General features: G+C 36.8%; 2 protein-coding genes and 1 long non-coding RNA gene across 3 annotated transcripts; 2 read left to right on the top strand and 1 right to left on the bottom strand.

Moving 5' to 3' along the window:
* Nucleotides 1-4,406: 4,406 nt before the first annotated feature.
* On the top strand, nt 4,407-23,510 carry LOC103040172 (NACHT, LRR and PYD domains-containing protein 3-like). The gene is made up of 19 exons (XM_049486297.1): nt 4,407-4,663; nt 4,904-5,070; nt 5,778-5,843; nt 6,328-8,113; nt 9,950-10,123; nt 12,259-12,432; nt 12,652-12,828; nt 13,878-14,051; nt 14,130-14,249; nt 14,898-15,071; nt 16,377-16,553; nt 16,859-17,032; nt 17,544-17,717; nt 18,896-19,069; nt 19,383-19,556; nt 19,835-20,008; nt 21,977-22,150; nt 22,396-22,572; nt 22,782-23,510. The coding sequence occupies exons 2-19, from the start codon at nt 4,938-4,940 to the stop codon at nt 22,792-22,794; spliced, it is 4,389 nt and encodes a 1,462-aa protein (XP_049342254.1). The 5' UTR covers nt 4,407-4,663; nt 4,904-4,937; the 3' UTR covers nt 22,795-23,510.
* Nucleotides 23,511-25,186: 1,676 nt separating this feature from the next.
* Nucleotides 25,187-45,909, bottom strand: LOC103039855 (cytochrome P450 2J1). The gene is made up of 10 exons (XM_007237432.4): nt 45,646-45,909; nt 41,087-41,312; nt 37,147-37,309; nt 35,739-35,888; nt 35,476-35,636; nt 35,046-35,222; nt 32,929-33,067; nt 31,834-32,021; nt 27,379-27,520; nt 25,187-26,242 (listed from the first exon to the last, which is right to left on the bottom strand). Exons 2-10 carry the CDS (start codon nt 41,291-41,293, stop codon nt 26,067-26,069), a joined length of 1,503 nt encoding a protein of 500 aa, XP_007237494.3. The 5' UTR covers nt 41,294-41,312; nt 45,646-45,909; the 3' UTR covers nt 25,187-26,066.
* A 1,561-nt stretch (nt 45,910-47,470) lies between these two features.
* Nucleotides 47,471-57,863, top strand: LOC111194027 (uncharacterized). Its single transcript, XR_002650846.2, has 3 exons — nt 47,471-47,597; nt 49,452-49,571; nt 57,722-57,863. It is a non-coding gene; the product is annotated as an uncharacterized LOC111194027 (long non-coding RNA).
* Nucleotides 57,864-63,306: the final 5,443 nt, after the last annotated feature.

Raw genomic sequence — 63,306 nt, 5'->3', positions numbered from 1 at the left:
CTGCAGTCAATTTAAATCAGTCTTTGTGCGCCCCCTACTGGACAGCTGTATAAGGGTTGAAAGATCCAGAAGCAGCATCTGAAGTAAGAGAAGCATGTGAACATATGGGTTGAGTATTATTACAGGATTTTAGATTAATTTGACTCATGCTGTTCCAAAACAACACATTCCAAAAACAGTCTATTTCACTTTTAATTTACTCAGGCAGCTCATAGTTTTTTTTTTACAAATATGCAAACAAAAAAGAGAACACGATATATTTTGTAATAAGAAAGAGATTTACATTTTGCCTGTGTCTAACAATAAATAAAAGAAAACAGAAACAAAAATTGTACAGAAATATCTAAAAACTTAAACACTCAATACTCACAAACAGAACTGCCACTGGTGTGTGTTCATTAGTGGACAGCAGAGGAAATGATTACATGGCTATTATTAGTATGTTCGTATCTGTATATCCTCTGTCTCTCATTTCTCTCAAATGTCTGTTTATTAGGAGTAACAGCATTCTTAAGCATAGTAAATGCCTTTAAACTGTAGGAATATGTTTTGTTGATGTAAATTGTATAAGAAACAGATAAATAATTACACAGCAAAGAATAAAAACACTGCAAAGCATGGCAAAATATTTAAAGGGTGTTTTTGGTTAATCTGTTTGTATAAAATATGAGAAAATAACTTGTAAGAATTTATTTGGCAATAAAAAAATGTAACCATAAAAGCCAGCTGAGAAAATGAATATGAAAGCAGGAAAAAAGATAAATAACATTTTAAATAAAATCAAAGACAAAAAAACGTTTCAATAAATATGGTCCTATCAAGTGTGTTCAAATATATGGTAGTAAATGGTATTAAATTCACATATTTATTGTTATTTAATCAAGAGAAATCAGGCAAAATGCGCCGCGCGTTCTCTCTCTCTCTCTCTCTCTCTTTGGCATCGCTGAGCTGAATTCAGCGCGAGGCTACAAATATTATAAAAACTCAGTTTAGTTAAATAAATTAAGATGAGTGAGGACCTGTAAAGTTAATCAAATATTGTCAAATACAAAGGATAGGTTGAGGTTTTGGTGAGCTGTTTCAATGATTTGAAACTGAAACTAACTGAAACTGATATTATTCTGCGCACTGTTAGATAGCATTTGATTGTGTTTTAAATGAGTTTTTATTTTATATTATTTTTTTGTTTCTTCATTTTAAATATTTTTATTATTTTATTGATCAAATAATTTTTTTCTTCATTCTTTATTTTTTATGTATCCATTTTTATGATCTTTTTAAAGTGTCCTATTTTTTATTTTTTACGTATATATTTTATCCGTCTATAGTAAATGTCAGTTTTTATTTCTAATTTCTATTCCCCACCCCCTTAGGATATCATCATCCATCGCCATGTTTCACTGTAAACATGGTCATCTTCCAATTAAGGAGACATCGCCCAACCCTACTGTGAAGGCTACATTTCAAGCTCACCTTCAGGGCAGTCACTCTACTACCACGGCATCTTCAACCTCCTCTTGGGTCTCTGCTAGTCAGCTGAACCTTGCGTGCTGCGTGTCCCCTGCTACTCCCGCGCCCCTCCCTTTTGCCTCTCCAGGTGTCAGAATCTGAATGATTGACTCTGAAAACTTTGTTTTACGAAACTGCAATCAAAATTACTTATTATAAAGAAAATCTTGTTGAAATATGAAATCATATTTGCCTATATTATTTTTTCTCCTCCCTCAGAAGGGCAATATCAGCCAAGGATGGCAAAAGGGCAGTTGCTCATTATCATTATTTATTTATATATATTTTGCATGACTGGGCTTTTATATAGGTCTGTGACTTATTAATAAATAATATTAAATAATATAAAAATAATATAAAACCCTAAGGCTTTAAATTAGGGCTTTGATTACTATTGGGTTTACTTTGTCTTACAAAATTACACAATAAGTGGCAATAAGTGCAGCTGGGAATGTGACAAATGTGAGTATGGTTCAAAACTGCCCTACAGTATACAGTATAAACCGTAGGTAGAGCAGATAAACCCAGAGCAGCATCTTCAATCAGACACTGTCTCAGCCTCTCGCACTCCTGTTCAGCAGTGTTTACTCTGTAAAAAAAAAAAATCAGAATGCCACTGCTCATCCAATAGAAAGGATCTGTAAATTCTTTATTCTGTTGTGGAAGACTGAGCTCCACAGCAGCCACAGTTACAGAGCTGAACAGAAGATATTTGTGGTGTAAGGATTCCCCCTAGTGTTAGATTTCATGAAAGTGCACATATGTTGTGTTTTTAACAACCTGTTATTAATTTGTCTATTTTCATAAAGAAAAGGCTATTTAAATGCGTCAGGAGTGACATCACAGACATCATTGTTTTATTTTCAAGGGACTGAATGTTTAGAAATCAATTATTTTTATAACATTTAATTTGAACTTTTTTAAATCTTAGGCTGCAAATTTTAGGAGTCACAGAAAAATATCAAATTATATATATATAAAAAAAATCTAATATCTTATTTGAAACAAAACAAGGTCATTATGAATGGAACACCTGCCAGGTCATGAATAATTAGAATTTTAGAATTTTAGAGTCCCAGGAACTATGTTTACATCAATACCTAATGGAACTCCAACTCATGTTGGAAATGAGTAAAACATAAAGGAAGACAATTCTACTTACTACCTAGTTCACTAAAATAGTGAACGCTAAAATCAACACAACTCAAAATAACCTAGAATGAATTCCTAGCGATACAAATAAAGAATCAAAGGGGAAAAAATGAAAAAGAAAAAAAGGACAAAAAAAATAACTCTAGGTATCCCCCACTGAATTCTGATATTGATAGATGTAGCCCAGTAGAAAACCCACAACCCTATTGTCCTGGAATAAGTTTCATCCCATTTCACACAACCTAAATCCTAGTAAGCTCCCATCAGAACCTATCACCACTGCTCAGAGGATGTACAACTGACTAACATCTGCTTAAGTCCCAGAAAATATAAACGAATAAACAGACACAAAAAAACTAAAATTCCCAACACAATAACATACAAAAGAATTACGAACCGGCGAAACTTTATACAAAGTTTTTTTTTTTTTAATAAAACTACAATCCTCAAGTCAATATCAAAATAAGAAAAATAACAGTAACTGAAAAGAGCGGCAGTTCATGAGAGACATGTGGCAAAGCGACTACCGTCCGCAAATGACCCCAGAACATGAGGGAACTGCAGCAAAAACAAAGGAGAGCAGTATTTCGTCAGCACACATAGCAAGTAATATTCTCACTACTTCACTCCCGGGTATCTCTGCCCTTAGTTAACAGCCAGCAATAGACCTTTTCACCCAAAAATGACAGTACTTTTACAGATAAACTTCAGTGAAGGTGTGGTTATGGGCGTGAAAACACACCGCTCCGCAGCAGCGCCAAAGCCCTCTACCGCTATAGAAACAATTGAAGGTGCTTAAAGGTGCTTACGCTGGCCACTTGTGGGTGAGTCGCCTGCTGATAACAGTCGGGGTTTTCTAAAACTCGTTACGTCCACGACCGGTGTTTTGTAGTTTGGAGTCTCTACAGCTGCTGTAGATCTGTGTATGTCTCTTAGCCTCAGAATAAAACTCTGATTCTGATCTTACTCCTGTTATCTCTATATGAGTGTAGGGAAGTGATGCACAACTGAGGGTGTTCACTCGTCGTTAATATTAGTACCTTGCCTGTGTTTATAGTTGTTTGGACTACAGTATTTCTCTGCTTGCGTGAGTCACGCTTGCTGCGAGGTCAAAGTTTAACCATGTTGAACTTTGGCCGCGGTGAGCGGCAACGCGGTAGAGGTTCCCCGCCCATGTGATTATGGGCGGGGAAACGCGCCGCGTTCCGCTCTGCTCCGTGGCAGCGATGCACCCAGCTAGAGAAACAATTACGTATTCCCGCCCATAACCACGCCTCCATTGCGCCAGAGCCATGGTTATTCCACCAAATATAATATCATTAATAATAATAATAATAATAATAATAATAATAATAATACATATTATTTATTTAGCGCTTTTCAAATTCTCGAAGATGCTTTACGTACAAAGATAAGGCCCAAAGTAAAAGGTAAAGTTATAAAAACAATAATAAGGGATACAGTCAATATGACAATAGGAAAAAAAAACACAAATACAGTTTCTACAAGTTTCTACATAACATACAAATATTGATTTCTAAACTTTTAAAACTTGAAATGAACTTGTTTTCTTTGCATTATTTAAAGTTTGAAAGCACTGCTTTTTTGTTGCAATATTTTTATTTGGAATTTGGGAGAAATGTTTCCATAGTTTATAGAATAAAACAACAATGTTCATTTTACTCAAATGTATATCTAAATATATCTAAATCAGAGAAACTGATTCAAAAACTAAAGTGGTCTCTTAATATTTTCTAGAGCTGTATACATAGCTAAATATAAGCTAAAGTCTGCAGTGTAGCAATATTAAATCATTTATTGCAGATTTATTGCAGTCCAATAGATCACATCTATAAAAATGATAATGTGTTCATGTCAGTCTGGACTTTGGCATTTGACTGTCTGAATGAACATGAGAAAGTAAATGTTACTAGAGTTAAAAAGACTCACTCTAAATGGGATATATTTTGGGAGGAGGAGAGGCACTTATGGAAGAAACACAGTAAGTACTGTTCTGCAATTTGTTATTTAAACAGTTAAAATAACACTTAAAACATTTTCAATGGAAAATACTGGAGACAGTAATATGTGTGAATGCAATTAGGAGTGTTACTGAGGTTGTAAAAGACTTTGTGTTTCAGTGTTTCTGTGGTTATTGTAGTATTAGTATTAGTAGTGTTCCTTAATTCTCAGACACTTAGCGGCTTCCCAGTAAATGACATTAACATACATTCATGTTTAGTGATGTTATGAAGTAAGACCGGATTACATGGAGGATGGAAGCTTCTGCTCCAGCTTTCCCTGATCAAGTCCAGACCAACATCTCAGCTGAGTCAGGAGGAACCGTCTGCGCTCCTGTGCTCCTTGGAAATCTTTTTCAAGGTCAAGTTGTATTTAACATACAAGCAGGTAGGTGTTATACAACAAAACCAACTGAAACGTGAACCGGCTTGCAAATTTGCAAATTTAGCTCTAATCGAATGTAGTGTTAAAAGTGTTGCAAATGGACCTTTAGACTATTGATTCAGTGTGCCAGGCTTGTTTAGCCTGATAGTTGAACCTTAATCTGTCAGTAAACACCTTACCAATCACCACAGCTGCCTTTCTGTTATTTTGACTTAGTGCATACAGTTGTATAGTGCAGTGATTGGTGTGGTGTGTGGCAAGCAAACCAATCAATTGCCTTAGGCACACAAGCTGGCCTAGGGCCCCTAGACAACAACTGGTTATGAATTCAATGAAATGACAAACTGTGTGAGCACCCCTTTAATTTCTGCGATAGTCAATGCAGAAAAGTAGCTACAAAATATATAAATAATGTTTGTGTTTGCTACCTGCCCGGCAGTCAATGCTAGTAACAAACTAGAACAGTTTGTGCATTTTTTCGAATGAGCTGATAATATGACTACACCCTGTAATGTGTTATATTAACAGGATAAGAAAAACACAGATACATTTTGTTTCAGTTTAGCTTGGAACCCCAAATGCTTTAAAAACGCCCTGGTGCATGGTGTGTAACACCACCACTCTCCTGGTGACATAGAAGGGTTCAATTTCCTGCAGAAAAAATAAAATAAATAAAAGCAAACTAATTTAAACCTGTTATCTCTTTCCAGCTCAGGAAGAATGCAGTCCTAACATAAGCACAACTTGCTCTGTTGATTCTCCTGGACCTGATGAAGGTAATCTGTTTCTGTGTTTATATTTTTATAGAAAAACATGTCCAATAATTATTCTAAATTGTGATTTGATTTGTAGAGGCAGAGGTGTCATCTAAGTAAGTACAAATACTTCTGCCTACAGGGTAATGAATGTGAATTTGTTTTACACCTTTGGTGATAAGGGAGGAAATTTAGCAGAACACAAAAGTGCTATGAAGGATTATTTTGAGGGACCAATTATTTTGAGGGACCATAGATTAATAATTTTTGGTTCCATAAAGATGTTTTTTTGTAAAAACATAGGTATGTGTAAAAAACCCTTTTTTTCTTTTTCTTTTTTACAATTTAAAGGTTCGTCACCTCCGCAAGTCTTTTACAAATTTTTTTTTTCTTTGTCATTACTCCATGACAACAACCGTTACAGCAGCCTTATTTTAAAGATTTGAACTGAACTGCAACATGTTTATGTAACAAAAAATGCCTACTTTCATCTTCTGCTTTACAGACCTGATCCCTTTATGTAAACAAAAACACAAATCCAACTTGCTGAAGAAATTCAAGAAAATTCACGAGGGACTATCCAGTCAAGAAAGCACAATAAACCTGAATGAGATTTACACCGAGCTCTACATCACAGAGGGAGGGAGTGGAGAGGTCAATAACGAACATGAGATCAGACAGATTGAGATGTACAGGAGACAACCAACACAGGAGACACCCATCAACTGCAATGATATATTTAAACATTTACCAGAACAAGAGAAAAGTATTAGGACTGTACTGACAAGAGGAGTTGCTGGAATCGGAAAAACAGTGTCTGTGCAGAAGTTCATTCTGGATTGGGTTGAGGGAAAAGCAAATCAAGATGTCTGCTTCATATTTCCAATGCCTTTTAGAGAGCTGAACTTGATTAAGAGGAACCAGCTCAGTTTGATGAGTCTTCTTCGTCGCTTTTTCCCAGAAACTGAAAAAATAGCATTATTCAACGATAATGCTTTCAAAGTCTTATTTGTCTTTGATGGACTGGATGAATGTCGCCTTCCTCTGGATTTCCAGAATAATGAGACGTTGTTTGATGTAACAGAGTCAGCCTCCATAGATGTCCTGCTGACAAACCTCATCAAGGGGAATCTGCTTCCTTCTGCACTCATCTGGATTACATCTCGACCAGCAGCAGCCAATCAGGTCATTCTTCAGTACATTAATCAGGTAACAGAGATCCGAGGGTTTAGTGATCCTCAGAAAGAGGAATACTTCAGGAAAAGGATCAGTAATGAGAGTCTTGCTGAACAAATCATTACACACATTAAATCCTGCAGAAGCCTCTACATCATGTGCCACATCCCAGTCTTCTGTTGGATTGCAGCCACTGTTCTAGAAGAGATGTTGAGAGAGATGGAGAGTGGAGACATTCCAAAAACGCTGACTCAAATGTTCATACACTTCCTGAACTTCCAGATCAAACACAGAAGCCAGAAATATGAAGGAAATTGCTACTTTGATCTTCATCGGACTAGAGAGAGAATTCTGGCACTGGGAAAACTGGCTTTCCAACAGCTAGAAAAAGGCAACTTAATCTTCTATGCAGAAGATCTGAAAGAGTGTGGTGTTGATGCCACAGAAGGATCTGTGAACTCAGGAATGCACACACAAATTTTCAGAAAGGAATTTGAGCTCGATCGAGTGTTCACCTTTGTGCATCTGAGCATTCAAGAGTTTCTTGCAGCTTTGTATGCATTTCTCTCCTTCATCCTTAACAATGAAAATGTCTTGAAGGATAATAAAGACATTGGAGTCCCTGATCTGTTCCGAAAATCAAACATGACCGCATTTCTCAAGACTGCTGTGAAAAAAGCCTTACAGAGTCAGAACGGACACCTGGACCTCTTCCTCCGATTGCTTCTGGGCCTCTCAGTGGAGTCCAATCAGACTCTCATACGAGGCCTACTGACACAAAGAGCAAGCAGCTCTGACAACACAAATGAAACAATCAAGTACATCAAGAAGAAGATCAGAGAGAATCCCTCTCCAGAGAAGTCCATCAACCTGTTCCACTGCCTGAACGAACTGAATGATCATTCTCTAGTGCAGGAAGTCCAAACCTACCTGAACAGGAAAGGTGACGAGCGCATCCAGGGGGTTAAACTCTCGGCAGCTCAGTGGTCAGCTCTGGTGTTTGTGTTGCTGAACTCTGAAGAGGAGCTGGGTGACTTTGACCTGAGTAAATATCACGCGTCAGAGGATTGTCAACTAAAGCTGTTACCTGTGGTCAGAGCATCAAAGAATGCAGTGTGAGTAGCTCAATATATTTTGAAATAAAATCTTATGAAATGTGATGTGATGGGTTCCAGTGCACAACAGCAGCAGCAAATACGTTTCTCTAAGTAATTATTTCACTCCATTAAAAAGCTCACGTTAGCAAGGTGTGTTAAATAGTGCTGCGTAAAATATGTTCTTTTTTTATTTATTTAAACCTTTATTTTACCAGGCAAATCATTAAGGACAACTTCTTATTTACAATGACTGAGTTAACCAGCCTGAACAACAGCTATTTATAGTTATTTTAAGTTAATGCTAATATTTTATTTTACATACACCTAATTATTGAATTATGTAGATGGTGAATTTTAACAGTGAAAAACCCCATTAAACTGTGAGATAAATAGTGTATAGTGTTTTTTTTTCACAATGACCCTGTGGACAAAGCATGTACGTTAACAGAATGTATGGTCAAATTGCACTCTCAGATCTATATTTACAGTGTCATTATAAAACAAAATCCACAGTAATATGTTTTGTTCTGACTGTGTGATTTATTGTCTTATGCATGACAATCAGTTTTTGAAACAGCTTAAGACTAATGAGATAATGCTCTGGGAATTAGGCCCATAGTGTAATTTGACCATTTCTTATATAATAAAATGCTGTGTTCACAGGGTCATTTAAAAAAAAAATCACAGTAATATTTGTTTTCTTCAGGATTCTGACTGTCTGATATATTGTGTTTTAAGTCTGTTAGACAGTTTTTTGTGTAAAGTATGGCTTTATAGGGACAGCTTTATATGGACACTGTTCTTTTTTTTGCTTTGTTTTTTTGTTATTATTCTATTTTTCTGACGTATGTACTTGTGTGTATCTGTATTTAAGTTCCTGGAACAGTCTAATTCCCCAGGGAGATTAATAAATACCCTTTTTATGTTATGTTCTGTTTTATTATCTTACTTTATCTATATTATGTTGAAGTCTAAATTAAACTGGGAGGTCTTTTTGTGTTTTTCCTTTTTATTCAGAGCGTTTGAACAGCGTTGGGTTTTAATGGGGATTTTCACTGATCTCTTAAAATCAATCAATCACCATCTACAGGGGACCGCGTGCAACTGCAGAAATCACGCTGGTGAAAACGAAGCCAAATTCAACCTTGTCCTTAATTTAACAACTGAAAACAACAATAATATATAATTAAATAATTAGGCATATGTAAAATAAATTATCTGCATTAACTTTTGAACTATAAATAGCTGTTGTTCAGCCTGGTTAGCTCAGTCAGCACGGCCTGCGTTTACTCAGGCTGGATTCTGAGGCAAGGATGTAGGATGTGGGCAGCAAGGCATCAAGTCAGTATACCTTACGTACAAACAATAAACATTGAAGTATCATATATGACCTGTTAGCTAAAGTAATAAAAAGGCTAATCAAATAACGCTAACCAGTACCTACATGACTTTACCTAGAGGCATAATAACTAGCTAACTCAGTAGGTCACTGACTAGTTACATATCATACTTGAATATGTAGCACACCTCACTAACATGAGCCTTTTAATGGAGTGAAACACTGTGAAAAAAACTGTGCCAAAACTCAGAGGCAAAAAATTAAGCAGAAGAAAACGAGAGATTTCAGAAGCAAAAGTCTTTAGCTGCAAAATCTAAAGAAAATTCATAAAAAAATTTGGACTGGAAAAGTCCAAACTGAAAAAAAACTTTCAAATAACTGCAAAGAAAAATAAAGAAATGTAAAAAAAATAAAAATATATTTCTTAGAGAGACAGTGTTCATGAAAGTTAATTCAACTTAAAAGTTGCTCCTGACATTTCATACATGCTTATGATGTTCTGATTTCTATTCCAGGCTGTCTGAGTGCAATCTCACAGAGAAAAGCTGTGTATCTCTTGCCTCAGCTCTCAGCTCTAACTCCTCATGTCTGAGAGAGCTAAACCTCAGGGGCAATAAACTTCAGGACTTAGGAGTGAAGCTGCTCTCTGCTGGCCTAGCAAGTCCCCACTGTAAACTGGAAATACTGCGGTGAGAGGATGTTTTTATATAGTCAATCATATTCATGTTTTTTTCTGTTTAACTGGATTGTAATTTCAGTCAAATCACATTTATTTATATGAAGCTTTTTAAAACTGATGTCGCAAAGCAGCTTTACAGAAACATTGAACATAAAATACAGAACACACTGAGCAACAGAAGCAAGGGAAATCTCGCTCAGAGCTGGAGTAGGAAGAAACTTCAGAGGAACTGAAGCTTATATGTACATCATACTATCACATAGCCTATCAGTGCTAATACAGTGGCATGAAAAAGTAATTGCCCCCTTACAGATTTTTCTTTCACATTTTTCAGATTATCAAACAAACTTTAATATCAGACAAACATAACCTAAGTAAATAAAAAAAACACTTTTTAAATGATGATTTCATTTATAAAGAGAAAAAAATATCCAAATCATTTCATTTAATAAAACAGAGTTTTACTCACCACAACCAGGCATTATTACTGCAAGACCTGTAATCACTTAAATAGAACCTCTCTGACAGCATGAAACAGCTAAGAGATCTCCGAAAGCCACACATAATGCCGTGATCTGAAGAAATTCAAAATCAGATGAGAAAACAAAGTCATTGACACCTTTCAGGATTGAAATTAAAGTATTACAAAAGGGCATGTACCCTCATCCAGAAGGTCACAAAAGAATCCAGAACAACATTTAAAGAACTGCAGGTCTCACTTGCCCCAGTTAAGGTCAGTGTTAAAGATTCAATAATAAGAAAGCGATTGGTCAAAAATGGTCTCCATGGAAGAATTCCGAGGCAAAAACACTGCTGACCAAAAAGAACACAACGGCCCATATCACATTTACCAACAAACATTTTGATCCCAAAGACTTTGGGTTAATATTATTTGGACTGACGTGACAAAAGTGGAAATTTTAGGAAGGTGTGTGTCCCATTACAACTGGCTTAAAACTAACACATAATTTAGGAGAAAAAAACATCATACTAAACATGGTGGTGGTAGTGTGATGGTCTGGGGCTGCTTTGCTGCTTCAGGGCCTGAACAACTTGCTGTAATAGATGGAACCAGGAATTCTTCTGTTTACCAGAAAATCCTGAATAAGAACGTTCAGCCATCTGTTCATAACCTCAAGCTCAGGTGTTCTGCAGCAGAACAATGATCCAAAACACACAAAGAGGTCCACCTCTGAATGGCTTAAAAGAACTAAATGTTGTTTTAAAGTGGCCTAGTTAAAGTCTGATTGAGAAATACTTTGTCACACAGGGCTGGATTGGTTTGGATAATTATTTTCCTTTAATAAATAAAATTATCATTTAAAAAGAGATTTTTATATATTTTACCCTAAAATATTTATTTCATATTAAAGTTTGTTTGATAATTAGAAAAATATCAGTATGACAACAAAAAAAGCAAAAACAAAATACATCTGTAGGGAGGCAAATACGCAACTGCATATGGGGCAATAAGCACTAATACACTCAAGATTTGTGCTATAGCATGTAATATTGGCACTGCTGTGCTGTGGCTGTAGATTAGCACAGCAGTACCAGTATTACACGTTAAAGTATGAATCTTGAGTGATTATACCACAGTTCCATTATCACTGTTTATTGAAAGATTTTTAGTTAAACAGGATGAGAAAATACAATGTTTATATGTTTAGTTATAAACATGCTCTGTTTGTAGCTGTGCTGTTTGGCTTGTAAGCGATGCATCGTTGCTAGGTTACCTGTATGTGGCGGAGTAATACATAGAGAGCTTTGGTTACAGCACATTACCGGCTGATAACGGCACTCATACAACTCCTCTCTGGCAATGAAATTGCAGGGTCAAAACTAACTGCGGTATAATAAATGTTATAAATAAATGTGATAAATATTATGAATGTTAAAAAATCATTATACATCCACATAAGTGTAATATATTTTGGTGAATATAGCACTGTATGCAAGTCTATTACATGCTATTACATCACTAAATCATCTACTATTCTCATCTGTTATTTATTCTTATAGCCCATGACTAGATCTCACATTTGACACAGTTCTCTACTCATTTGTGTGTTATTTAAAAAAACTAAAAACATAAATACACTGCATAGAGGAAAGACAGGTTGGATGACAGATTTCCTTCTACAGGCTGGGACATTGCGGTATCACAGAGGAAGGCTGTGTTGCTCTGGCTAAAGCTCTGACATCAAATCCTTCACATCTAAGAGAGCTGAATTTAAACAACAATAATCCAGGAGAGTCAGGATTAAAGGAGCTGTTTGATCTACTGAAGGATCCCCACTGTCAATTAGAGACACTACAGTGAGTTTTTGTTGTATTTTCTATATAAGCCATAGTTGTTGGCATTAAAATTAATACACTAATCCATTAATACATTAAATTAAACTTAACATACTTTGGGCCAATTAGAATTTTTTTTAATGTAAACTTTTAAAATATTTTAGGCATATTTGTTTTAAACGGGTGAGATGATTTATGTTGACCTGTTTATTTTCACGAGTGTGTGTATCTTTTTTGCAGGCTGTGTAACTGCTGTATCAGAGAGCAAGACTGTGCAGCTCTGGGTAAATCTTTAAAATCAAACCCCTCGTCAACCCTGAAAAATCTGAATTTCAGCTGGAATAAAATAGGAGATTTAGGACTAAAATTTCTCTCTGATTTACTGGAAGAGCCACACTGTAAAATACAGGAACTGCAGTGAGTTTTTGTAATCATTTCCCTGTCCTAATTTCTTCATTGTCCTCCCACACCTTTACCTTATTCCCAAAATCTCATTACTGTTTTCATGTGTGTGCATTTTTTTTTTACCTGTCCTTACCAGATGTTTTCATGTGTTTTATTCTGACTATTAGGGGTGGGTGATATGGCCCTTAAATAATATCACAATATCTAAGAGTATTTTTGCGACAATGATGTTCTTGGCATTATGACAAAACATTGAATTTGAAGAATAATAATAACTTCAAGAATACACTACTGCAACAAAATAAGCATTACATTTTTTGGAGATATTATTGCATTCCACCAGATTGTAACACAAGTCAATGATATCAACAATTGGCCTTGATCTCTCTGGGTGGGTAGATTGCGCTCCCTCCCCTCATCACTGTAAAGCGTGATGTTAATCAGCACAAGGCGTCTGTGAGCTGATGTATTGGAACCGAGTCGCTGTGCTTTCCTCCAAGCGTGGAATGCTGCATCAGCAGCAGTTTGAAAAAGAGGCGGTGGCTGATTTCACATGTATCTGAGGAGGCATGTGCTAGTCTTCACCCTCTTGGTGTTGGGGCACCACTAGTGATAGGGGAAGTCCTACTGAGTGGGTTGGGTAATTGGTCTTGTAAATTGGGGAGAAAATGGGTTAAAAATTAGAAAAAAAGAAATGAGAACAGTGTGAATTTTCCTTTTTGCTACAAACAGCAAAAAAGTTGTACCCTGATGGTCAATATTACCCTAATATAATATTACAATATTTCAGGGTATTTTAGTGCTAACAATTTTAAACGATTTTGCTATTATAATTATTGTGTATGATACAATATGGCACACTCCTAATGACTATTCTTCAAGTTTTCTTTTTCTGTTTTCCTTTCTATTAAAACAAATGTTTTGATTTGCAGACACATAAATGCAATGTACAGTTATTTTCTTATGTTTCCATGTAGCAAACCAAAACAAAAATTTATGTAATGTGCCTGCTGCATTTTTGTGCCTGATGTGTTGAACTAAAGGCTATTTCATCTTTGCAGGCTGGAATGCTGCAGTATCACAGAGGAAGGCTGTGCTGCTCTGATTAAAGCTCTGAAATCGAACTCTTCAAATCTGAGAAAACTGAATCTGATCTATAATCTACCAGCAGAGTTAGGAATGAAGGAACTCTCTGATCTACGGGACAATCCACACTGTAAACTAGAAACACTGCAGTGAGTTATGGATTTTGTGTTTGTTTATTCAGACTTAGATAAACATGCAATTCTTGACATTTTATAATTTCTAAGCAGGCTGTGTGGTCCATCCCATCTCCAAGATCTGAATCTGAGTTTCAAGAAACTAGGGGACTCGGGAGTGCAGGTGCTCTGTGATCTGTTGAAAGATCCACACTGTAAAACGGAAAAACTACAGTGAGTTTTTCATTTTTAATTTCATCCAAGAATACAATTATGCGCACTCACTGAGTGCACCACAATGCTTCTGTGTGCTTCTTTGCTTCATTTTATTCTTAATTCTATCTTGCAGTTACCCTTTAATAGTAAAAAACACAACATTATTTAGCAGTCTTTCATAAAATAGCAACTTTTGACTCATGTTGAGGGTAAACTGAAGGCGTTTTTCACTGGCACAGTGTTTCTGTGCTTTTCCATCGCAAAATCCCAGTGTCTCTGCAAGAAAATTTGGTGCCATTCTGGCCCCCACAATCTTGCTCAAAGAGCTGGGCTTTAAAGCATCACTGTCCCAATGCATCTTGTAAGCTTGCCTGAGCATTGCTGTCAGTGTTGCTCATCACACTTCTAGCACCACTGCAAAACATCTGCATGCATAGCTTTTCAAAAGTACTGGGTATCTACTGCCCCATGTCAGGGTTTTTTTCCCACGATTTCTGTCTAGATATTATTCTTTGGTGTCTGCTATGTCTTGTAAATGTTGTCTTTAGTATGTGTACTATTAGTACGTATTGTGTTTTAGGACTGTGTTTTGTAGTTATATGTTTTTGTTCATGTGTTTGTTCATGTGCAATAACACAATATGCATGTTCACTGTTCTAATTCCAGGCTGTGTGATTGTAATCTCACTGAGAAGAGCTGTGCACATCTCACCTCAGCTCTCAGCTCAAACTCCTCAAGTCTGAGAGAGTTGATATTAAGTATAAATAAATTACAGGATTCAGGAGTGAAGATGCTCTCTGTTGGATTAATGAATCCTCACTGTAAACTGGAGAAACTGAGGTGAGATCAATTTCTCACTGTGCACAATAAGAAATCAGATCTCTGTCTCTCACACACATATGTTGGTGTGAAGAAGTGTTTGCCCCCTTGATTTCTTAGTTTTTTGCATGTTTTTCACTATTAAATATTTCAGATCATTAAACAAAAGGCAACAGACGTAAACACAACATGCAGTTTTTAAATGAAGTTTTTTATTAGTAAAGGAGAAAAAAATTCAAACCTTCATGGCCCTGTGTGAAAAAGTGTTTTCCCCTTAAACCAAATAACTAGTTGGGTCAACTTTAGCAGCAACAACTGCAGTCAAGTGTTTGCAGTAACTTGCAGTGAGTTTGTCACAGTGCTGTGAAAGGATGTTGGCCCACTCTTCTTTACATAATTGTTAAAATTACACCACATGGGATGGTTTGCCTTTTTAAGATCATGTCACAGCATTTCAAGAGGATTCAGGTCAGGGTTTTATGTCAGATGTAATGGGACACACATCTTCCAAAAAGTTCAACTTTTATCTTATCAGTCCACAGATTATTTTCCCAAAAGGCTTGGGTATCTTTAAGATGTTTTCTGGCAAAATTGAGACGAGCCTTAATGTTCTTTATGCTCAGCAGTGATTTTCGTCTTGGCACTGTGCCATGCAGGTAATTTTTTCCCATTTTTTTTTTTTTTTGGTGGACCTCTTGGATGAGTCGTCGCTGCGCTGTTGGGGTAATTTTGGGGTAATCTTGGCCACTCCTGGGGAGGTTCACCAATGTTCCACATTTTCGCAATTTGTGGATAACTGTAGAAATGTGTTTATAACCATTTCCAGACTGATACATTATGATTACATTCTTTCTCATTTGTTGCTGAATTTTTTTGGATATTGAAATAATATTTAGCTTTCTACTTCACTTAGGCAGGTCCTATATAAGTGATTTCTTGATTGAGAACAGGTGTGGCAGTAATCAGGTCTGGGTGTGACTTTAAGAAATTAAACTTAGATGTGATAAACCACAGTTATGTTTTAACTGGGGGCAAACACTTTTTCACACACTTTTTCATGTATGTTTGGATTTTTTTTCACTTAATAATAAAAAAACATTCATTAAAAAAACTGCATTATTTGTTTCCTCGTGTTGACTTTGACAAATATTTAAATTTGCCTGATGATCTGAAACATTTAATATATATATATATAAAAAAAGAAATCATGAAAGGAGAAAAAACCTTATCACACTACTGTATACAGGTGCCAAATATTGGGCTTACTACTATAGGACATTCCACCACTATAGGACATGTGAGTAAAACTGTACGGTTATCCCACAGGTTGTGGGATTGTAGTCTTACAGACAAAAGCTGTGCTGCTTTGGCCTCATTTTTCAGCACGAACTCCTCGAGTCTGAAAGAACTCACTTTATGTGAAAATGAGAAACTGCGAGATACAGGAGTAAAGCTACTCTGTGCTGGACTGAGGAATCCTCACTGTAAATTGGAACAATTAGAGTAAGTATATGTTTAGCGCTTTAAATGTTGCTCACTTTGCTGAGTTTTTTTTTTTTTTTGCTTTTTTTGTGTTGTTTTAATGCACACAATAGAAACATAGAACATTTCTAAGTTTAAGTCCAGGGAGTAGTGCAAGAGTGCCAATATATATTAACCCTAGGTTTAACTATATGCCCATTTACTTAAACAGCAAATCATCTTCTGCTATTAAAGTAAATTTTGAAAATTGATATTTGTGATGTAGACAAAGATTTGTGTATATGAAGGTAAATTTGCAAGGTTCTCATATACGATTTTACTTTCAGTCTGTTTAGCTGTAATCTCACAGGGAAAAGCTGTGCATTTCTGGCCTCTGCGCTGAGCTATGAGTTCTCAAGTCTAAGAAAACTTAATCTGGATCACAATGAAATGGAGGATTCAGGAGTGAAACTGCTTTTCTCTGCCCTGGAGAATCCACACTGCAAACTAGAGCGGCTGAGGTGAGATTATTTGTTACTGATGGTAGAAACAGATTCACTGCTTTTTGGAGCTGATGTACTTTGGACTTTAAACATTTCTTTATATAATATGAATAATGATATACACAGTATTACTTTAGAAAATGGTTCTTTAGGAAAAGGACTTTTACGTGTTGTATAGCTATTGGTCATATAGAAAATTTGTTAAAACATGGTGTATCATGAAATATTAATTAGTGGAGTTAACTAAAATAATTTAATCACTACAATCACAACAATATTCTGTGATTAATAGTACTCTAACATTTTCTTCTTTTTAAGACTGAATATTTTAATAAAGAATCTTATGTAAATAAAAGAATTAAACAAGATTAGCAAAACAGAATTTTATTTATAGCAGTGGTGTCAAGTAGTTTTGCTAGTTTTAATGCTTTTAGGCTGTGGTTGAAGACAAATACATTTTCAGCATGTGTTTGCTTAAAGAGGATGATTAATCAGAATGGATCCAAAATATAATGTTTTCTTTCCACAGCTTGATTAACTGTTCTCTCACAGACGACTGCTGTGCTGCTCTGGCCTCTGCACTCAGCTCAAAGTTCTTAAGGTTGACATTCCTAAACCTGAGTGCTAACTACCTGGGAGATTCAGGAGTGAAGCTGCTATCTTCTGGACTGGAGAATCCAAACTGCAAATTGGAAGCACTATTGTAAATTCACTTTCTTACTACAGAAACCATTCACACTAATTGCTTTTTGTGTAAGTTTATATAGGGCTGTAGCTTGATATATTTTACAGTTATCAGGGTTTACAAAACACTAAATTAAAAAATGTTTAAAGAATACACTACTGCAACAAAAATAATTTGTAGCAGAAGTCAATGATCCAGAATGTCATGATACTAATAATCCACTTCATATATGTCCATATATGCAGGATTAAAGTAAAATGAATGATACTGGACAGATATCATATCTCTTTAGTAGATATATATTGGAAAATAAGAACATTGTGAATTTTGCTAAAATCAGCAACAATGTGATAATTAGAGGTGCCACGATATTTCAGGGTATAATATTGTCCACGATATTCAAAAATGTTGGTGATATTATTGCGTATAATACGATATGGCACACCCCTATTGCTATCTTACACCCTGTCAATGGTCTATTTTCATGCCTTCGCGCATGTGCTGTTAAAATAGTGTCTGGGTTAAGGAATATATTTATGCTGAAGGTGCACCACTAAGTGTCAAATTCTCAAACAGCAGAATGCCTTTATCTGCTTTATTAAGCTACAGTTATTAATTGTACTGAATATAAATACAAATATAAATCCTTCTATATTTTAGAAATAAATATAACTAATAACTTACATTTATTGTGCACATTTTTAAGTACATTTTATTTTATAGTTGATTGTTGAAGGCTCTGGGCGAGGTTTTTTTTGCTAAAGGTAAAGGTGGTAAAGAAGTGATGGTAGGTGTTATTGTGGGTGGGGAGCACAGTCTGCACAGTGATCCAGTCATGTTTGCGTGACTGACTGTTGACTTTTATCAGGGTTTTAATCTGACAGTGGTGCACCTGTGTTTCCCATCGCCAAGATAGAAACACGCCAGAAATGAACCTGAACACACCTCACTTCCAGACCACCACGCCCATCAGTGTTAATATATTCCTAAACTCCAATGATATTTTAATGATGTGTGCACAAGGTGTGAATATAGACTGTTGACAGAGTGTAAGATAGCAATGAGCATCGTCACATGCCTTTCGCAGGGTGTACAGTAGGGCCCCATATGTTATTCCTTTTGAGCCTACTGAAATGTTTTATTAGCTTGTTAAATATGGTTGTAAGCAAATATTAAACTGTTACTTTTTGTTCCAGGCTGACATACTGCATGTTTAGCAAAGAGAGCTGTGCTGCTCTGGTTTTTGCTCTGAAGTTAAACCCCTCACATTTGAACACACTGAATCTGAGCCGCAATAAAATAACCGACTCAGGAATTAAGCTGCTGTCTGTTCTGTTGGAGGATCCATGCTGTAAACTGGAGAAACTAGTGTGAGTTGCAGTTACATTCTTTTCATACACACACACAAACACACATAATAGTGCTTACAGTAACAGTGCATGTGTTGTCTAAATCATATTTATTTTATTAGCTCTTGTCCTCAAACAATGTGATGAATATTTAAAAATCAGAAAAAACTCTGAAGTATGAATTTGCTCAATAAAAAATATATAAAATTTTCATTTACTTTATCAGTAAATGAGCATTTAAGTTCATACAGTGTGTCAGAGATTCTTTGTCATAGCTATAATGTGGTTTGCAGTAATTATTAGTTCTGTGTTTGATTAATTGTTTCTTTTTAAGGCTTTATACCTGCAATATCACAGAGAAAAGCTGTGCAGTTCTGGCTGCAGCTCTCAGCTCACATTCTTCAAGTTTAAAAGAACTGGACCTCAGCAGAAATGACCTTCGCGATTCAGGAGTGAAGTTACTCTCCAATGGACTAAAGAATCAACACTGTAAACTGGAGACACTGAAGTGAGTTCAACACTTTCTAGCATACTACCTTATTTGTTATCTACTCTTAATGGAACATACAGATGGGTGAATTTTGTTTTTAGCTAATGCTGCGTGCACCCAGTCGATAAGTCTTCTTGTCACTGAACTAGTTTTCCATTACTGCCTCTAGCATGTGCATGCTGTAAAAGATCACAAATAAGTTTGTTTTCTGTTATGATTAGTGAGCAACTATGTGTTAGAATATGTATTTCCTATGTGGTTCTTTTTGGCATAATCTGACATAATTATTGTTCAAGCCTGCAGAGGTGTAATCTTACGAAAGAAAGCTGTACAGTTCTGGCCTCAGCTCTCAGTTCAAGTTCCTCAACTCTGAAAAGACTGGATCTGAGTAAGAATGAACTGCAGGACTCAGGAGTGAAGCTACTTTCTACTGGACTGGAAAATCCTCACTGTAAACTGGAGAAACTTGAGTAAGATTATCACACACTCACTGTAAACGCAGATGTCACATAAACACACAGGCACACAAAGAAATAGCTCTGTATTTGTTCATGGCCACTTGAGCAATGGTGTCAAAAGTATAAAGAATAGTTTAACATACTTATTTAGAAGTTTTTTACTCAAGTAAAACTGTAAAAGTACTGCTTTCAAAACTACTTAAATTATAGAATTATAGAAGCCTAAAGTGCACTGCACTATATCTGGATTGGGTTTTTTTTATCAATGTGAAGCCGGAATGAAAATAGAATAAAATGAAATAGCAGTAACGAGGCTATGTTTAAAATGTAAAGAGTAGAAAGTACAGATAAATGTGTGAAAATTTAAGGAGTAGAAGTAAAAATGTGTCTGAAAAAAAAAATATTCCACTGAAGTTTAGATAACCAAAATTTCAACTTAATGCAGACATGCCTTCAGTTGCAGGTCAAGCAATTATCAAACAATATTTATTAAACAATTGCAAAAGAAAGATAGGGTCAAACCAGGCTTTGGGACACCAGGTGAAAGGTTAGATTGTAGTCCTCTCTCCATCATGGGTCCTCTCACCTACTCATATTTATACAGGCTTATGCCAGGGACCACTGCAAACACAATCAACTTCCTTTACCATATATGAATACATGCTTTCGTACCTAAACATTGCCTAAGAGGACAATATGGGCCCTGTGTGACAGTTCCAACCCATAGTTGGGACACATCCTCAGGTCAGGAAGCTTTTTGGCATTGAATAGCATGCTATTTGTAAACCAGTGTCAAAAACATGTTTACATGGAACCAGTGTTAATAACATTACAAGAAAAATTAGAAAACAAGTTTCTCTACCACTAAGGTTGGGTGCAGCAGTATCAGCATTAGACGCTAACCACAGCGCTAGCTCTTTCGCCATTCAAAGCTGAGCATATTTTACTGTAGCCTGCGTGTTTACAGTGTTAAACAAGCTATGTGGTCCAGCGGACTAAGGTGCTGCCAGTATAATCGGTAGATCGCTGATCCAGTTCATGTAGCTTGCCATCAGCTGCCAGAGCCCAGAGAGAGCACAGAGGCCTCGTTCTCTCTGGGTGGGTAGATGGCACTCTCTCCCCACATCACTCCAAAGAACGATGACTGCAGCACGTAAGGTGTCTGTAAGCTGATGTATTGTAACAGAGTCGCTGCGCTTTCCTCTGAGCTCGCTGTGATGCTACTCGGTAATGCTGCATCAGCAGTAGTTAAAAAAAATGGTGGCTGACTTCACATATATTGGAAAAGGCTGCTTCACCTTGCTGATGTTGGGACATCACTAGTGATAGAGGGAGTCCTAATGAGTGGGTTGGGTAATTGGGCTTGTAAACTAGAGAAAAAATAGGATAGAAATTATAAATAAATTTTAAAAAACAAGCTACGTGGGAAGAACCTCTAGCTGAAAGTGCCCTGTGTTACTGGAACACTCAGGGTCCCACAGTATAATGCTATTGGGCAGCGTTTACTAGAACTAACCATGGCAAGCACTAATGGCTAACCCTAGCAGTTTTGTGCTGGACAAACTTCACTAAAACTTACCCTTAGACAAAATATTGAAAATCTAAAATGTTCCAGGAGAAAAATCTGTGTAGATTAACATCCTGCCTCGCTTGACTTTGAAAGAAAAGGCTTTTTTTTAAGAATGGCAGTTTTGTTTACTAAGGCACTTCCCCTGCGGCAAGACCTCCTGAATTAGAAGGGAAACATGGCAAAACCCTTGTTTACTTCGATGTAGGCATATTTACTATTGTTGCTTAATGCACCTTATAATTCAGTGCACCTTTTGTATGAAAATAGACCAGAAAATACACATTAATTGATAAGTGATATAGTCCGGTGTGCCTTATAGCCTTATAGTAATTCGATAATGGGCAACCACATGACTTTGAATATGACATTCATTATGGTTCTGTTTGTGCATTCTGATATTTCTGTTTAAGACTGAAGAGGTGTAATCTTACAGAAGAAAGCTGTGCAGTTCTGGCCTCGGCTCTCAGCTCAAACTCCTCAAATCTGAAAGAACTGGACCTGAGTAACAATGAACTGCTGGATTTAGGAGTGAAGCTGCTCTGTACTGGACTGGAAAATCCTCACTGTAAACTGGAGAAACTAGAGTAAGACCACTACACCCTTACTGCATATACACTCAATACACACTTAATATATTGCTGTGTGTATGCATTTGTAAAAATCAGTAACCCAGTAATGTAACGTTTTTATAAAGAATTAATATTGTAATATATGTAAAGGAATTAGGAAATATTACAGGTGATGACCAGCCTTTTCCCAAATGTACTATAATTTAAAAGTTTACTTGTGTAAGTGTCTAACTGCTTTGAGTTTCTTTATCACTCTGTAGACTGGACTTCTGCAGTATCACAGAAGAAGGCTGTGCTGCTCTAGCTAAAGCTCTGAAGTTAAACCTCTCATCACGCTTGAGAGAACTGTCTTTAGTCTACAATAAACCAGGAGATTCAGGAGTGAAAGAGCTCTCTAATCTACTGTATGATGGTCAATGCAAATTGGAACAACTAGAGTAAGTTACTGACCTAAATAAAATTTGTGTTGCCTAAAAGTATCAAATGATTGCATGTTTTTACTTCATAAAAAACAAATCTGCATTTCACAGTTTTTTGCTCTTGGATGGTATAAGATAATTTAAAGATATTTAAAAATTAAGCTTTTATGATTTTATGACTATGTCTTAATATTATTTATTTTTCTGTTTTATTTTTTGTCTTACAGCACCAGGCCATAATCTAATTAAGACAGAACCTCTTTGTTCCACACAAAGAAAGCTGGAAAATGAAAATGAAAAATAGTTCTCTGATTTCACAGATTCATCAGATTATATCATGCTTTAAATGTTCCTTACAATTTCTCTGGATTACAAACAAATTAGCAAATAGAAATACTTTTCTGGGCTCTACCTGTATCACAGATATAAACTGTCATTATGTTTCCCTGTATGTACTTATGTATTTATCTTTCTTCAGAACACAATCCAGAACCCATTGTTTACTAGCGCATGATAAGCCACATTTGCCTAAAATTCCACCAGCAATACATTAAAATATCTTATTCAACATCTTATTTTTCAACAGGCATATTTGTGTTATGTGTATCAGGTGTGAATAGAAGTGATTTTATATATGTATGTCTTATGGTTGTGTTAAAATAACAATTTATTTATTTGCAAAATGTATAAAACTTCAACCAAGGCAAATTTTAATATGGTTATCAAGTGTTTCTCTATAGCACACAGGGTATTTTATATCTGTATGTTTTCTGGTTTTGTAACAATATCAATTTGAATTCTTTCCAATATTTAAAACAATTCAAATCTATGGAAAGGCGAGGGACCAAACGTGGGGCTTTCCTTATTGTGTTAAAATGGAAATTTATTTCTTTCAATGTATTAAATAGTTATGTATTTTTTTTTTATCTGAAATAAAAGTTGTAGTATGTTTATCAGGTGTGTCTCTATTGACTATTGACTCAGGCGCAGTTCTTTAGTTGTTCACCGGGGGCAGGGCACCCTCTAGGGGTCCGCAGGCTCATCCTCAGAGGGAAACAGTAGTCTGTAGTGAGCACTTTAAATCAGGGGTCTCAAACTCACGGCCCTCGGAACAATAGCTATTTATAAGTATATGTTTGAGTAAAATCAACATTTTTATACTGTAAACTACACACAACATTTCTCCCAAATTCCATATAAAAATATGTATGCCATTTAGAGCATTTATTTGCAGAAAATGACAAAGGGCTGAAATAACAAAAAAGATGCTTTTTTTCATTGTAAAGAGCTTTCAGACCTCAAATAATTAAAAGAAAACAAGTTCATATTCATAAAGTTTTAAGAGTTCAGAAATTAATATTTAGCGGAATAACCCTGGTTTTTAATCACAGTTTTTTTATTTCATCTTGGCATGTTCTTCTACACCAGTCTTACACACTGCTTTTGGATAACTTTATGCCACTCCTGCAGCAAAACATCAAGCAGTTCAGCTTGGTTTGATGGCTTGTGATCATCCATCTTTCTCTTGATCATATTCCAGAGATTTTCAATTTGGTAAAATGGCATTTTGAAGTTTTTTTTTTTTTTAAATAGACACTGATGTCTATTAAAAGGTTCATAAACACAAAACAATGAAGTCAAAAATTCCATTGGGTAGAATTAGGTGGCTATAAATAACCTTTTGCAAACAAACTTAGATTTATTTGCATATTGGCATCCTTTATTTTACTGCACTCATATATTCCACATATTTCATAATTTATGTAAGCATAAGCACTCCACCGTTTCACACACTTTACCCTGATTAATATGCATGCTGTGCTACTTTTGTTATATGTTACATATATACACACTGCTGTCATGGCAAATAACCCATAACTCACATCAAAGAAATAGAAAAGTGTACTTTAAAAAAGTGCTTTAAAGTAAAAGTAGACGTGCATGCAATCAGCTGTGAATATTGGGTTGTTTTTTTTTAAGTAAAGAGACAGATTCAGGTTCAGGTGAAAGAAAAAGGTAAAATAAATAAATAAATACATAAATAATGAAGCCACATTAAGTTTCGAGTGGCTTCCCACTTTAAGCTATTTAAATTAGACCCCATAACGGGAGGAATGTTTCATAAAAATATGTGAAAATGTCCCCAACAGTCCCCTCAACAGGCGGGAACACAGGACCAGCGTATTTATAAGTTTAGCAATTAGTCCTCTTGTTCAAATAAACAATACAAAAAACACTAAACCAGGATATAAGAGTCTGCAAGATGTGTCTTAAAACACTCCTAAGATCATTTACTAAGCTGTGTGTGCAGGTTTGAAGCTTTATCCTCTAAATGTGTGTTTTGAGTCTTATTTAGCTAGAACACAGTCTGTGCTCTGGTGTTAGCAGGTTAGCTAGCCTGTTTAGCAACTGTATGACTGACTTAAATGTGTGTGCAATGTTCGCTTAGTCTGTGAACAAAGTGAACTAGTGCTGCAGATTAAGACCATATTCTAGAACTGTTCACTCTGAACCAGTTCTATTTGGGATTATAAGAACCTGTGGTGCTTCTGCGTTTTTGGCTATGTTCACATTACCAGGCTGAAGTGACTTAAATCTGATTTTTTTTGCTCAATGTGGCTCAGATCTTTGTTCAGATCTCTGTTTTTTTTCATGAGATTTAATCAGATTTGAGTCACTTTCATTTTTGGTTCTAAATCGGATAGGTTCCGATCCATGGACATGCAACATCAATGTGAATGGTCAAATCAGAATTCATGTGTCTTTTTGCTTCTACGCATGCACTACATGCTCTCTCGTACCCACACATCTCTTGGTGCAGCTGTGCAACTATAGCTGCAAAAACAGCAAACCATCTGACCTTTTTTCTCCTCCTCGAACTGAACATGTACTTTAGATGAGCTGTTTACTCTCCACTCCAGCAAGAGATGCTCCACATATGAGCTGCTAACACATTAATTTCCCTTTATAAAAAGGTACGAGTTGTTACTCAAATATGACATTTTATGTTGTTTGTGAAGAAAGTGACGTTTATACACGTATCAGTGATACAGGTCACTTACATTTGTGAATGTGAACCATTAAGATCTGAGCAAAAAATCGGATTTGAGCAATGTTGCTTGTAATGTGAACAAAGCCTTGGTGTAAAGCACTTGCAACAGGTTTGCTTTTTAAGGACTCATATTCTCCATTTTATATGTATGTTTTTATCCTTTTTTTTTTACTGTGATGTACAGTACACATGAAACAATCTGACTAACTGTCCTAAATTGTATCTCACTCAAAAATCAGTTCAGGCTGTAACAATCCATATAACAATGAACATACATTCCAATGTGAATTGGTGGATTTAAACAGTGTTGGCTAAATAGAAAAATATGAAATTCACTGTGGTCATGAAATCACAAAAACAATGGCTTGTTTGCAGGGCAGTTTCTCTCTCTCTCTCTCTCTCTCTCTCTCTCTCCACGTGGGGTCCTTTAACAGTAGTTCCGTCAGTTGAGCAGTTGGTGTTAGCGTGGGACAGCACGTATCTGGAAGGGTTTGGGCGCTGTGGTGATGCCCACAGTACCATCTAACTTCACAGTCTCTCCGTCAGGGGCGTGGAAACTGAAGCTCTGCATCAGAGAGGTGAAAAAGAGGAAGAACTCCATGTGCACCATCTGTTCACCTGGACATGTGCGTTTACCTGCAGAAGATCAGTGGCAATTAGACACTCATCTGTCACTCATCTGACAAACTATTGGTCAGATGAACTAATTCAGGTTTGAAATGTGGTGTATTAAAACATGATAGACAGTACTTAGCTTTGTTGAATAGCCCACCTCCGTTCTCCCGCAGCGTTCCAAGATCCAGAATTTTGTGCACTTTGCCCAGAATGAGCAATACGGGGCACACTGCTATCCAGACTCAAAGTAGCTCCACATTTAATTGGTAGCCCTGACATTTAAAACAACGCATTTAGAACTTTAAAACTGCACAAGAAGTTTATTAAAAGCCACGGTTTACCCAGTGTTTATGTAATTTGTTGGTGGTTCTTTTCTTTTTAATATCGGCAGTAACTTTGGAACACTTTGGAATATAAACAGTGTTTTTTAATAAACATCTTGTGCAGTTTTCAAGTTCTAAATGCCTCATTTTAAATTTCAGGGCTCTCCGGATTCTACCAATGAACTGTGTTGCTACTTTGAGTCTGGATGATGGTGTAGTAAGCGATTTATCTGCAGCCGCAAAAATATTCCCTGTCTCACTCATTCTGTAGCCTGTTTGGTCAAAGTGCACAAAATACTGGACCTCACAAAGCTGCAGGAGAACAGAGGTGGGCTACTCAACAAAAGTAAGTACTTTTTACCATCATGTTTAAATCTGTTAAAAAAGATGCAATGACAAATCAAAGCAACAGTTACACTACTGATAGCTTGACTGTATTTTTTACACCATTGTTTCCCCCAACCGTCAGTGTAAAGACCCTCCTATCCTTGACATTTAAAGTTTCCACTGCTGCATTTTATTACTGATGCAACTCATGAACTATGAATGCACAATACCTACGAAAAGCTTTGTCAATTATGTCTCCCTTTTGGGAGAAAATTTATATTGTAAATTAGGAGAAAAAGAATAACTGACTTCTCTGGAAAGGGAGAAATGGTAAATTTATGGTTATTTTTTGGAAGGGCTTAACTCGCCCCTCATGAGTACACAGTACAACATTCCCAGCCCTATTTATATGACAGAATTTTTTTTTAAAGAAAACAGAAACAGGTACTCTGGGATTGATGTGGATGTATTAATATTATGTATTAGTATTAAAAATGTCAGTGTTACCTATAGAAAACGGGATGAAACTTTCTTTCTTCAGAAATTTGCCATTTTCATCAAGGAAATGTCCAGGGTTGAATTTGTCCGGTGTGCTGTATTCATTCTTGTCTTGCATTATTGCCCTCAGCAAAGGAAATACAGTCACCCCCTACAAAGATGAGTAGAACAAAAAGTGTTGAAAATTGTTAGATGCACGTGGAAAAAGACAAATATAATATTTTAAAAATATTATGCTTTTACGTGTATTAATTAAAAAGTCATTTTTATTTGTAATCAAAGGTTGCATTGACTTTGACTAAACATACAATATAGTAATATAGTATATATTGTATGTTTAGTCAAAGTCAATGCAACCTTTGATTACAAATAAAAATGACTTTTTAATATATATATATATATATATACATACAATATAGTAATATAGTATATATTGTATGTATATATATATATATATATATATATATATATATATATATATATATATATATATATATATATATATTTTTTTTTTTTTTTTTTTAATTTGGCATTTGCCAAACTGACTTGACTAATTAAAGTCTCGGCCTTTACTCTGACTCGACTACAACACTACTGGTTACATAAGATATTACATCAGAATATGTGTGGGACTGGAGCTGATTGGTGAATCCTCATTCTGGCATTTTTGGCAATTTTTCAAAATTTTCAATGTTTGGGTCTGGCCTACAGATAAGGTTGCAATAAACTTCTCACATTGGCTCAAAGGCACATGGCAACGCCCGCATGCACGCACACAAAACAAGCAAAGTATATAACAAGCACTTGTTATGCAATTCAGATAAAGAATCATTATTAAAACATAGTCTAGGTTTCCGAAGTGGCATGGAGGTCTAAGCGTTGACCACATATAAAAGCTCTCATTCCATCGTTTTTTTAATTAATTTTAAAATGTCTAGTTGTGGACACTGGTATGAATAAATGCCATGCCGTTTTTTGTGGAAAAAAAAAAAAGTGCTCAGGTGTTTCTTTTTAGCTCTGCTTTATTCACTGAATTACTGGTCTCTGAAAAAAGACAGGATTTGGCTCTTGCTCATGAATATTTTCAGACATGCAAACATACCACCTGATGTAGTTCTCTGGAGCTTGCCTGTGGGTTGACTATGACTGTTCTTACCATCCTTCGCCTTTGTTTAAAGAATTATTGCACACTTTTAAATCCTATAAACTTCATGTCACTTCTCAAATATCACTGGGTTTTCTGCTATATGATATACAGGTGCTGGTCAACGAATTAGAATAATTTGAAATAGTGCAATCATGAAATTCTTTGAATGCATTTTTTGTGCAGAAAGCAAATCAGGTGTTCACCGCACCTGTCCTACTCGTTAGACTAATCACAGAACTCGTTACCTGGAAAAAAATTTGCTCAGCTGAGCTTTCCAAAAGGCCCATTTAGGCCATTTAACTGTGACACTGTTGTTTTATTGAATTAGAATAATGGAGAAACCGTTTCATTGAATTAGAATAAATGCTCGAATGTTTGTTTTCTGTGAAGAGTGTTCACTGTGCAGTATAAAGTCAGGGTTGAGTAGAATTTCTAAGTTGTAAAATCAATCATGGGTAAGCAGCGTGACCTCTCAACCGGAATAGTGGCTCAAATTCAAGCCCTTCGCCAACAAGGCTTGACCCAAACTAAAATAGCTGAGCAGCTCGGCATCAGCCAGTCTTCCGTCTGCAAAGCTCTCAAGAAAAACTGCAGCAAGCGCACCAACTGTTCCGGCGTCCGAAAAACTTCTGCTCGCGACAACAAGCAGCTGAGAAAGATTGCAGTCAGCAACCGGTTCAAGTCCACTTCCGAGCTCACCGACTTGTGGAACAAGCAGACCGGCGCTGACGTCTCCAGATCAACCACTTACCATCGTCTGCGCGAACTCGGCTTCAAATCTCGCGTTCCAGCAGTAAAACCGATGCTGAACAAGAAACAAATGGAGAAACGGCTGAAGTGGGCCAAAGAACACGGCGAGTGGACTGCTGAAGACTGGCAGAAAGTGGTCTTCGGTGACGAATCACGCTTCTGCATCTCCTTCGGTGACCAAGGTCCTCGTGTCTGGCGTCGTGGTGGCGAAACCTACAACCACGAGTGCGTGAAAAGATCCGTCAAGTTTCCCCAGAGCGTTATGGTCTGGGGATGCATGTCCGCTCGAGGTGTAGGGAAACTCTGCTTCCTCAAGAAGACTGTCAATGCTGCCGAATATCAAGATGTTCTGGAAACGTTCCTGATTCCGACTGTTGAGGAACAGTTTGGCGAAGAAGACTTCATATTTCAACAGGATCTTGCACCGGCTCATGCGGCAAAGTCGACCAAAGATTGGTTCACTAAAAAACAGCTTGAAGTTTTGGCATGGCCGGCCAACTCGCCTGACCTCAATGTCATTGAAATCCTTTGGGCCATCGTCAAGCGGAAAATTTGCGACAGAAAGCCTACTACGCTGGACCAACTGAAGCAGAACATCGCCACTGCCTAGGAAGCTGTGAGTGCGGAAACTTGCGACAAGCTGGTCAAATCGATGCCGCGGAGACTTCAGGCAGTCATACAAGCCAAGGGGGCAGCCACAAAATACTGAGAAAGTGATGATTGTAATTATAATAAAAATTATTCTAATTCAATGAAACGGTTTCTCCATTATTCTAATTCAATAAAACAACAGTGTCACAGTTAAATGGCCTAAATGGGCCTTTTGGAAAGCTCAGCTGAGCAAATTTTTTCCAGGTAACGAGTTCTGTGATTAGTCTAACGAGTAGGACAGGTGCGGTGAACACCTGATTTGCTTTCTGCACAAAAAATGCATTCAAAGAATTTCATGATTGCACTATTTCAAATTATTCTAATTCGTTGACCAGCACCTGTATTTAACTAAAATAGCTGGTCTGAACAACCAACGATTTATAAAGGAAAATCATTAAAATTATCAGGGGTGCCCACACATATTACTGTAAAAGTGTAGATATTAAGGTCAAAAATCCTTCTGTAGAAGTAAAATAAGCAACTTCAGCTTTTTACTCAAGTAAAAATACTGCTTTCAAAACTACTTAAGTAAAACTAAAATATGGGTAAAAATTCCATTAAGAATGAAAACTTAGTCAGCAAAACCCTTCCTAAAACACATTTTCTAAAAGCCATAATGACTATAATGTTATAATAAAATGTTAATGTGGATAAAGTTAGAATGCACTAGGCTCCATTTTTCAGTATATATGCCCATTGGAAATTAATGTATTTTAGTACAATGTAAATATGATAAGGAAGCTTAGCTGGGTCATTTCGAGAGCTTGAGTTCTCGAGTCTTTGTGGCGAATCATGTTTATACTAGACTATATAGGTCTGCTATGTTCTTGCTGGAGTTTGGGCGTGACGTGTGCAGGTATGATGGATCGTGTATAAAGCAATAGGGTGTGAGAATGGAATATGTTTACACTTCTCATCCAACCACAATCAAATTCACTCTATCTGGATGGAGAGATTTATCTGGATGTTTTGTTTTTTGTTTACTTTTTATTTTATAAATAATGAGAAGCCACACTGAATACAAGCTGAAATGAAATAGGAGTAACGAGGCTATGTTTAAAATGTAAGGAGTTTAAAGTACAGTTAATTATGTGAAAATGTAAGGAGTAGAAGTAAAAAGTCGTCTGAAGAATATTTACTCCCGTAAAGTATAGATAACCAAACTTCTACTTAAATAAGGTAACAAAGAATTTGCTCTTCAATTATTTGACACCTCTGGAAATATTTACATAGTTTTTGTCAGAAACTGAAAAGGAAATTTACATGATTTAGGCTATGTTTGGCACATGGCAGACAGCTTGGAAGTCTTAATCCTGAAATATAAGGGTGCCCTGCGACTGACTCACCCTGTATAGTTCTGTAAAATCCTGATTATCTGATAGGGATCAGTCTGTGGCATTTCAATAGAAGCACAGTCGTTTGGCTGGAGCTTTTGCTGACTAATAGACATGAAGACCAGGAAAAAATTGTAACCACCTTCATAATTTGAAAGCTGGATAAAAAGTCATAAGAACAGCTTTGGCAAATCATTCTTACACTTGTGTTTCAATGCCTGTGTTGTTTAAGCTCCACTAATTTGGTTTAGAATTTGCATTATACGGTCTTGTACGTCAGACGTTCAGTCGCAGACCGCACCAAATGCCCAGCGGAAATGATTAAAAGTCCTTTTCTTGAGTCAATGGCTTTTCTGTTTCTTTTCCAAGTACAGGAAAACACAACCAAATTAAGGTAGCCGACTGTAGAACTAAGATACAGATGTAGCATTTAGAAACTGAGTAAACTGTGAAACACTGGAACATAGCTGTGAAAGGTTTGTGGTGGCAGACACCAACTTATTATTTAAAAATTAAAGCTTTCCTCAGCGATTTTCACAGTTATCTGAAGAGATACACAACAGTTTATTCATAGAATCTAACCTTAGGTATGAGGTACCCGCCGATTGTAGTGTCTCTGCTGGCCACTCTGGGAGGAGTGATGTTGAGGGCATTAGCAGCTCGCAGAACTTCATGGATCACGGCATAGGTGTAAGGCATGAGAGGCCGGTCATTCATTGAGGGCTGACGGGCCTGTCCTATGACCTGATCAATCTCAGCATGGACCTTTTCTGTAGAAGTAGAATTACATAACTTGATGTGCTCATGATACTCATGATAATAAAAGCTTATTTCTAATAAATGCACGAAAGTAACAAAACATGAATTTGGTTCATGGAAAAGCCACACAAATAGAATTTGTACTAAATATGCTCTCTTTGATGTTGTAGAAGAACCGATAATATCCAAGAGATGCTCAGAACGACATCATATGACGTATTGAGATGTCCTTCCAGCCTGCCTGGATGTGTCCACTTGTGGTTCCAGCTTACTGGAATCAGCCCTGTTCTTCTACTCAGCAGAATTATTACACAACTCTTTTCTCTTAATTTCCTTTCTGTTTTCTCTCTCTTTCTATTCCTTTTACATGTATCAAGATTCCCTGTTCCTGATGTTCCCAGCCTGGCTCTCCACTGCCTGCTGTGTTGCATTCCTCCACAACCCTGTTCTGATCAGCATTAACACTGTTCATATTTACCCATCACATGTACTCAGAATCTGTTTCTATATTAGCTGTATCTCTTCATTATTTATTATATGCTCATCACCTTTTCACATTCTTAAATTAGTACCTGCTACATTAGCTTTAGCTCCTCATTATCCCTCTGTACTGTTGTTTTGTTCTGTTATTTGTTTGTACTGAGCGGGTCGATGGGTTCCTCTGACTGAGTCTTGTTTTTTTCCTATGGTTTCTTTCTCTTAATGTAGGGGAGTTTTTCTTAGCCACTGTTGTCACCACAGTTACTGGCATCTCTGTGGTGCTGCTCATTAGTGGCATGGACCCGTTTTCTCTGTAAAGCTGCTTTGTGACAACTTTTCTTGTAAAAGCACTACATAAATAAATAAAATTGAAACTGAATTGAAATTTCAACATTTTCAAACTAAAGAGCAGATTATGAAACATGACTCCGGTCCTACCCTGCACTTCAGGATATTTGGCCATATATAGCAAGGTCCATAATATGGTGTTGGAGGTGGTTTCTGTTCCAGCAGCAAACAGATCCACCACACAGCAGATCAGGTTCTCCTGTGTGAACTCAGCTTTGCTGTCTTTACACTGAAGAGAAAATGCAGAAATGTTAAAACCAGAAAAAAACAGCCAAATATGTGTGTTTTTTTTTTTTTTTGGTACCATTTGCCAGATTAATAGTTTATAATTTAACATATACACTGAACTTATAGATTTCAGGTTTGGCTCTAAGAACCTGGTTACTGAAAGGTCATATTACAGTGCCTTGCAAAAGTATTCATATTATTTGAATTGTTTCATTTTTTTTTTTACTTATAACCACAAGCCTAAATGTATTTCAGATTTTAAGTGAACTTATCACATAATTGTTAAGTAGAATAAAATTGTACTTTATTTTATTTGAATCAGCTAAAATCTAAAAAGTGAGACGTTCAGTATTCAGCCCTTATATCAATAGTAGCTTAGTAGAGACAACTTTTTTTTTGTTTGTTTTTTTGTTTTTTTGCCCACCACCACCCCCCCTCTTCGGAGGACCAATTTAACTTTATTGTTTATTAGTGTTTATACAAAGTTTTTTGGTACTGTGGGCATTGTGAGAAGAAAACAAAAAATATATAATAGAAAAAATAATAATAATAAAGAAAAAAAAATAGTAATAGTAGAGACAACTTTTGATACAATTACGGCTGCAAATATTGGGGTATGCCTCTACCAACTTTGTCCATGTATTGACTGCGATTTTTGCTCAGCCAGGTTGGATACCTGTGGACAGATTCTACCACCTGAGCTGTGGATTTCTGCAGCTCCTCCAGAGTGAACATGGGACTCTTGGCTGCTTTTCTGAGCAGTGAAAAAAGTAAAGCAGTCTGAATACTTCTACTCGGTGCATTTTTCAGATTTTTATTTGATTAAAATTTTGAAAACCATGTATCATTTTTTCCACTTCACAGTTATGTGCTATTTTGTGTTGGTCAATCACTTAACATTTTAATAAAGAACATTTAAGTTATTGATTGTAAGGTGACAAAATGTGAAAAAAATTAAGGAGTTACTTAATACTTTTGCAAGCCAATATATATATATATATATCTTAAATTTAATCAAGATGGTTTTCATTCTTTACACCTAGCAGCACACCTGATTCCACTTGTTTCATTAAGTGGTCAGTCTTAAAAGAAACTCATGACTGGAATAAGAACCTGCAGCCACACCAGCCCTAAATGGATAAGATTGGAGACCCCTGATCTACAGCTCTGGAAAGAATTAAGAGATTCAGATTCAGAATCTGATTCAGTTTCTGAATCAGATTCTCTGATTTAGCTATTTATAGGTATATGTTTGAGCAAAATGAACATTGTTGTTTTATTCTATAAACTACAGACAACATTTATCTCAAATTCCAAATAAAAATATTGTCATTTAGAGCTTTTATTTGCAGACAATTACAAATGGCTGGAATAGCAAAAAAAGATGTAGAGCTTTTAGACCTCCAATAATGCAAAGAAAACAAGTTCATATTCATAAAGTTTTAAAAGTTCAGAAATCAGTATTTGGTGGAATAACCCTGTTTTTTAAATAGTGTTTTAATGCATCTTGCTATGTTCTCCTCCACCAGTCTTGCACACTGCTTTTGGATAACTTTATGCCACTCCAGGTGCAAAAATACAAGCTTGGTTTAATGGATTGTGATCATCCACCTTCCTCTTGATTATATTCCAGAGGTTTTCAATTTGGTAAAATCAAAGAAATTTGTCATTTTTAAGTGCTCTCTTTTTTTTCCTAGATCAAGGGTGTCCAGTTTTCCACAAATGGACAGTGTGACTGCAGGTTTTCATTCTTAACAACTGGAAGCACTCCTGATTCCACTTCTTTCATTAACTGCTCTTAAAAGAAACTTATTGCTGTTAAAAGAACCTGCAGCCACACTAGCCCTAGGTAAATAAGATTTTTTCAATTAATTTTTTTTATTATAATATAGAATGCTAATTGTACTGATAATTGCTGTTCCTATTGAAATGTAAGCAACAATATAGTATTTTATTTATTTTTTTTTAGCTAACAGCACCTTCTCAATTTCATCCAGGTAGCAGTCGATGTAGTCTCTAGGGTTGCTGGGGTTCCAGTCCTGTCTGTGTCTCTGAATTTCGTCCTGTATGAAGACCTTAATCTTGGACAGGCTGGAGAAGGCAGTCTGGTGCTTACCTGGTAACCAGGGCATGAGGGCGGGGAGACGGTTGTACAACTGTGCAAGCAGAAATGGAAACACTTTATCTTTACACTCCATATCTCCACTGACTTCAAATTGCACCTGGGGCAGACAGTCAAAAGAACATAGCCTAGCATACTGATAAAACAATGAGATAAGACAATTATCTGTTCACCAATTCATGGCTACTCATGTACAACGCATGATAAACACACACGCATGCACACACGGGTGTAATAATAAAAAGGAACAGCAGTTCAAGCACTAAAAGTCTTCTTAGGACACTTACCTGACCCCAGAAATTTGCAGGCAGCTGAACCACATCATCGAAATACATCAATATTTGATGGAAGTGCTGATCGTCATACTCAAATCTGTGGCCGAACACCAGGCTGCAGATTATATTGGTCACTGCGTTGGTCACGACGCGGTCAGGGTCAAAGGCCAAACCTGAGGGACACAATAAACTTCAGATATCAAAATTAACCTTGCAGACCTAAATGGAGTGTATAAAGGCTCACAGTTATAGACTTGTATTTGAAACCTGCAGACCTCGCTCCTTCTGCAGAGCTTCACAAAGGTAGCGGCTCTCCTGCAAGATGGCGTGCTCCAGGCTCTTCTTCCCCACTCCAAAGTGCTTCAGCACAGATACAGCAAAGCGTCTTTGATGGCTCCATGCATACCCACTGGAGGAGATCAGGCCTACACAGAAGAAGTTCAACAATGTTTCATTTATATATCACAAACAGGCTTTTCTTCACATCAACATCTTTTCATATAACTGGAACTAAAATGGGGGCAACCAAAAACCCACTTTATGATTCCCAATACCACCATAAGAATCCCATGACTGCTGTTTTTTAGAATGTTTTCAATATTAAAGGAGAAAGCCCCATGTGAAATGGACTTGGGGTGTAGTGAAACATGATAACGAGTATGAGCTTTTAGCTTATTCTCCTAACACACTCACAATGTTAGCGATGTTGCAAAGATATTGCTGTTTTTTTAACACCATTAACAAGCTCAAAGGAGCTCCACACAATTCCGACATTTAAAACTAAGAAATGAGAACTTTGAAAGTTCTTTGAAACTGCACAGGCAGTTCATTTAAAAAACACTTTTTTTAAACTGGAGTTTGTGCAACAGAAGTTGGCAAATATTTAATATAAAGCTCTGGAAAAAAAAAATAATAATAAAAATTATGAGTTTTTTGATTTTACCAAATTGGAAACCTCTGGAATATAATCAAGAGAAAGTTGGATGATCAAAAGCCATCAAACCAAATCCAAAAGCAGTGTGTAAGACTGGTGGAGGAGAACATGCCAAGATGCATGAAAACTGGGATTAAAAACCAGGGTTATTCCACCAAATATTGATTTCTGAACTCTTAAAACGTTACGAATTTGAACGTGTATTCTTCACATTATTTGAGGTCTGAAAGCTCTGCATCTTTTTTGTTATTTCAGCCATTTTTCATTTTCTACAAGTAAATGCTCTAAATGACAATATTTCCATTTGGAATTTGGGAGAAATGTTGTCTGTAGTTTATAGAATAAAACAACAAAGGTTATTTTACTCAAACTTACACCTATAAATAGCAAAATCAGATTGATCATCAAATTGATTTCGAAACTGAAGTGGTAATTTTTTTCAGAGCTGTATACTACAATATCATGCATTTACACAGAATTAATTTTGCATGCAATCTTTTCACCTATCCTACTTATTCGTTTGTGCTCGTCAGTGTGCTATTGCTGGCATTGTAAGCCTGTTGGGATCATCGACTAAAAGCAGAATGCTGGAAGCGAACCAAGGTTTGGAGGTGGGCTATTCATCAAAGGTTCAAACTCATCATCCTCTTTCACTACACCTCAAGTTCATTTAACACCAAATTTCTCCTCTTAAAAAAAGACTTACTTTGAATACACAACAATTTATGTTGTAAAATATGTCCATTTACCCAATCCTCTGGACAGCCGGTCGTTCACAGGGTAGTATGCCCGCTCAGCAAAGATATCCGCTTGTTCCACAAGCGCCTCTTTAAAACTCTTATACCCAGAGAGCAGAATGCACATCTCACCCGCGAGGTACAGTGTGGAAACATCTCCATACTTCTCACTTATCTGGGGACAAACAGTAGAAAAAAACAATCTAAGGCAACAACAAACTAAGAAGAAGCTCAAAATCCCAAAATGAACCTGTTTGATCACTGATCACAGGTGTGGCCAATCAGACAAGATGTGCGTGTTATCTGATATGTGCCAATTTGGCAAGATGCTAGGATAACTTTTCCAACACTTGAGTATGACCTATCTACGTTATCTTGTCTCCATGTAAACCATAGACTGTATATGTAAACACAACCAAAAACAACTGTCCATTGTTACAATCCTATTTTTGTCTATGGGGTGATCAAAAACGTGGCACAATTGTGCAATCAATTGTGTTGCATGTTTTTCCAGATCACGGTGTTCATTGTGTGCCCTACAAGCAGCCTCTTACAACTCAAGATTCAGATCTTCATTATTTTGGTAAATGCATGTGGTTTAGACCACAGTATTTATGACACGAACATAAACTTAACATAAACTCTAGAGAGCAGAACCAGAACTCCTTTAACCTCAGCACAGTTTGGTTAGATGTTTTCTGAATTATTAATTTAACATACAGATGCCCAATGCTCTGTATACCATATTTTTCACACTATAAGACACATTTAAAATGCTTTTATTTTCCCAAAAATCGCCAGTGTGCCTTATAATCCAGTGCGCCTAATGTATAAATTCTAGTCAGGTTGTAAAAAGCAGTAAAGCCACTCTTCTGAAGTACAGTGTTATAAAGGAGTTTCAGTTTAGTTCTCCAGCACCAAGACTTAGAATTAGCATTAGCTGCTAACTGTGCTATGCGCTAGCTTTTTCGCAAGTCAGAGTTAAGTATATCAGACTGTGGTCTGTGCATTTACCGTGATAGAATAAGCTACATGGGACAAACCACTAACTAATATCGCCTTGGCTTACTAGAACACTCTGGGTTCATAAGTGTAGCACTGTCGGGTGGCATTTACTAGCACTAACGGTTAGCCGCTAATGCTAATGCTGCTGCACCTAGCCTTAGTAGAAATCTGGAAATTTAAGCGTACTGTAAATAAACAGAAGCATTTTACTCACCCAAATAAACAGTTTTCAGGAGATACATCCGTTTAGATTACATCCAGCGCTCGTTTGACAGTATTAGGTTTTTGTTTTCTTAATTAAGATTTACTCAACTTAGTCCCCCCCCCCCCCCAACAAAACTCAGAAGCGAGACCTGCTGAAGTCGTAGGAATACATGGCAACACCTAGGCCTGGACAATAATTCGATATCGGTATTTATCGCGATAAGAAATGTTTCAATAACGGTGATATCATTTTTGTGGTATATCGATATGTATTATTTACAGAATCTGTCACGGACATGCGTTTTACTGGCGTCAGCTCGCCGCACAGCTGAACACAATCAGCTTAATGAATGCCCCTGCCGCTTCCACAAGTGATTAATTGAAGGAGGGAGGTCTAATTCAGTGGTGAGGATTTGGTTCGACTCTCGAAGGTCTGCTAAACTTCAGTTTGCTGCAAATTGTGCCGGAGAGTGGAGCCGACCAGCAGCGGTAACGTTAAAACATCTAATCTGCTCCACCACCTCAATCAGTTCCACTACATACAATATTTTCCTTATACTTGCACTTTTATAGCTTATGTTGTAAGTTATTTAAGTTATTTAAAGTTTATGAATCCTTTAGGTTTGTTTATTTGACGGGGATATCATGTTCCTTTTATGTTTATAAAGAGTTGTATTTTGGCTGAAGCACTTTTGTAGCTTATATTGTAACTAAGTTATTTATAGTTGATAAAGCCTATAGGTTTGTTTATTTGACGGGAAAATCTTGTTGCTTTTATGTGTATAAAGGCTTCTTGTGTTCTTTATCCTAGTTGAAACACTTTTGTTTTGATCTGTTAAATTTGTTTACAAAAGAATAAGAAGCTCTGCTTCTATCCTAATTTAAAGTTATTTTTTATTGGTAATAGTTATATTGGCTTATGTTTGACAGGGATGTCATGTTTGTATTTTGCTATATGCAAATAAAATTGAGCATTGATTTATCTTGACTATTTTTTATTTCTTAAGTATTATAATGTTTTCGTGAAAGGAGGTTTCAAAGACTTAAATTAAGTAGACAGTAGTTGGTACTAGGGGTGTGCCATATCATATCGTACGCGATAATATCGCCAACATTTTTTAATATCGTGAACGATATTGTACTCTGAAATATCGTGCCACATCACTCACCCCTAATTATCACATCAGGGTACTAATTTTTTGCTGTTTTAAGCAAAAGAAAAACTCACACATTTCTAATTTCCTATTAAATATCTACTAGAGACAGATTATATCTGTAAAGTATCATTTATTTTACTTTAATACTGGATATAAGGAGATATTTGGAGTGCATTATTATTATTAGTATCATGTAATTCTCAATTATTGACTTCTGTTATAAATCTGCTAAAATTATTGTTTTTTAAAATATCTTAAAGGTGTGCAATATCATATCATATACAATAATAAAAAAGTTTTGTTTTGTTGCAGTAGTATTTTTTGTCATATCGCCAAGAGTATCGTTATCGCGATAATACCATGAAATATTGTGATATTATTTTAGGGCCATATCGCCCACCCCTAGTAGGTACGTATTTCCATTGCAGGGATTCTTAGCAGTTTTCTGAGGCCTTCTAAGTATTTATATCGATATCGGAATTATATCGTATCGACCGAAATTAAGGAATATATCGTGATATGAATTTTGGCCATATCGTCCAGCACTAGCAACACCCCTTTTTCTTACTAGTATTGCATAATGTGCCTTACAGCTCTGTGCGCCTTACGATCGATGAACAGACATTCATCGATAGTGAGCCTTATTATCCGGAGCATAAAATAAAACTCCAGCACCTTCCACAGTTCAGCTTAAACTCTGGGCAAATGTAACAGACTTGATTCAGGTGGAAGTTGAGTTGGATCTGTACTCCTTAAGGTGGTAGATTTCAAGATAAGGTGCCACAACCTTGTGTTATTGAGATGCGCTATATCAGGGATGGGCAACTGGCGGCCCGGGGGCCGCACACGGCCCTCGTCATCACTCAGTGCGGCCCGCGAATAGATCAAAAATAATTTCATAATTTCATAATTAAAAAAAACAAAACAAAAAAAAAAACGTAATTCTACATTTGCCAAACAACCACGAAAATTGACATTGACATCCAGTCCATTGTGAGCCAGCAGGCCAAACCACAGCTCTCTCTCATTAGCTTCAATAAATGTTGGGCCTCTGTGGTCTAGTTTTCTGCTATTATTGAATGAGCTATTTGCAATCAGTTTTTAAATCTTTTTTGTTCTTTGTTATAAATGAGTTCAAATGCCTTTTGCACTTTTATAAGCAAATGTTTTGTCCTTGTTGCTTATGAAGGACTTGTTATAATGAACTTATTTTACACAGAGGAACTACTGTATTTGCAATCAGTTTTTTAAGCAAACTTTTTGTTCTTTGATATGAAGGACTTCCTTTTTGCACTTTTTTTAAGCAAACGGTTTGTCTTTTGCCGTATTAAAATGCATTAATATGCAGAAAATAGTTGTTGATAAATGTTGGTGCTGTAAACATACAGATATAAATTCATATAAAATTTGTTCTTATTGAAAATCATTTGTAGCGTTTTTCATATTCAATTATTTGAAGTGCGAGGTCATGTGGCCCTCCAATGGTCATGCTGAAAAAAATGTGGCCCTCTCCATCATGGAAGTTGCCATGAATGAAACATGATATTTTGCATTATTAATGCTTATCAATATTTATAAACTCTGACCTTTGAAAAAGACACAACAGGTTCACGAAAGTCGAGGCTGAGAACGTTCCCGAGAAAAGGCAGAGGAATAGGCCCAGGAGGAATGTTCTTGGGACGATGATCATTCAGGTACTTCACTAGCGCCAGGACACACAGGAAGACTAGGATTCCCTCCATGGTCAGGCACTGGGAAGTCTTCTTCAACAACACGGCAAAAACAGATGCCATGTCTTTTTTCTTCCGCCAACTGTCAAAAACAATATGTATATCTTATCACCAATTAAATTTTACAAGCCATGTAGATACACTATCAATGTTAACTATTAACAGGCAGCTGTACAGGGGGAAGGGTTACATCAGCAGTCGAAGAGCACAATTCAATCTGCACACCACATTCCTGTGTGGTTCTGGGTCATACTCTTATGTAGAGTCTTGTTCAAATTACATGAATAAGTGATGTAATTGTCAAGGAGTCATACTTATATAGTGACACTTTTACTGCTAATTTTAGCAGACAATGACTGTTTATTAGCAGAATTTAATGGATAAAGTAAAAACAATAAAGCATCTTATGTACATCTGTATGTAATCGTTTTTAGCAAATAATCATAAATTGAGTATTAAAAAGGTCATTCAAGAATTACAGCTTAATGCTATAAATGTAAAGGTAACACACATGTTGGGACCCTAAACTTTTGAATACTTTTTTTTAATGAATTTAAATTCAATATTTGATTTTGCACATAAACATTGCTTTGGCAACACTGACTAGTTTTTAATAACGTGTATTACAGTGCGTATCCCGCATTTGCCTTGATTGCTTATCTTTGCCGTATCAAATGCCAACTCTTCTTTTATACCCCATGCACACTTATTTTCAGAAATTAGATAAGGTATAATTAATCGAGCGATAAACAACATTATTTGTAGTAGTAGTATGAGTAGTAGCAGAGGGCGGGGCACAACACATACGACTGATTTTGGCCATCATCTCACATTCCCATAACTCACATTCGTGTGCTTGTTTTCATGGCAAAAAAAAAAAAAACACAACCCACAAGGCACTATTATTCATGTTAAAACACATGAACAATATAGTTCCACTCAATTCATCACTATTTTATTTCACGGGGCCATCAAAGGGCCACAATATTCATTATATAGGGGCCCAAGTTTTTGTCCAAAATCCTTTTAGACAATCTCTAATTTTAGTTAGGTGTATACATTATCAGTCACACAATGTTCAATCATTTAAATGCAATAAAAAAATTAATTAGCGTTTATTAGCAAAATGCTAACACAAATAGGACCTTTTTAACAATAACATTACTGTTAACTTATGTTAGCTTAGCTTCTAAATTTAATGTTTGTCCGATTTTCTTTTAATTCCAATTTACTTTCATATTTAAAGGTCTCATTCCATCATTTTTTCATTCATTTTAAAATGTCTAGTTGTGGCCTCTAGCATGAATGAATGCCGCGTGAGCCGTTTTTTGTGAAAAAAGTGCTTCAGTGTTTCTGTATAGTCCTGCTTTATATCACTGAATTAGTGGTTTCTGAAGAAAGACAGGATTTCAGCTCTTGCTCCTGAATATTCATACATGCAAACATGTCGCCTCGGATTGGCAAACAGCACTGCAGCAGAGAACAGGACCTGCCTTCCTTCCACAGTCAATTTTATAGCTCTAAAACTCAAAAGGACAAAAAAAAAGGCGAAATGTTATTTTAATCTTAACATTAATAATTAATAATAATAATTAATTTCAGCTAAACTAACATTACTAACCTCTTACCTCAGACTTTTTTATTTGGCTGGGGCAGTTTCACCGTGTCGAAGCCCCAGAGTCCGCTCTATAAACGGTGCTTCCCTAGTGTATATTTAAAGTCTCGGTAAAACCCAGAATCCACCGGACATCCGGTCTCGAAGGAGACCTCAAGAAAAAAACGTCTCCACGACCTTTGCTGGTTAGTTAAGTAACAGCAAACTAGCAAGCTAACAAGCGGAGATTAGTGTAACATAGCTAGCATAGTCTAACAGCATAGTATTACTCTGCAGGTTTTTTATTATTTATACTGTTATGGTTCTGAAATGACAGAGACGTGTAACAGAACTGGGGCTGTGAGGACAGACTGTTCTACTCCTTTTCCCAAAGTTCTCCTTTTGTTTATATTGGTACTGACAGCGGGCAGCGGGCAGCGTGCAGGCGGAGAAATGGGCTGTGTCACAGTAGACTCTAAGGAGGGAGCAGGGTGTGATTTGGGACGGGTGTGTGGGGAGCACTGAAGGAGACAGTGCCTAGTTAAACTGCATGCTTTATAACAAGCGGATGAATCAAACGTGACCGAAGATTGTCGGCTCTGCTATAAACATTACAAACGGGGTTCTGCACTACAGCCCCGGGATTTATCACTTACCAATAGAGGTGGGCGGATCGATCCAAATATCGATAATATCGATACCAACGCTGGTATTGGTATTGAGCAACTGCCGCACGCACTGACTGCTTCGCACGAGATTCACCACAGTCTACTCTCTGGTCTCTTGTTGTTGCACATGCGTCACATGGCTCAGCAAAGCCAGCAGGTAGGCTCAGCCTGGCCCCGCCCACTCAGCGCTCTCCTCGAGTCGACACGCCTCTACCTCAGGAGATTAGTGTTGAGTGATATTTTTTTACACTCGGTTTATTTAAGAAAAACTTGCATTTGAATTGCACTGAAAGGAAGACAATTCCTTATTTTTTATTGTTTTTCCAAATGACAATTCTATTAAAAAAAGAAACAAAGAAACAAAGAACTAGAAAAGATGTCTAGTGAGGGGAGAATTTTTATTTTATTTTTTTATATTTTTTTATTTTATATTTAAACTTTGTTTTGTTACTGTTCCATTGTTTCTAAAAAAAATGTTGATTGTGATACTAAAGTATTTTGTTATCACTTACAATGTTTGGTGAAATTATATCCTAGGTTTTTGGATCATTTGGATCTATAAAGCTTAAATATTAAAAAGTATCGGTATCAGTAACTAGGCACTGAAGGAGACAGTGCCTAGTTAAACTGCATGCTTTATAACAAGCGGATGAATCAAACGTGACCGAAGATTGTCGGCTCTGCTATAAACATTACAAACGGGGTTCTGCACTACAGCCCCGGGATTTATCACTTACCAATAGAGGTGGGCGGATCGATCCAAATATCGATAATATCGATACCAACGCTGGTATTGGTATTGAGCAACTGCCGCACGCACTGACTGCTTCGCACGAGATTCACCACAGTCTACTCTCTGGTCTCTTGTTGTTGCACATGCGTCACATGGCTCAGCAAAGCCAGCAGGTAGGCTCAGCCTGGCCCCGCCCACTCAGCGCTCTCCTCGAGTCGACACGCCTCTACCTCAGGAGATTAGTGTTGAGTGATATTTTTTTACACTCGGTTTATTTAAGAAAAACTTGCATTTGAATTGCACTGAAAGGAAGACAATTCCTTATTTTTTATTGTTTTTCCAAATGACAATTCTATTAAAAAAAGAAACAAAGAAACAAAGAACTAGAAAAGATGTCTAGTGAGGGGAGAATTTTTATTTTATTTTTTTATATTTTTTTATTTTATATTTAAACTTTGTTTTGTTACTGTTCCATTGTTTCTAAAAAAATGTTGATTGTGATACTAAAGTATTTTGTTATCACTTACAATGTTTGGTGAAATTATATCCTAGGTTTTTGGATCATTTGGATCTATAAAGCTTAAATATTAAAAAGTATCGGTATCAGTATTGATATCGGCAATACTGGCCCTGCGTTTACTTGGTATCGGATCGATACCAAAATTCCCGGTATCGCCCACCTCTACTTACCAACCAACTCCTCCAAACGTAGACTGACATCCACCTATAATCTAATCGCTCTCGTCCAAAGAACAGATGAGTGACAAGACGGGGCCAATCAGATTTCAGCTGGGACCAATGCCCCGTGTGGTCCCGCCCCTATAACTCAGCGTTTTAGTGGTTTAATAAGATACAATAATGTTAAAATAAAGTTTTTGCTTTGGGTCATTCATGGACCATAGAAATCAAAACATTAATTCAGATTTCACGTTTTAAAGAAATTAATGTGGCTTGAACAGTGTGAAAGAGCACATTTCTAAACACTTTGAAATTCAGAGCTAAACTGACTTATACAAAAAAGTAAAGTCATGTAAGCAGTAAAGATTCCCCATTCAACTACCAAAAAAGAAATAAAAATCTGATCAAGCTGATACACAAACAGTTTGACAAACAAAAAAAATAAACATGTGATTTTATGAAATGATGCTTAAAATCAGGAGGACTGCAGCTAATGGATTTTCAAAACTGGAAAGTAAATATTGCTTAAAAGAAGGCATAAAAAAGGTCATAAATATTGAAAAAAAACCTTTTACCCATTACATAACCCAACCTTAGAGTAGTCTTAAAATAATAAATAATAAAAGTTCTACAAACGGTTCCATAGAACATAGGCTATTTTTGGCATCTATGTCATCACTCTTAAAGGACTTATCTGCAGCTCCTCTTTTACCCTTCACTGCTGTTGGATCTGTAATCTTACCTGAATGAGCAGCAGGTGGGAGGAGGAGGTGGCAGTAGCCTACAGTGGAGTTGATCTTCTGGATCAGTGTAGAAGCAATGCCCTCGCTCTCTCTCATTCACGCGCTTTTATAACTTGGGTTGTGGAATACGTAATCTTTTTTACGATGATAAGACATGATTGGTTCATCACGGCGTCGCGACGACACGTTACACCGAGAAATCAGCGTGTCTTCCAGGAGGACCTGACCATACACACAGCCCGCCCCTCGTGAGGAAACCATTCAGATTTGTGTGAATGGAAGTGAATGGGAAATTGAGGGTCACCAAACCTTAACAGCCTTTATACAAAATGCCAGCACAGCCCAACTTATACAACCTTCTCCCTGAAAAGAGTTATATACACACACTAGCTATATATGAGTTGACTAACTACCTCAGTGTCCAATGTACAGGCCCGTAGCCAGGGGGGATCGAAGGGTTCGTTCGATCCACCCCCATCCCACCCAAAACCCCCCCTTGAGCCTTACAGTGACCTCACTTAGCTATTTTTCTTTAAGGAAAAATTTCCCCAGACCGATAATTCATTAATGTTTCGACCGGTGTCGTGTCCTGTTATGCTACCCATCAATACGTGCTTCTGCGCACTGCGCATGCGCCGAACTACACTTAAAAAATATTTATCGTGTTTTTTTTCTTCTCTTTTTACCCTGATACAGTGATTTAGACTATCCAAAATAGTACCTAGACCTCTACTTGGAGCATGCTCTAATATTGGGCATCTTTAGTATTTTTGCCTTTAAATATAGTTGTATATAGTAATATATTAGGTATCTAGTGTTAAATACGTGCATTTTTTATTTATATATATCTACGTTTTTAGCACATCCACTGCTTGATATTTGCTTTACTTTGATTCAGTTCATAAAAATATCTGTCCTGTACATCTGCTAGGGGCATTTTCCTGAATTGGTGCTTTTAATCTATTTAAATATCATACTTGTTATTTTATTTACATAGGCAGCTTTACTTATAAATATGCCATAATGCACTGACTTATCACATAATTTAATATCCTATAACTAAAAGCTAGACGTGCAGTTCCAGGTACCGTGGAGTTTAATAAACGCCACTGAGCACCAAATCAGTTTGACAATGAATTTAAAAGTAAATGTCTTTTCTATTTTTTTAAGAAACATTTTTACTTAAAATAATGGCTTAATTCATCAAACGTTTAAAACAATGTTTCAAAAATAATTTTGGTAGGTTCTAAACCCTTTTTAATAACCGAGAATGCATGAACTTTTCTACCGGTATGTGCTACTTATCCGCTCTGCGCATGCATAAATATAAATATTGTTTGTTATTAAAATATTTTTTTGTTAATTAGATTTTATTGTTATTATGAGCTCTAGTGTTACACATGTGTAAATGGTGATTAAAAAAAATAACAATACAAAAATATAGATTTCTTATATTTTTTTTTTCTAATGGGATTTAGTTCTTTTAAATATCTTTTCTGTACTTCGGTTTGTATTTCCCTGAAAGGTGTTTTTTAACCTACTGAAATATCCTAACTGCTATTTTATTTATCTGGGCAGCTTTACTTATAAGTAGTATACAACATAAATAAAACATTAATTCAGGATTTTAATCGTATAGCATACCACAGCTTTTAGACATGTTTGAAAGGTCAGTTCAACAACAACTGTGAAAAGTCTGCTATATGTAATTTAATGGCAGGTTCCGAGTAGTTTACCCCACGGTGTGGGCGTGGCCTAAACTCACTCGGTTTCTATTGGCTAAGTGATTGGTCTCAGGCGGTGTAAAATATGAACTTGGCCTGGAGGAGATAACGTGGCTGTATTTTATGCTGTAACTGATGTGTACTTAGAAAGATTATATTTGGTAATTTAAATCTTGGTTGCTGGGGGCCTGGAGGGCGTTTGCAGAAGTGAACTGAGTCAGTTGAAGGTATGTTGAGTTTTAAACAATTTGTGGCATGTGGACACATGGGTGTTAGTTCATGGTGACAATTAAGAGACTGTTATGTAACAGCGTATCACATCAACAGCCCTCTGTTTTTATGCAATAGCTTAATAAACGAACTACATTGTTTTAAAGAGTAAAACAAAGTTCACGCACTAACTGACCAAATTACCATGCTCATGCTTTACCACATATCTTAATATCCTATTAACTAAAAGCCAGGCGTGCAGTTCCAGGTACAGCCGCATGAGGGAGCTGTTGAATTTCAGAAACGCCACTAAGATCCTAATCTGTTTTTGACACTGAATTTGAACACAATATTGAACCACTTACGGGCCATTCCACCGAATGGGCTCCATTTGCTTGTAGTAACACTTATAAATTAAACTTATTTTAATTCTTAATTCATAATTCACCAATTTTTATCTCTGAATCTAATAACATATTTTATTATTCTAAACATGTACTGGTCAATCTCAGGCAGCTTTACTTTATTTTTTCAAGGTTTCCAAGCTGAAGATGGTTAAAAAACTCATAAAAAAAAAGACATTTAAAAAGCATGTTTAAAAGCCTTTGATTTTCTCTAAAGAAAGTGTTTATTTTAAAGAAATGGTTGATTGCATGTTCAAATAATTGAAATTAATTTAAGTAACAGGGTTGAGTGTTGGGATTGTCTACCCAGTCACAGATACAATAAGATTAAACATACAGAAAAACTAATGAGGAAACTTACTTTTAGTTGCTTACAAGGTGATGACAGAACAGCTCCCGCCTACCTGCACTCACTCATGAAAGCTTATGTTACCTCTGCGCTCCTTCACGTCGCCTCGTTTTGCCAAACATTCACACAAAGCAATCCAGACTGTTCTCATACAGAGTTCCCCAATGGTGGAACAAACTACCTTCGACTATCAGATCAGGAGAATCTCTCGCTATCTTTAATAAACTCCTGAAGACAGAGCTCTTCAAAGAGCACTTACTCTCCCAACACCTCTAACAAACTAACTGCTTCTAACCTAATTTTCTTCTTCCTCTCCTTCACTCCTCTATCCCATTATTTCCCTTTGACCTCCTGTCTCCTGTCTAAAAATGTTTTTTACCTTTAGCTTCTATTACTTCATGTACTTCACTATTGTAAGTCGCTTTGGACAAAAGCTTCTGCCAAATGTAATATAATATCTTCCCATGATCTTCAGAAGAGCCAGGTAATGTAACTTTCTGTTGTAGATGTGACTTGTAGAATGTTCCAAATATTTCAGATGGAGTAATGTGTTACGTTAACAGGAATGAGTGTAAACCAAGGAACCAAAATGTGTATATTACTTAAAATTTTTTTTAGCATAGATGGGGTTTGGAGTGAAAACAATGCAAAAAAATACATCTCTGAAGGATTTTAATAATTATATTTCAGGGTAAGGTTTATAGATATATATATAGAGAGTGTGGACAGGTAACAAATGCTTTTTTTATATTAATGTTTAATAACATATCTTTAGCGTAAACTGCACTGAAAAGTGAGCTAGCTCATCCTAGCTAAGTTTGTAAATTTTTTGTTGAGAATGTGTAATTGCACCTAAGACGCTAAAAAGTTATTTTAAAACATCTGATGGAAGTGGGTATTCTCCTCTCTGAAGTGTCTCTCTACATAAGAGAGACATACTAAAATCACACTATGATTGGGAGATCGCTGGTTCGAATCCTGGTCATGTAGCTTGCCATCAGCTGCTGAATGGGTAGGACAAAATTGGGAGAAAATAAAAAAAAAGGTTCTTAATTCATATCTTATATGTAATCTGGCTGTATCATTAACAGGGTGTGTTTCTGTTTATTTAATTTTAGGAATACAGGCATTCCTCCTCATCATACCAGCCATATTAATCCAGTACAGAACCAATATGTGTGGTGATGAAGGGGATGTGACCCCGTTTAGGCGTTCTGAAGATCTGATTTCAAAAGCTGGTGAGTTTTGCTTTTATGTCGCATACAAATGATCTGCCTAATGGTATTGCTGTATCTGTATCTATAAATTTAAATGGATGTCTGTTTGTATATAATGTTATTATTTGTAACTTTTTGACATGAAAATGGATTTGACAGTTCTTCTTTATGATGTGTCCAAACTTCCTGATGAATGGACCAATAGGAATTTTCATTGAGTTAAGAAGGATTTTCCCCTCTCCTGTAAAGTTGCATTTTGGAGACACCAGGTGACGCAGATGATATGTGAATGCTTCTGTATATGAATGCTTGTTTTATCGTAACACAAATTGAATGTAACCTACTCACAAACTCACTCACCCCCCAGACTGAGCCCCTGTTGGCCTCAGACCAGCTTGCCCATGGCGATGGCTGCTGGTAGCACACTGGCTCAGTTGTGTTTGCGGTGGAAAGCCCCTGTGTCTAACAGACGGCCAGTGTGTAGACAGTTCAGTCAGTCCTTGTAAAACGGCATGTTTGTAATGCAGCTGGTTCTCTTTCAGATCGGTTTAGGTGTATGGTTACTACTGCCATGTATTTGCAAGTACCTGGCATATACTTTATACAAGGGTTATGATTCCATATGTAACAATACTGTAAGCAAAGTCATTTTTTTAACTGTCATAGTATAGAAATACACCATCATATGCATAAAGTCTAATAAATATTTTTTACTTTTTTTATCCAGTCAAATCAGTGGGCACTGAATATAACCCAGAAGCGTCCAAAAGCTTTATGTCAGTTGTCCCAAACAGAAAATCATTTTTTCTTTTTTTATATTTTTAGATGTATATTTATAAAATGTATGTTCACCCAGTGAAATTGTGCTTAACCCTTTCAGTCCTGAATTATGTGCCAGTGTTAAAAAAAATAATAATTATGCTGTTTTGTGTCTGCAGTGCACACAAAGGAAGACTTTATATTATATTTTAAAATCTATGTTAACATTAAATCCAATTAAGTAAAATAAGTTTAACTTTTTATGTTTATTTATTAACATTTTTATTTTAGGTTTGATTTTGACCTTTTTGTTCACAAGTCATCCCTAAAATCCATCGCTTAAAAATGAAAAAAAAAAAGTGTTCTAAATTACATTTAACTATTCAATTTTAATTTGCCTCTTTGGCTCTAGTGCTTGTTTTTTTTCCAGTGCAGTGGGCGGGGCTAAGCTAATGTTTCATTGGCTTTTAAACTTTTACTTTGGCTCATTTATAGTCTATTGTAGTCTTTATAGTCTAATGTTATGTGCAACAAAACATTTGAAATAATAAGAAAATACAGGTCTGGTTCCGAAAGGGTAAAAAGTAGGAAAACTATAGAACATAACAGTAAATTCAACTAAACCAAATATTCGTAATTTCATATTCTATTAATTTTTATTTTAAAATTCTGCAGTAAAAGAACTGTCTGTGTTAAGCAAGGGCATTATGTGACCCACTCACTTACTCAGTTGCTCTAAATTGCGACAAAAGGAGATTTATGTAACATTTCCTAATCTGGTACACATACACGTGATCAACCAGTTAACCTTAAATTTACATGGTTTATTTTTCAACCAGTATATCATCAATTTTGCACCTACAGGCATGTTACAGTCCCTGATTACTGTTGCCACTTTTTAAGCTCCCTAGTTGACTGACATTTAAACAATCCACCAACCAAAATTGTTTCCTTTATGCCTTTTCCCACTAGTGCCACCTTGACCTTCCTTCTTTTGCAGCATTACAAGAAAACTGATTGGCTCTCTGTTGTAGGTAGGACTTTATCCGTAAACAAATTCATGCTAAGCAATAGAAAAGCACACAGTTGTGTTTTAATGGTGTCCTAAAAAAGTGCTTTTAACTTATTTATTTTTAACTAATAAAAATTCTCAATCAAAAGAGCACCCTGAAAGAGCTTTAAATCTTAAATCTTTAAATCTTTTTTTTTTATCATCCCCAGGATGTTGGGAAAGTGTTAGTCTGGATCCCACAATGCACAATAAACCCCTGTCTGCCTCCAATCTTTACAAGTGAACTAGGATTAGGACTAGTCCAGTTTACGGGAGTTTGTCTTACATTTATTTACTTATACATTCTGACCTGCTTGACAGGATTAGAACTACTGGGAAAGAGTTGTAACTGCGCTAACGAACATGTTGCACCTCACACAAGGGAAAAATTAGGTTCTGTGTAAAGGTTTACACATATTTGTTTAAATGGTGTACTGTTGAACAAATTCTGCAGTGAACCAGGGTAGTCTGTTTAGTAATATGAACATGTTTGGGAGGAAAAACAGGCAAACGTGAGTCAGTCTCTCCAATATGCTTTGAAGTTTTGAAACTGATTCTGGTAAACAGGCAATTTTTTTAATTTTTATTCCGGTGCATCATGGGAAATAGGGGAGGTGGAATTGCTGGCAGAAGCAAGTGCTTCTTTTTCTTCTCATTTACTGCCAGGTGTGTGTGTGTGTGTGTGTGTGTGTGTGTGTGTGTATGTGTTCAGAACAACAGTGCTGTTTTTGGGAAGGCTTCCCTCTGATTGCAGGATCAAATGCTTTATGTTAAGTGTTTTAGCATTTGGTTAAACTCCAGAGAGCAGCTCACGGGTGTGTGTATGGGCGAGTATGTGTGTGTACTTTACATTTTGCACATTATGGACAGTTAAAATCCTATTAGTTCTGATTGTGCTGTCTGAGTGACGCTAACAGCCGTGTCTGAAACTGAAGGCCTCAGAGTTGTGTGTTGTGTCTTATTAGCCAGTTCAGTCAGACCTTTTTACACCATGCTAAATGCGTCAAGAATGTTGGGTGTGAAATGCCATACCCTGTGCGCTACACTCCTGTAATAACTAATGTAGGAGTTCAAGCTGGACCCAAAGCTTATGTTTGTGTGTGGCATACAACGTATTATCATATCATTTTTTTAAGGAGGAACTGCACTTGTACAGCTTTCAAATTGGCTCTGGCATTCACAAAAAGAAAAGAAGAAAAATCTCCAGTGTTCAAAAAGCTGCATATGTAGGTCACATTAATATGTCATATTAATTCACCTCTACACGCCTTTTGCAATCATTTAGTTCCCTGTGGGCAAAGTTAAATTCACTAGTACCAACTGTACAGTGGGCAAGACATTTTACCAGACATGGATATACTTTAGAGTCAGTGTTGTGCGTGAACAAGTTCAAAAGAATGCGTTCATTGAACACGCTCATTTTTTCATGAACGTTGAACTGAACGCAACACATTTTTTAATAAAGAACTTGATTTAGTTCACATTATGTGTCATGAACGGCAGACATCACTGTAAATGAACGTTGGCTAGTTAATTACATACTGGCAACGACGTGGAGAGCACGGAGCAATGAAGCAGAGAGCGCAAGGGTAAAGAGAGAGAGAGGAGCAACGACACGGAGAGCGCAGAGCGCAAGGGCGAGAGAGAGAGAGAGATACAGAGAGAGAGAGAGAGAGGAGCAACGACGCGGAGTGCGAGAGAGAGAGATACAGAGAGAGAGAGAGGAGCAACGATGCGGAGCGAGCGAGAGAGAGAGATACAGAGAGAGAGAGATACAGCGAAAGAGAGAGCAATGACAAGAGTAAGAGAAAGCGCTGCAATTTAAAAAAAATGGGTAGTGGAAGTGATTGCATCGATTCTCCTTATGAACATTTTCATCACCTGGTAAGAAACCCACAATTACAGTGTCAAGAGCAAATGTCTACAATGAAGAGTTTCAAAGAACGTATAGTGAGTTCTAGCTTGTAGTGTGAAAAAAGTATTTATTTGAATATCTCACGAAAAAAGTAAAATGAACTGAACTTTGAACTAGTTCAGAATGAAAAATTGAGAACTTTGAACGTGAACTGTTTACTTTGAGCATGTATGAACTGAACTTGAACTAGTTCAGAAAAGCTGTGAACTGGCACAACACTGTTTAGAGTAGTCAGAGGTGAAATAAGTTTTGATGGGAGCCATGATGCTACTTCTCTTACTCACTGAATGCATCCTGTCCAGGAGGGTATAAAAAAACCCTGCCTGCCCACACTAAAACCTGCATGCATGCCAGCATGGTCAGTCTTTGTTATACTGGTTTATGAGCTTGCTCAGGTTAATCATTCTAGTAAACTATTGCAAACTAACTAATGCAAACTATTATATACCCTATTCAGTTCAAGAACTAAGCTGGTCAACCATCTTAACCGGTTTAGGCTGATCTTTTTCTTTTACAGTAGGGTTGTACAAATGACTTTTTTTTTTTAACTAGAATGTGATATTTTGTCATCCAATATATATTTAGCTTTGAGGAATAAGTTAAGAAAGCACAATTGTTTCACTGTTTTATTAGCAATCCAACCAGTTGTTGAGCATTAGATAAACAGACCCCAGCAGAAGAACATAGACAGTCAATCCTCAGCATAGGGAGTTTGGGCTGGTGATTGATTGATAAAAAAAAAAAAAAACAATGTGTTCACAGTGAGAACTGCTGCTGCTTTGCTGAGAACTATGTCTGTGCAGGACGAGTGACATGATACTCTAATGCTGTGTGTGTCAGAGTCTGTGTGTGTTTGTGGGAGAGAGAGAGAACGAGAGAGCTCCATTGTGAGGCTGATTGGAGGTTTGGTTGTACCTGGCTTGAGTCACAGAGCTCAGATTGTTTGAAATTTTTTTTCTCTCTGAATTCTTTGGCCCATGAGCTCGATACATCCCCCCAACCCCATCAACCCCTACCTAGATCTATATACTCATACGCACAATGCTCTGCTCCAACTTCCTCCCATTCTCTGTCTTTCTTCCTAAACTTTGAAGACCCCTGACTGGTAAGGGTTGAGAGGGAGAAAGAAAAAGAATGAATTATTAGAGAGAAAAGGATGAGATAGAATGAAAGTGAGAGCAGTGCGTGTGTTGGTAAAATATTGTAAAGGACCCCAGCCATCTCAACAATGGGCTGTTCCTTATGTTCCAGTTAGAAATAACAAGCTCTGACTGCACACTGAAAATGAAATTACTAAACAATTATTATTAGGGGTCCAAGCACTAAACAAGCGGGAACACTATTGAAATTGGAAGGGTTTTTCTTTTAATCTTTTTTTTCTTCGAAACGTAAGTTCGTGTAGTCATGAAACCTGATCAACAGGCAATAATCCCTCTCGCTACTCACGTGCTTGAACTCTATCGCTATAGGAAAGGCGTCAAATTTCAAGGTCCATATCTCCTATCCTGTATGTCACACAGACTAAATTATTTCCCTAATTACATGGATCATGCTCTACAAAATGATAATAGAATAATATAATTATAAAGCTGCCACTTAGATTTTGAGATTTATTTCCATACCATGTAAATTCACAAAATTTTTAGGGGACAAGCTAGTCTCTACAATAAGCTTAGATTTCCAGAGTTCCATTTAGGCTAGCCCGACAGCACTACACTGAGAAACCCTGAGTGTTTTGGTAAGCCAGGCGGTATTAGCTGGTGGTTTGTCCCACATAGCTTGTTTTAACATGGTAAACACTCGAAATACAGTTCGATATACTCACCTCTGAATAGCAAAAAACCTAACTAGAGCTTGGCACGGTTAGCGGGTAATGCTAATGCTGCTCCAGCAGTACTAGCCAGGGTTAGCAGCAGGCTACAGTCCGACATACTCGCCACGTAATGATAAAAGAGCTAACTAATGCTTAGAGAGGTTAGCGGGTAACGCTAATGCTGCTCCAGCAGTGCTAGCCAGGGTTAGCAGCAGGCTGTAGTCCGACATACTTTTCTCTGAACTGCAAAAGAGCTAACGAGTGCTTAGCGCACTTAGCGGGTAATGCTAATGCTGCTCTAAAAGTGCTAGCCAGGGTTAGCAGCAGGCTACAGGCCGATTATACTCACCTCTGAATGACAAAAGAGCTAGTGCTAAGAACGGTTAGCAGCTAATGCTAATACTGCTCCAGTCTCGAGTCTCGGTGCTGGAGAACTAAACTGTATTTATTTTTACCTTATTTGTTTTATATCTTAATATTTTTTTAAATAATTCTTATACCTTTTTAAAATGCTGTTTTTTATCAATCCCTTCTCTATGTAATTGCTCGACTGCATTGTAAATTAGGGCCACCCTCAATGTACTCTGAGTTTAAATAAAGGTTGATTGATTGATAAAGCTGCGTTTCAGCAGAGTGGCTTTACTGCTCCTTACAACCTGACTGGTAAAATTCATACATAAGGCGCACCTGATTATTAGGCTCACTGAAGAGTTTTGGAAAAAAATTAAAGGATGTTAAAAGGATGGTGCAAAAAATACAGATTACAGGGTTGTGGGTTTAATACCAGCTGTTGGGCCCTTGAGCAAGGACCTTAACCCTTAATGCTCCCCTGTCACCGCAATGTCTATGGCGTCACATCAATGAAAAAAGTTGGGGCGCAAAAATACCAGGTGAAAAATATTTACCTTAAAATATCGCTCTCAAGCTTAATTTTTCTCCTTCTTGGGTGTTTTTTTTCTCTCGAATTTACAATTGTCCTTGCACACTATGTGAATTGCCTTTGGCTGTTCTTTTTTGCTTGAGTGAGGAGCAAACCCAGGCAAACAACACCAGAGATTCGGTTGTTTGGATTTTAGCATAGCTAGCTAGCTAACTCTCCTGCTGTCCTTCTTTCTCTGTCTTCTCTGGCTGTTGGTAGTAGGCGGTGCGTCACAAACTCTGAAGATATCAGCCAATAGCATTCGCTGACGGAGGTGACCCTGACCCCGCCCCCAACCTGTCAAAACCATCCCTTTCAAAACTCACTTGAGCAAAAAGAACAGCCACAGGCAATTCGCACACGATTCCCTTTTTTTTGCTGGCAAGTTTCACATCTGTGCTCGCGAGAAGTAAATTTACAGACGCAAAATGTTAAAACACACAGGTTAATTCTTTTCACATGGTATTTTTGTGCCCCCAACTTTTGACATTAATGTGACACCATAAATGTTGTCTTACGTTTTATATTTTATATAATTTTTTTATCTAAATGTTTTATGTGAGCAGGCAGTTATCAAAGCATTTCGTTCTTAGGCTAGAGATAAACTTGCTGTTTGGCCATTTACTTGTGTATATGATAAGCTGTGTTATGAACGTAACTGTTCACATACTTGCCTGTGTGCTATGTGTGTCACTAGAGGCTTTCACTAGGGGGCAGCTCAAGTGTCTGATGACTGCTGAACAAAAATCCCCATTTGGCTCTGACCCCAATCCATTTCTCTAGCATTTTCCACTGTGCCTGGACATAAAGGTTTTGGATTAGTTTTCATTTCAGTTTACACGTTTCTATATCGTCTTTTGGAATGATGCTGTTCTGACAAGCACCAAGAGTTTGATGCTGCTGAGTGCTGCACTGCCCCCTAGTGGTTTTGTGTGTACTGCACCTCACATAAGCATCACGTTTCTTTTTAAAGGACGCATTTAACCAATGATCCAAATGAAAAAATTGTAATTGTAAGTACTTTTGTTGCGTCAATTTAAATAACTCTTTGTAGCACTGTACATTAACTCATATGTTTAGGTCTACAAATGTCTCTGTACCTTCTATTGCAAGGTTGCTTATATAAAAATGCCACAGATGAGTTAGTAGGCCATCACCAGGTAATGCTATCTTCTCTTCTTCTTTTTTGTGTGATGGACACTGTAATGTGTGTGTGAGTGAGTGAACGAGAGAGTGATTCTCTATAGAGTTTCTGATTGTCTCTGGGCTAATTAGCCGCTGAGCTAATTAGAGGGCTAACTTTAGTGCTGCAGAAACAGGACAGGCGCTCCCCCATAGGGAGGAACACATTTGCCCAGTTTGGAAAGTTCTAGATCTGTCGTCAGGAGACACTGTCTCTCTCTCTCTCTCTCTCTCTCTCTCTCTCTCTCTCTCTCTCTCTCTCTCTCTCTCTCTCTCTCTCTCACACACACACACACACACACACACACACACACACACACACACACACACACACACACACACTTAGGACTGTTCTCCTTTCTTTTCCTCCAGCAGCTAACAGATGAACGAGGCACAGAAAAAGAAGAGTAACAAAAGACGCAGGTTGCTTGCTTGCTTGTTCACCGGTTTGTGTGTGTGTGTGTGTGTGTCTGTTTTGTTGTGTGAGTTGAATTGAAACCTGAATCTCATCACTGTTGTCCCCACTGGGCAGGGAGGAGCTCACGTGTGACCAGACCAACCTGGAGAGAGAAAAAGAAAGAAAGAGAGAGAGGGACAGAGAGACTGTCTCCCAGCTGCTGAATGAGGGATGGGGTCTCAGTGCTGGTCTGCAGTTTCAGGAACAGTTGTTGGCAAAATGGTAGGACACAAGATGATGCGAACAGAAAGCACCTCATAGTGCTAATGATGCTTAGTTGCATCTTTCATTAAGTCAATCCTGACATCCAATCAGATCACATTCAGACTAACGTATCTTGTGAAGGACAAAAAAAATAATTTTAGAACCACTAACTGGATAGGCCTCTCTAGAGTGCACACAAAACAGCAAATAGTGCAGGTAATGTTGTCACAATACCAAAATGATGACTTTTGATACATTACCTGTCTACATATTTCATTATTAATACTGAAACAATACCACAGGAAACCCTAAAACACAAGAAATAAATGGAATAACAGAATATCCAACATGGAACTAAACATTGTTTGTTTTATTTAATAATAATAAAAAACAATCTGGAAAGATTAACAATCATTAATTTCAAATAAAAACACAAGTTATGGAATTTCTTTGATAGTAAACTTTGTGAGCTATGTGCTGTCTGAGAGGAGATCCCCTTTTAACTTCCCCTTTTAAATCTCCAGAATTTATTTTTTAAATATCAGTGACATCATCAGTGCCACACCATGCGCTTCTGTTTTTAAAAAACAAAACAAAAAAAACAACTGAGTCATTGTTTTGTGTTTTGATTCACTTGATCACCGAAAAGCTGAGGAAATCAGAAAATACGTTATTGGAAAGCAGGGAACCATTTAACTTTAAAATCGTCTGATATGTGTGGTGTTTGTACGTTTTGAAAAACTTACACGATAGCTTAAGTGTAGAGGCGACTCATTGAGTGATTCGGTTCATGAATTGAGTGCAAATTTGAATCCGTTATTCAAAACATTGTTGACAAGCCCATTAGCTACAAGCCCAAGGCCTCCATCAGCTCATACCTGCAGGTAGAAGTAGGCCAAGTACTCAACATTATTGACTAAGGCTGTATAATAAATCTGTTTTTTTTTGCGATACAAGTTTTTATAATGAACATATAAAAAAAAAAAGTCTTGAATGTCAGCCAATCCAAACTGCATTAACCACCTGCAGCAACAGGGGGAGCACTTCACATTGCAGACTCATATACACACTCATATATAGCTAACTAGGCTGAAGGTAGAGCGAGGTAGAGGTCCCACAATAAACACACACAGACCAAATGAATTCTTATTAAAAATAAACCTGCAGTTATGTAACAGTATTATATGTTATCTTGATTAATTTTTTTCCGTTGTCATGACCTGACATTAACGTCTATTGATGTTGGTGGCCAGCGATTTGTGGCTGTGCAATTTGGACAAATTGTTATTAAGCAATGGTATTAATTCTTTTGGACATTCCAAAATCTATGTGAGACTAAATTAGTTTAATATTCTCAAAGGTTTTTTGGCACTTCCCAGCTGGCCACCAATATCAACAGACGTAAATGTCAGGTAGAAGGTTGGTCATGACATCAGATGACAAAAATTTTACATCAATATAACATCTAGTACTGTTACGTGATTGCAGGGTTAACTTAAATAAGAAGTAATTTGGTCTGTGTGTGTTTATTGTGGGACCTCTACCTCACTCTACCTCCAGCCAGCTATATAGGAGTGTGTGAAGAGCTCCCCCTGTTGCTGCAGGTGGTTAATGCAGTTTGGGTTGGCTGACATTCAAGACTTTATCACAGTTTTTATTTTTTTCTATATTCATTATAAAAACTTGAATCGCAATAAAAGTCAGATTTATTGTACAGCCCTAGTCAATATCACTAATTCTGCTGTAAATGACCTTTGATAATGATGTTCTTTAGACAGTCATTGTGCTTAATGACTATTATGCAACTCTCTCTCTCTCTCTCTCTCTCTCTCTCTCTCTCACTCACATGCTCAGGTCCATGCTCTTCACATTACCTCAGAACCACAACAGAATAATCGCAGTCATTGTGTCCCGTCTGCAAAAGCCTGTAATGAAGGATTTGCTCACTACTTTTGATTTCCTATTTGGCTTTCACCTTTCACTATTTGCTTTTAAGAACAATTACACACACACACAAATACACATGCACACACACACACACACATTATCTGTAGTGAAAGCAACTTTTGTTTTGTGTGGTACAATAGGCGGCTAACGAGCAGAGCACTGACCACACAGAGCCGCGAGCCATGACGCTGAACTGGGTGTCTCTCAACAGCGCACCTGTAATAACATCAAAACAGTGATTAGGGGTGTGTGTGTGTGTGTGTGTGTGTGTTTAGATGGGCCTGTGATGTAATATAGAGCAACTATAAATACAGTGTATTCATATCACCCCCTACAATTCCTGCAGTGCATTACAGTCTGTCAGAAAGTAAACAGCTAAACCCAAAGAGGGCCAGATTAACCCATATCAAAATATCAAAGAGCCGATATCTCTTTCTAAAAATATTAATAGATTTTTTAAAACATTGTATTTATAATATGGAAATAAAAATGTACAGAGCATAATTAAGCAATAATCCACGAGAGGGACTGCTATAACGTGCAGTGCTAACCTCGAGTGTATTATTGCGATTACATCACAGTTCAATTACTGACGTTTAAGGAAAGATTTTGAGTTAAATACGTTAAATAGGATGAGAAAATACAATCGGTTTGGTTATAAACACTAAAAAATAGTTCCATTAATGCTCTGCTTGTAGCTGCGCTGTAAACTCTGTATTATCGGCTATTTCAGTCAAAATTCTGGAAATCTAAGCTTACTGTAAATAAACAGACGCGCTTTACTCACCCAAATAAACGGTTTTAGGAGAGAAATCTGTGTAAATTAAAGTGCTTGTTTAACTTAAAGAAAATGGTTGGTTTTAAGAATTACAGTTTTGCTTACTTTGGCACTCCCCAGCGGCAAGACTTGCGGAATTACAAGAGTCCACCTTACATTCAGCTTAAAATATACACACTTAAGCTTTTATTTTAACAATAACAACTCTTAACCTGATATTGGTGGCTGATAATGTGTGTAATAATGCATATATTTGAATCGCTGGGCTTATTTATTTGTGGGACCGCGTCTTTGCCTGCGCCACCTATTGGAGGCATGGCATTTCTTCACTGTGCCTATAGGATCCAGTGGCTCCCAGTAGAGTATAACGACATGGCATTTGTATTTGGTTTGTAAAAGCTGCATCGTTGCTAGGTTACCTGTATGTGGCGGAGTAATCCATGGAGTGCTTCGGTTACAGTGCATTACCGGCTAATAATGTTTCTCATAAAACGCCTCTCAGCCTCTCGCGTTGCAGGGTCGGTATAATATGGTATAATATTGGTGGTATAATATTTATTAGTAAATGCTGGATATCATTTTAGCACAATAAAGTAAAAGGATATCAAAAGAGTAAAAAAAAAAATCGCTGTGATAATGCTTTTTTTGCTGCCATCACTAAATGCTGTTCTAAAAAGTTGATTTGCAGTCCAGCCAGAGAAGCTTATCAACCCCTTTTTTTTAGCTAACTTCTGTAACACAGTGGTACATGGTACTGCTCTCACAAATTGACTAAGCTATTTATTTATTTTTTTAATGTATCAATAATGTGTTTATAAATATTGTTTTTGTCATTAATAATTATGTTCAAGGCTCACTTGCTTTAGTTTGTGAGATCCTTTCTGGTGGACCATCTTTAGGCCGCCATCACATCCCACAGATGGATTAACAGCAAACAGCAATTATAGATGGCATTACACACCCTCTATGGCATTTCCTCTATTTCCTCCTCTGTGTGTATGAGGGGGGAGGGAGGGAGGGAGGGAGGGAGAGAGATAGACAGAGAGAGAGAGAGAGAGAGAGACAGAGAGAGAGAGAGAGAGATGTGGTTCATTACCATCTGAAGGATTTCTCACAGTTGGGTCACTGATGGCAGTGATAACACAACTAAGGGCCCTGAATGACCAAACAGGAAAAATAGAGTGTGTATTCCTGTACTACAGGAATATACCAACATTTTAATGTTATGGTTAGCCTTACCGTTAGGGTTAGTTTACAGAGAGAGAGAGAGAGAGAGAGAGAGAGAGAGAGATGTGGTTCATTACCATCTGAAGGATTTCTCACAGTTGGGTCACTGATGGCAGTGATAACACAACTAATGGCCCTGAATGACCAAACAGGAAAAATAGAGTGTGTATTCCTGTACTACAGGAATATACCAACATTTTAATGTTATGGTTAGCCTTACCGTTAGGGTTAGTTTTATGTTAATGGGTAGTGTGGTTACGGTTAACATTAGGGTTTTTAGTGTTAGTATAGCTAGGATTAGGTTTAGTTTTAGTATGGTCAGGGGTTTGTTTAGTGTTAGTAGGGTTAGGTTTATTATTAGTAGAGTTAGGGTTAGGTTCAGTTGTAGAATTAGTATGGTTAGGGTTAAATTAGGGTTTACTTTTAGGGTTAGGTTTAGTATTAATATGGTTAGGGTAAGTGTTTATATAGTTGGAGTTAGTTTTATGATTAGTATAGTTAGAATTAGAATTATGATTAGTCAAATTAAGGTTTTCTTTTAGGGTCAGGTATTAGTATGGCTAGGGCTAGTTATAGAATTAGTTAAATTAGGGTTTACATTTAGAGTTTGGTTTAGTATTAGCATGATGAGGGTTAAGATAAATATTAATATAGTCATAGTTAAGTTTATGATTAGTCAAATTAGGGTTTACTTAAGGTGCAGGTTTAGCATTAGTTTGGCTAAAGTTATGTTTTTTATTAGTTGGATTTGGGTTTAATTTACAGTTATATTTAGTGTTTTAGTATGGTTAGCGTTAGGTTGATGGGTGAGATTAGGGTCTACTGTAAGGATGGGGTTAGTATTACTATTGTTAGGGTTCATGATTTGTAAGATTAGGATTTACTTCAGGATTAGGATTAGTTTTAGTATTGTTATAGTTAGGGTTAGGTTTATGATTACTCAGATTAGAGTTTAAGAGTTTATGTTTAGTATTAGTATGGTTAGGGTTAGATTAAGTATCGGTATAGTTAGGGTTAGGTTCATGATTGAGTATAGTTAGGGTTAGGTGTATGATTACTCAAATTAGGGTTTATTTCAGAGTTAGTATTAGTATTAGTGTAGTTAGGTTAATGGTTAGTCGGATTATGGTTTAATTTGGGGTTATTGTATTTGTGTGGTAGGGTTGTTTTTACATCATCTTCAGATTTTAATATCACAGTAGTGATTTCAGAGAAAACGCAACCAGTTACACAATAACCTGGAAATTATGCTGGAAAACTGAAAATGAAAGCGGTCCATTACACACACACACACACACACACACACCAAGCAGTACACATGGAAGCAGTTTGTTTCAGCCAGGAGGTCAGGAAGTGTGTGTGTTTGTGTTCTGACGCCCTGCTGTGATGACCCAGTGAATCTGGCTCTGAACTGATGACTCATTATGTAACCTAGTGTTAAATCTAAAGGAACTTCAGAGTGAACCCTGACTTCCTGAGTCTTTACCTTCTGTACCTAAACACC

This window comes from Astyanax mexicanus, chromosome 13, assembly GCF_023375975.1.
Source record: "Astyanax mexicanus isolate ESR-SI-001 chromosome 13, AstMex3_surface, whole genome shotgun sequence".
Taxonomy (NCBI): domain Eukaryota; kingdom Metazoa; phylum Chordata; class Actinopteri; order Characiformes; family Acestrorhamphidae; genus Astyanax; species Astyanax mexicanus.
This window is presented reverse-complemented; position numbering and strand designations above follow the sequence as displayed.

Coding starts and splice junctions, on each gene's coding strand:
- LOC103040172 (XM_049486297.1), top strand. CDS start 4,938: ATGGAAGCTTCTGCTCCAGCTTTCCCTGATCAAGTCCAGACCAACATC. Junction 14,052..14,129: donor TGTAAACTAGAAACACTGCA/GTGAGTTATGGA, acceptor ATTTCTAAGCAG/GCTGTGTGGTCCATCCCATC. Junction 14,250..14,897: donor TGTAAAACGGAAAAACTACA/GTGAGTTTTTCA, acceptor TTCTAATTCCAG/GCTGTGTGATTGTAATCTCA.
- LOC103039855 (XM_007237432.4), bottom strand. CDS start 41,293: ATGGCATCTGTTTTTGCCGTGTTGTTGAAGAAGACTTCCCAGTGCCTG. Junction 35,637..35,738: donor AGCTCTGCAGAAGGAGCGAG/GTCTGCAGGTTT, acceptor TGTGTCCCTCAG/GTTTGGCCTTTGACCCTGAC. Junction 33,068..35,045: donor ACCTGGATGAAATTGAGAAG/GTGCTGTTAGCT, acceptor TTTTCTCTTCAG/TGTAAAGACAGCAAAGCTGA.